Source organism: Hemiscyllium ocellatum, chromosome 5, assembly GCF_020745735.1.
Source record: "Hemiscyllium ocellatum isolate sHemOce1 chromosome 5, sHemOce1.pat.X.cur, whole genome shotgun sequence".
NCBI lineage: Eukaryota > Metazoa > Chordata > Chondrichthyes > Orectolobiformes > Hemiscylliidae > Hemiscyllium > Hemiscyllium ocellatum.
The window spans coordinates 101,509,035-101,581,123 of NC_083405.1; the positions used below are offsets into that span (position 1 = coordinate 101,509,035).

Here is a 72,089-nt window from a genome sequence, read left to right on the forward strand (position 1 = left end):
ACCTATGGAGACAGGTTGAACTTTATTGCTAATTCTGTAATATTCAAGTAAACATGTTATGAATAAAGCATATTTTGGGGAAAAAATAAGTTCTACAAAACTCAGTTCCCACTGAGAGTGTATTTGTTAATTTGTTGCAAACAACTTTGGTTTCCTTACCTGAGGAGGGATGTAGTTATATTGATTCAGAGGATGTTCACTCAATTGATTTTAGAGATGAATGGTTTCTCCCATGAAGAGAGATTGAACAGTTTAGTTTTATACTCTCTCGAGTTTATAAGAATGCAAGGAGGTCTAATTGAAGAATCAAAGTGCAAAAGGGGATTGACAAAGTAGACATGGAGAGGATGTTTCCTTATCAGGGGCAACCTAGAATATTAGGTTATAGTTTTAGAATAAGGGGTAGCAGATTTCAAACAGAGATGAAGAGAAATTAATTCTCTCAAAGAATTAGGCATCTGTGGAATTCATTACCCCAGAGTGTGGTGGGTGCAGATACATTGAGTAAGCTAGACATGTTTTTAAATAGTAATGGGTTAAAGGTTATGGAAAGTGTGCAGGAAAGGAGATTGGAGGCGAGATGTGATCAACCATGATCATATTAAATGGCAGAGTAGGCTCAAGGGCTGAATTGCTTACTCCTGCTCCTAGTTCTTATGTCCTTAATTGAGTCATTAGAGCAACAAAATTTGATCAAAAATAACATTCCCATGAACAGTGGATTTGGCCCCACACAAATGGAGGGATTTGAGAGGTGTGTTTCTGTTCCAACATTATAATTTCACTAGTTTCAGAACGTTGGGAAAAAAGGCATGTGGTACTAATGGAAAAACGGACTATGTTTACAAATTTACAGAGATCCTTTTTAAATCCAACAGATGAAATAGAAACATCTGACAACACAGTGCCAGAATATTATATGTACTGTACACTATTTTGGTAAACTTATGATTAGAAGGTCAAAGGCATTGATAACCCTCTGCCAGACTAACAGCTGAAAAAGAATTGAAATGAGAAACTATGACCAATAGTTTTAACCACTTTGTCCAAAAATTCATTACATTTTTACCTAAAGTAATTATTGCCAAAAAAAAATGTTTTGTCAAAGCTGTTGTTTATTTTCTGTCATTTATTAGTTCATTTTTTCAGGGCAATGCCCTGATCGATTAGTCAATCTGCCTGGCTTAAAATTCAAACAAAACATGGCAGTTAACTATCAATCATCATCAATTAGTTCATTCTGCAGAGCAACACCTCTTCCAATCAAACTCCACTTGTTAACCAATCAGTACTCTCTTCTCATACAGTTGGTTTTCCCTTTGCATTTGGATTTTTAAAAATCCTCCTGATGATTGCAAAACAAAAAACTTTTAACAACATGTCTCTTTTTACAGCAATACTCAAGTTTTGTGTTCCCAAACAACATTTTAAAAATACAAAACAAAAGAACTGTGGTTGCTGTAAATCAGAAACAAAAACAGAAATTGCTGGAAAAGTTCAGCAGGTCTGGCAGCAACTGTGGAGAGAAACCAGAGTCAACGTTTTGGATCAAGTGATCCTTCCTCAGGACTAACAATGGGGTAAATCCAATTTCATTTTAGAGTGGCCTTCTGTGGTTGAAAGTTCTTATCTCTGGGTTAAGGACGTAGAAAAACAGTTTGGGTTTCCCATTCTTATAGTTATCTAACAATCCTGTTTGTATTGCATGCTGTAGTGTAGTGCTTGTTTGTAGCACATGCAGTTGCTGGCCAGTAGAAGATGGCTTAGCTATTACATTCCTGCAGGTGAATAACTAGTTAATATTTGCTATCACAGGGTGGCATGGTGGCTCAGTGGTTAGCACTGCTGCCTCATAGTGCCAGGGACCCGCATTCAATTCCTGCCTCAGGCAACTGATTGTGTGGAGTTTGCACATTCTCCCCGTGTCTGCATGGGTTTCCTCCGAGTGCTCCGGTTTCTTCCCACGGTCCAAAGATGTGCAGGTCAGGTGAATTGGCCATGCTAAATTGCCCGTATTGTTAGGTGCATAGTCAGGGGTGAATGTAGGGGAATGGGTCTGTGTGGGTTGCTCTTCGGAGGGTCGGTGTGGACGTGTTAGGCCATAGGGCCTGTTTCCACACTGTAGGGAATTTAATCTATCAAATTATGAAGAGGAATAAGGTTTGTAGTACCATAACCCTACAATTATTTCCCTGTAATGAGAGGAGGAGTGAAACAGCAGGTGGGGTAATTCATAAATAGCAAGTACAATTTCTTGATAAAATGGCTTATTTCCATTAGTAAGTAAACATATGTGTCAATTTGTTTTTAGTTTAGGGTCTGGTTGAAGCTCACCAATTGCCAACTCTGTTTTCCTAACAGTTGGTATTAGCAATAGTACATTTATTACATCAAACAAAGAAATGATTGACTTGATGGATACAGTTTCAAGTCAGAGAGATTGTAAAGTCAGTAATCAAATGCCAGCTGCTATTATTTGGGGCCTTTTTACTTCTCCAACAGGCCTGAGCTTTACTTGTGTTAATAATTAATGATGAGGATGTTAGCTGCCTGTTCAATGGTTTCACTCCTGAAGCTAGGAGCCCAGCACTGGGTCTATACACGCCTTCCTGAGCATTTCACCCTCACTTGCTCTCTGTCAGAACTTGAGCTAGTTTCCTTCATCATACACAAAGTAAAGTCTGTGATAAAACCTATTCAAGGTATGTATTCAAAAGTCCAAGTACAATTTGCACCAAGGTGACCAATCAAGGAAGACCTTCTCGTTCCTCTCAAGCAAAATCCAAACAAATTAATCTGATTAATCGCAATTAACATTAGGATCACAGGAACAGGAGTGGGCCATTCAGCCCCTTGAGCCTGCCCTGCCATTCAATAAGATCATGGCTGATCTGTTGCGTGCTCCAAACACCTGCCTTGGGTCTATAACTCTTGATACACTTGTTTAATAAAAACTTGTCTATCTCAGATATAAACTTAACAATTGAGGTAGCATTGACTGCCATTTTAGGAAGAGGGCTCCAAACCCTTTGATCTACACTGATCTACTCTACATAGATCTAGCAAGCTGTTTTTTTTTTAAAGATGGGCAACACTGGCACTGCAATATTTCATTGCCCCTCCTGATTACCTTAAAGAAACCAATGGTCAACCACATAGTGTGGACTGGAATGATGTGCATCAGATCGGAATGGGAGAGGATGGAAATTTAGCCAGGAAAATCAGAGCAGAAAGAGATGATTGAATGTCGCATAGGCCACAATGCTTCATGCAGCCATTGATGCCATGGAAAAGAGCCTTGGGCTGGCCTGAATGAAAAAGGGTTTCCTGTAAGAGGAGCAGGGCAGCATTTTTCAGATGTTACTGGCTGAGCAACTTTCGAGAATATAGGTATAATAAACACAGTTTATACAAACACACACACACTCACCACACACACACAAACACACACACACACACACACACTCACCACACACATCACACACACACACACACACACACACCTCACACACACTCACCACACACACACACACAACACACACACACTCACCACACACACACCACACACACCACACACACCACACACGCACACACACACACTCACCACACACACACTCACCACACACACACACACCTCATACACCTCACACACCTCACACACACACACACCTCAGACACACACACACCACACACACACCACACACACACACACACACACACACCACACACACCTCACACACACACACACACACACTCACCACACACATCACACACACACTCACCACACACACATCTCACACACACCTCACACACACACACACACAACACACACACACTCACCACACACACACACCACACACACCACACACGCACACACACACACACTCTCACCACACACACACACACACTCACCACACACACACACACCTCATACACCTCACACACCTCACACACTCACACACCACACACACACCACACACACACACACCACACACACACACACACACACACCACACACACAGAAACCACACACACACACACACACACACAAACACCACACAAACACACCACACACACACACGCACACACACACATTCACACTACACACACACACACACACTCACCAATGGTCAGTCTCACAGTTTTATACTGCATTAGAATCCTGAGCAGGGATATCTCATAGTGATCTTCTCAATTAGATAACTAATTCCCATGCTCTCCCACATGGGAGAGCTACAAGTAGCCTTTGTGGAAATTAAATCTCCTCCTAAGTCATAACCAGTCTTTAAAGGATGAAGAATGGCACTAGACTTGGAAATATATTGACACCTAACCCCCATCCCGCTCCTCACCCGCCTTCACTGCTTCACAGTTGCAGGATCCAAACCCAGGAACTGCTCCCTAATGGCATCGTGGGTCAACCATGTCAAATAGATTGCAGCAGTTCAAGAAGGCAGCTCACCACCAACCTCTCAAGGGCAACTGGTGAAGGTCAATAAATGCTGGCTCAACCAGTGACGCCTACATCCCACAAAAAGAATAAATAAAAAGAAATATGTGTTAAAGGATATTAATGAATGCTGTGTGCAAGAAACCTGCACTTTATATAGAATTTATTTGGAAACAAATACACATGCGACTGTTGGGTTATCCTCTTCTGCATCAATATTTACATGTGGGAGAAATTAACATCCTATTGGCTACTTCTGAAAGGCTCTATCACATTCCATGGCCAATCTGATTGGTCATCACTTAATCAGAGAGCATAGCAGCCCATCATATTTGAGGTGATCCAGTGCTGCACTATCTAATTATCTTACTGACCGCTGATCATCCTTCTTCAAGACATCTTACACCTTGGTCTCATTCCTGATTTCTAACTGATCTGATTGGTTAACATGACAACCTGGAATCCAATTTTGTCAGGAGGACAAAAAGATCAAAACACTGATATCAGTCAAACACCAATAGTATGAACAATGAGCTCAATGTCACCTGTACAGGAAAATATTGGGAAGCATGTGCTCATCACAGCCAGTAACAGAATACATCTGCAAGTGTATCTCCAGGTATGCAGACAACACACAGCTGGGGGAGAGGGACAACTGTGAGGAGGATACAGAGATGCTGCAGTGTAATTTAGAAGGGTTGTGTTTGTGGGCAAATGCATGGCAGATGTAGAGCAATGTAAGTAAATGTGAGGCTATCCACTTTGGTAGCCAAAACAGGAATGAAGATTATTATCTGAATGGCAATAGATCGAGAAAGGATCAGGTGCAACGAGACCTGAGGACCTTTGTACACCAGCTACAAAGTCAGCATACAGAAGCAGCAGTAGAAAACCAGGCAAATGGAATGTTGTCCTTCATAGTAAGAGGATTTGGATACAGCAGCAAAGATATCTTGCAGCACTTGTACTGGCCTTTCACAGACTATACCTAGAATATTGTGTACAACTTTGGTCTCCTTACTGCAGAAGGATGCTTTGGCTATAAAGGGAATGCAATGAAAATTTACCAGATTGGCAGGACTGACGTATGAAGAGAGATTACTTCAGTTAGGACTATATTTACTGGAAGAATGAGAGGAAATCTCGTTGAAACGTATACCAGTCTAACAGGACAAAACAGGTTAACTGCAAGAAGGATGTTCTCAATGACCGGGGAGTCCAGAGGATTTACAGTCTAAGGATACAGGGTAGGCCATTTAGAACTGAAATGATGAGAAATTTCTTCACTCAGAGAGAGTGGAGCATGTGGAATTCTCTATCACAGGAAGTGATTGAGGTCGGAATATTGAATGTTATCGAAGGAGTTTAGATTAGATTAGATTCCCTACAGTGTGGAAACAGGCCCTTCAGCCCAACAAGTCCACACCGACCCTCCAAAGAGCAACCCACTCAGACACATTCCCCTACATTTACCCCTATCACTCTGGGCAATTTAGCTTGGCCAATTCACCTAACCTGCACATCTTTGGACTTTAGGAGGAAAGGAGAAAGTGAGGACTGCAGATGCTGGAGATCAGAGCTGAAAATGTGTTGCTGGGAAAGTGCAGCAGGTCAGGCAGCATCATCAATGTTTCAGGCATGAGGCCTTCTTCAGGAATGTGAAGAAGGGCTCATGCCCAAAATGTCAGTTCTCCTGCTCCTTGGATGCTGCCTGACCTGCAGGAGGAAACCCACACAGACACAGGGAGAATGTGCAAATGCCACACAGACAGTTGCCTGAGGCTGGAATTGAACCCGGGTCCCTGGCACTATGTGGCAGCAGTGCTAACCGCTGAGCCACCGTGCTACCCAATATAGTTCTTAGGCTAAAGGGGTCAAAGGGAGAAAACAGGAATAGGGTACTGAGTTTAATGATCATATTGAATTACAGAGTTGGCTCAAGGGGCCGAATGACCTCCTGATACTTTCTGTGCTAACATTTGTTGCATTGTCAGGATGCTCATATAACTGTTTAATTTTTGTTTGAAGCTCTGAATCTTTCAGATTCTACAGGCAGAGTTAGTTAGGTGTACAGCAGCAACAGGGCCACAGTATAAACATGTTAGAAAGCGTTAGATGTCTGGATTTGGAAAGGTCGAGGTAAATGTACATTTCTTTTATGTGGCAATGATTATAATAGGAATTTGAATGTCCAGCTTCCAGCTAGATTTAGGAGTACACTATACCACACAACAAGTGTGAATCATGGGCTGACTTTGCCCAGTCTCCGAACAATGTGGACAATGGCAGCTTTGTGGAGAACACATGGTGAGATTATAAAACTGAGCTTGTCACCATCAAGAGAAAAGATCAGGGTTTGCACCCAACGTTTTGAATAGCGAGAGGTGAATCTCGCTATTGGGCATTAAGAGATCTATTTGCATGTAGTGACATCTAAATTATAATCTCTTTACACCTCAGTAATATTCAGTTTGTGACTCTCCCACAGGGGCGGGAGAGTTTAAAACAGGTCAACTATGATCTTTCTGAATGGCAGAGAAGACTAGAAAGGCCAAGTGACCTTCCTTGTTCCTTGTTTGTATGATTGTATGTAATGGCTAGGAGCTAGTACCCAGTGCCTGTCGTCTGTTGCTTGCTTTGCCAGCCCTCCATTTTAGCCAACATTTCCCAAAGACTCAGGGCATGCTCAATGGACATCAGACACTAACCATGTCATCCAGGCACATCACTGACTCACTTTTAATATAGTTATCCGCTGCACTTTGAGTGCACTGACAGATTACATTAAAATGCTGCTACCAGGCCACTTTCATACAGGTACTCATCTCTTGAATCAGACCAGGATGCATCTTAGTGCTTTTCATTTGCTCTCTTATTGTTCACTGACTTCACACCAATTGGATGTTGACAGCATCGTTGCCTTGTCTTGTCTTTTAATGCCACCTGATTCAGAACTTACAAGCTCATTGTATTTTTGTCTTGCCTGGCATTTTAGTTCAGACACAAAGCCAGACAAGTTGTCATGTGATGATCAGGCAATGAATCGGACGTTATTGGCAACTGCGTCTGTGTTCTATTGGTACAAAATGTTTTCTCCTTCCCAGAAGAGGGAACACTCTCTCTGTATCTCAACTTTTCAAGATGTAAGTATCTCTAGGTCACCCCTCAGCCACTCGCTTCACTTGTTGAATGAGCCTGGATGAGTGAAAAAGATTATCTAAGATTGCAAAGAGATCTTGCTCAATTGGGCCTATTGACTGAAAAGTGGCAGATGGAGTTTAATTTGAATAAATGTGAGGTATTGCATTTTGCTAAAATGAATAAAGACAGAGGACAGGTGACTGAGGTGTCAGTGGGGGAGCACTTTGGGGCCAGCGACCATAATTCTATTCGATTTAAAATAGTGATGGAAAAGGATAGACCAGATCTAAAAGTTGAACTTCTAAATTGGAGAAAGGCCAATTTTGATGGTATTTGGCAAGAGTTTTCAAAAGCTGATTGGAGGTAGATGTTCGCAGGTAAAGGGACGGCTGGAAAATGGGAAGCCTTCAGAAATGAGATATCGAGAATTCAGTGAAAGTATATTCCTGTTCGGGTGAAAGGGAAGGGTAGTAGGCAGAGGGAATGCTGGATGACTAAAGAAATTGAGGGTCTGGTTAAGAAAAAGAATGAAGCATATGTAAGGTATAGACAGGATAGATCAAGTGAAACCTGAGAAGAGTATAAAGGAAGTAGGAGTATATATAAGAGGGAAATCAGGAGGGGAGAAAGGGTTCATGAGATAGCTTTGGCAAGTAAAATTAAGGACAATCCAAAGGGTTTTTTACAAATACATTAAGGACAAAAGGGTAACTAGGGAGGGAATAGGGCTGTAGAAAATGGGGAGGTACTAAATGAGTATTTTGCATCAGAATTTATTTTGGAAAAGGATATGGAAGATATAGACTGTTCAAAGTTTGTGCGAAGATTTGTAGCTCGGGTGCTTATTGTAGTGGTTCTGTTCGCTGAGCTGGAAGTTTTTGTTGCAAACGTTTCGTCCCCTGGCTAGGAGACATCATCAGTGCTGTGGAGCCTCCTGCGAAACGCTTCTTTGATGTTTCTTCTGGCATTTATACCACTATAAATGCCGGAAGGAACATCAAAGAAGCGCTTCGCAGGAGGCTCCACAGCACTGATGATGTCTCCTAGCCAGGGGGCGAAACGTTTGCAACAAAAACTTCCAGCTTGGCGAACAGAACCACTACGATATAGACTGTAGGGAAATAGATGGTGACACCTTGCAAAATGTCCATATTACAGAGGAGGAAGTGCTGGATGTCTTGAAATGCATAAAGGTGGATAAATCCCCAGGTCCTCATCAGGTGTACCCTAGAACTCTATGGGAAACTAGAGAAGTGATTGCTGGGTGTCTTGCTGAGATATTTATATTGAGCAATTGTCACAGGTGAGATGCTGGGAGACTGGACATTGGCTAACATGGTGCCACTGTTTAAGAAGGGCGGTAAGGACAAGCCAGGGAATTATCGACCAGTGAGTCTGACGTCAGTAGTGGGCAAGTTGTTAGAGGGAATCCTGAGGGACAGGATGTACACATATTTGGAAAGGCAAGGACTGATTAGGGATAGGCAACATGGCTTTGTGCGTGGGAAATCATGTCTCACAAACTTGATTGAGTTTTGAAGAAGTCACAAAGAGGATTAATGAGGGCACTGCAGTAGATGTGATCTATATGGACTTCAGTAAGGCATTTGACAAGGTTCCCCATGGGAAACTGGTTAGCAAGGTTAGATATCACAGAATACAGGGAGAATTAGCCATTTGGATACAGAAATGGCTCAAAGGTAGAAGACAGAGGGTGGTGGTGGAGGGTTGTTTTTCAGACTGGAGGCCTGTGACCAGTGGAGTGCCACAAGGATTGGTGCTGGGTCCTCTACTTTTTGTCATTTACGTAAATGACTTGGATGCGAGCATAAGATGTACAGTTAGTAAGTTTGCAGATGACACCAAAATTGGAGGTGTAGTGGACAGCAAAGAGGGTTTCCTCAGATTACAACAGGAACTGGACCAGATGGGCCAATGAGCTGAGAAGTGGCAGATGGAGTTGAATTCAGATAAATGCGAGGTGATGCATTTTGGGAAAGCAAATCTTAGCAGGACTTATGCACTTAATGGTAAGGTCCTAGGGAGTGTTGCTGAACAAAGAGACTTTGGAGTGCAGGTTCATAGCTCCTTGAAAGTGGAGTCGCAGGTAGATAGGATTGTGAAGAAGGCGTTTGGTATGCTTTCCTTTATTGATCAGAGTTTTGAGTACAGGAGTTGGGAGGTCATGTTGCAGCTGTACAGGACTTTGTTTAGGCCACTGTTGGAATATTGTGTGCAATTCCGGTTTCCTTCCTATCGGAAAGATGTTGTGAAACTTGAAAAGGGTTCAGAAACGATTTACAAGGATGTTGCCAGAGTTGGACGACTTGAGCTATGAAGAGAGGCTGACCAGGCTGGGGCTATTTTCCCTGGAGCATCGGAGGCTGAGGGGTGACCTTATAGAGATTTACAAAATTACGAGGGGCATGGATAGAGTAAATAGGCAAAGTCTTTTGCCTGGAGTTAGGGAGTCCAGAACTAGAGGGCATATGTTTAGGGTGAGAGGGGAAGGAAATAAAAGAGAGCTAAGGGGCAACATTTTCACACAGAAGGTGCTACGTGTATGGAATGAGCTGCCAGAGGAAGTGGTGGAAGCTGATAAAATTGCAACATTTAAGAGGCATTTTGATGGGTATATGAATAGGAAGGGTTTGGAGGGATATGGGCCAGGTGTTGGCAGGTGGGACTAGATTGGGTTGGGATATTTGGTTGACATGGACGGGTTGGACTGAAGGGTCTGTTTCCATGTGGTACATTCTATGACTCTATGACAGAACTTCTACAGTTAATGGTAGGGCCCTGGGTAGTGTTGCCAAACAGAGAGACCAAGGGGTTCAGGTATATAGTTCTTTGAAAATTACATCACAATTTGACAGGATGGTTAAGAAAATATTTAGCATGCTTGCCATCGTTGCTCAGACCATTGAGGATATAAGGTGGGACATAATGTTGAGGTTATATGGGACATCGGTGAGGTCATTTTTAGAGAACCATACACTGTTCTGGTCACCTTGTTATAAGTAGGATATTATTAAATTGGAGAAGGTTCAGAAATGATTTACCAGGATGATGCCAGTGCTGGATGATTTAAGTTGTAAGGAGAGGCTGAATAGGCTGGGAACTTTTTTCCCTGGATTGTAGGAGGTTGAGGGGTGATCATATGGAGGTTCATAAAATCATGAGGGTCATGGATAAGGTGAATAGCAAAGGTCATTTTACTAGGGCGGGAGAGTTGAAAACTAGGGAGCTTGGGTTTAAGGTGAGAGGAGAAAAATTTAAAAGGAACCTGAAGGGCAACTTTTTCACTCAGCTGGTGCTGCATGTATGGAATAAACTGCCAGAGGAAATGATAGATGCAGGTACAGTTAAGTGAGATTTGGACAAGCACATGAATAGCTGAAAATGTGTTGCTGGAAAGGCGCAGCAGGTCAGGCAGCATCCAAGGAGCAGGAGAATCGATGTTTCGGGGATGAGCCCTTCTTCAGGAATAATTCCTGAAGAAGAGCTTGTGCCCAAAACGTCGATTCTCCTGGTCCTTGGATGCTGCCTGACCTGCTGCGCTTTTCCAGCAACACATTTTCAGCTCTGATCTCCAGCATCTGCAGACCTCACTTTCTCCGAGAGGATTTTAACCTACTGTGAATCATCTTGCAAGGATGCCTTCCTTGATGAAGTTCTCTTCCTCCCTCTACAAGGATTTCAGTGAGTCCCTGTCTCACGGCACACCCCAGGTCATCTCCTCTGCCGATTCCTGAAGAAGGGCTCATGCCCAAAACGTCGATTCTCCTGCTCCTTGGATGGAACCTGACCTGCTGTGCCTTTCCAGCAACACATTTTCAGCTCTGATCTCCAGCATCTGCTGTCCTCACTTTTTCCAGGCAAATGAATAGGAAAGGTTTAGTGGAGTATGGGCCAAACACAGGCGAATTGGAATAGTTTTGTTTGGGAAAACTAGTCAGCATGCACTGAAGGGTCTGTTTCTGTGCTGTATGACTCTATGACTCGTGGGTGGCACAGTGGCACAGTGGTTAGCACTGCTGCCTCACAGTGCCAGAGACCCCGGTTCAATTCCTGACTCAGGTGACTGACTGTGTGGCGTTTGCACATTCTCTGCGTAGGTTTCCGCCCAAAGTCCAAAGATGTGCAGGTTAGGTGAATTGGCCATGCTAAATTGCCCACAGTGTTAGGTAAATGTAAGGGAATGGGTGGGTTGCGCTTTGGCAGGTCGGTGTGAACTTGTTGGGTCGAAGGGCCTGTTTCCACGTTGTAAGTAATCTAATCTGAGACGCCATATTATTGCTCGACATAGTTCTACCCTTCCACCAACACTCTCATTCATTTGGCCGAACTGGTCCTCACCCTTAACAATTTCTCCCTTGAACCCTCCCACTTCCTCCAGACCAAAGGGGTAGCCATGGGCACATGTTTGGGCCCCAGCTATGCCTGTCTCTTTGTTGGCTATGTAGAACAGTCGATCTTCCGTAATTACACCGGCACCACTCCCCACCTCTTCCTCCGCTACATTGATGACTGCATTGGCGCCACCTCGTGCTCCCGCAACGAGGTTGAGCAATTCATCAACTTCACCAACACATTCCACCCTGACCTCAAATTTACCTGGACCATCTCTGACACCTCCCTCCCCTTCCTGGACCTTTCCATCTCCATTAATGACGACCGACTTGACACTAACATTTTTACAAACCCACCGAATCCCACAGCTACCTGGATTACACCTCTTCCCTCCCCACCTCCTGCAAAAATGCCATCTTGTATTCCCAATTCCTCTGCCTCCGCCGTATCTGCTCCCAGGAGGACCAGTTCCACCTCAGAACACACCAGATGGCCTCCTTCTTTAGAGACCGCAATTTCCCTTCCCATGTGGTTAAAGATGCCCTCCAATGCATCTCATCCACATCCCACATCTCTGCCCTTAGACCCCACCCCTCCAACTGTAACAAGGACAAAACGTCCCTGGTGATCACCTTCCACCCTACCAACCTTCGCATAAGCCAAATCATCCGCCGACATTTCTGCCACCTCCAAACAGACACCATCACCAGAGATATATTTCCCTCCCCACCCCTTTCCGCCTTCCATAAAGACCGTTCCCTCTGTGACTACCTGGTAAAGTCCACACCCCCCTACAACCCACCCTCCCATCCTGGCACCTTCCCCTACCACCACAGGAATTGCAAAACCTGCGCCCTCACCTCTTCCCTCACCTCCATCCAAGGCCCTAAATGAACTTTCCATATCCATCAAAGTTTTACCTGCACATCCACCCAATATCATTTATTGTATCCATTGCTCCCGATGCAGTCTCCTCTACATTGGGGAGACTGGACGCCTCCTCGCAGAGTGCTTTAGGGAACATCTCCGGGACACCCGCACCAATCAACCAGACCGCCCTGTGGCCCAACATTTCAACTCTCCCTCCCACTCTGCCAAGGACATGGAGGTCCTGGGCCTCCTTCACTGCTGCTTCCTCACCACCAGACGCCTGGAGGAAGAACGCCTCATCTTCTGCCTCAGAACACTTCAACCCCAGGGCATTAATGTGGACTTCAACAGTTTCCTCATTTCCCCTTCCCCCACCTCACCCTAGTTCCAAACTTCCAGCTCAGCACTGTCCCATGACTTGTCCACTCCACCCTCCCCCCACTGACCTCTCACCTTCATCCCCTCCCTCATTCACCTATTGTACTCTATGCTACTTTCTCCCCACCCCCACCCTCCTCTAGCTTATCTCTCCACCCTTCAGGCTCTCTGCCTGTATTCCTGATGAAGGGCTTTTTCCCAAAACATTGATTTTACTGCTCCTCAGATGCTGCCTGAACTGCTGTGCTCTTCCAGCACCTCTAATCCAGAATCTAGTTTCCAGCATCGGCAGTCATTGTTTTGACCTCCCGACATGGTTCTATGCCAATGCTGCACCTAGAACACGTGCTAGCATCTTACGTTGCAAACTCACTGCTGTGCTTCAATCTAATGGCCATGTCTCAAAATCTAGAGGATGAATCCTCAGCCATGTCAAGAAAAGCTGTCATTAGTCAGGGGTCCCACAGCAATCACTGAAGGTTCATTTTCAGTCAGGGAACATGGATCTGCTGGGAGCCATCAGTCTCCTGGGTTCTGTATCATTACATTCCCAGGAGTGGGTCATGGTCAATCCTGAACAATAACAAGATGTTCTACTATACAATGCATGAGGGAAAGAGTAGAACTCCTTGAGGTAATGGATGAGTGGCCTGGGTATCTTTAGTCTTGTAGCAATGATTTAAAGTGGTAATCCATTCAGGAATGTGATATTCAATTTCCAATGAAGTGACATCCATGTTACATATGCACCCACTGAAGCTTCTCTTTTTCATTTCCCTCCCACTGTCTCCATTATGAAGGGCTGTTCCTGGTGGGCAGTAATTCCCCCGGTGTTCTGCTGGGATTTCATATGGTGTTAGTGGTGGAAGCCCCATAGGTTCCAAGCAGTGGTGAGTACTTCCAAGATAGTGTGAGGGCAATGGATCAAGCTGTCATACACACACAATGAGGTGAGCCGTGGAGAACTGTGTGGGATAACACGCTAGAGCACATGGAGACAGACACACCATGAAACTTCCCAAAATTGAGAATTTGTCGATTTTTGGTAAATTCAACCCTATGTTTTTGACTACTTGCCAGGAGTTCACCATTTGTTTTAGGTGTAAAAGAGTTCGATGTACAAAGGAAAAAAAAACAGAACCTACACTAGAAATTGAAGTTAAAAACCTCATAACACAAGGTTATAGTCCAGCAGGTTTATTTGGACTCTAGCCTGGTGTTGTGTGATTTTTAACTTTGTCCATCCCAGTCCAATACCGGCTTCTCCACATCCTAGAAACTGAAGGTCTCCATATGGTGTGAACATGAATTAGCAATGATGCTGAAAGCTGAAGGGGAATTGTGGGAGAGTGAATGAACATCCCCATCTATATAAGGCAGGCACTTTTAAACAAAAAATGAAATAAATTTCATTGCTTGTTTGAAGACAGTCAAGATTAGAGTCCTTCTCTAAACCAATGGAGATCTAACATACACACCCATCTTTGAATAAAAGGGATTGGCATTATTTTCTTTCATTTTTTTCTAATCCAAAACAGTCATTAACTTTCTGATCCATTAATTACCGACATTGACTACCCATAATAAGCATACTACCTCGCAGTGTGGAACAACTCTTAATGATAACTTTTGGCCAGTTAGTTTAAAGTTCGTGCTGGCTGGGAAGGATAGACTGTGTTGATGGATATTGTTGTAAGATCTATAACGAAACATCAATAGATGGAACACATGATTTTAAAAAAAGTTAACTTGGATATCTTAAAAAAATTCATTGCTAATCAACTCATCCATTGAATTCTTTGTAGACATGGCGGAAAGTGTCAACTAAGTGTGATGTACATGGACTCTCAGAAGATTTTTGTTAAGGCGTGTGCAGTATTTAGAAACAACAGAAATCAGGACATGGCGTATGGGATCAGATGTCAATGAGCATAATAAGTTGAAAGAAAGCAACAGAACAATAAACTAAGGAGGAGTTAAAGGAAGTTTCTAGGACTGGAAGAAAGTAGGAAATGAACTCACAAAGGAATCTACACAAAGATCCCTGTTTATCATAGAAATAAACAATTCTGACTCAAGAATTTGAGATATAACTTCAAAGTTTGAAGATGATAACAGATCGGTGGTACAGGGATTTTGAGTACAGTTAGTAATATGGATGATGACATGGTGTGAAATAAAGGAAGGCATGTAGAGTGTAGTAGAAAGGATAACAAGCATATTAAATTCACTTTAGTGTGTCCTATATTGGAAGGAAGAATGGGAGGTTACTTTCACCTTGGAAAGTAAGAAATTGAATGGAGTAGAGACGTAATGAGGTCTCAGAATACAGATGTGTATCTTGTTAAAAACAGCCAACTGATAAGATCATAACAGTGTACAAACAAAGTACTAAGAATCATTTCTTGAGAAATAGAATACAAAAGCAGGGATCAGATCTTGCTTTGATCAAACTGAGAGTAATCGTTGTGCTTCTGATCTATGAGATATTGAGGCACTGGAGAAGATACAAAAACTTTTTGCTCTCTCTCAGGCACACACACTGCACCCCCCCACCCCCACCCCCCCACACTCATGCGCACACCCTCTCATAGGCATTACAATCACGCACACACTCCATCAGGCACGCACACACACTGTCTCTCTCTCTCTCTCTTTCTCTCTCTCCCTCTCCCCCTCACTCTCACATGTACACAAATATACACACAGACACACAGACACACATATATAAGTCTATGGGGTGAAGTTGCATTTGCAGAATTGTAGTTGCGGATACATTGTATTTTGTTCAAAAACCATACAATCTGTAGGCAGTTGACATTTTTATAATCGATGTATCATTTTACAAATTCCAACTTTGGAAACAAAACCAGTCTGATTCAAGGTTGGAATACATGCAGACTCTAACTTCACACCTTTAATACATTGTATGAGCTGAGATGTTACCTATTTTTATTTCTTTCTCTTTTTTTTCGGTGGCAGTTGGAGTGGGAGGAGCGACAGCAAGGATCAGAGGCTTGCCGGGAAGGTACATTTTAAAAGATTTACCTCATGTAAAGGCGGAGCGCACTCTGAGCAGGAGTGGACAAGGGACTGCTGGGTAAGTGAGGCTTTATATTTAGGTGGTTGCTTTAGCCAAAACACTACTCGGTTAGTAACTCCCACCCATCCTCCTCCTCTAACCAAAGAAAAGATTTTGTGTGCCAGACTGGTAAGGTGACTAGTTTCTTTTTTTTTAGTTTTCAGTAGTCTCATTGGGAATTTAAAGTAATGGGAATGGAGGTTAGGGCAATTGAATGTTCTTCCTGCAGAATGTGGCAGGTAAGGGTCACCACTAGTGTCCCTGCTGACTACATTTGTGGGAAGTGCACCCAACTCCAGCTCCTTGAAAACCGAGTTAGGGAACTGGAGCTGGAGCTAATGAACTTCGGATCATTTGGAGGCGGAAGAAGTTATTGAGAGGAGTTACAGAGAGGTAGTCACACCTCAGGTAAAATAAAAAGATAGATGGGTTACTGTCACGGGACAGAAAGGGGACCGGCAGGCAGTGCAGGGATCCCCAGTCACTGTTCCCCTCGACAACAAGTTAACCATTTTGGATACTGTTGGGGAGGATGACTTACCAGGGGTAAGCAATGGCGAACAGGTCTCTGGCAAAGAGTCTGTCCCTGTTGCTCAGAAGGGAAGGGGGTAGAGGAGCAGAGCATGTCATTTGGGACTCCATTGTTAGAGGGACAGATAGGAGGTTCTGTGGGAACAACAGAGACTCACAGTTTGTATGTTGACTCCCAGGTGCCAGGGTTCATGATGTCTCTGATCGTGTTTTTGTGATCCTTGAGGGGGACGAGGTCCACATAGGGACCAATGACATAGGACGCGAGATGGGGATTTAAAGCAGAAATTCAGGGAGTTAAGTTGGAAGTTTACAACTAGAGGTCACCCTGTTGGGAGTTTTCCATAGGCATCCAAATAGTTCCAGAGATGTAGAGGATGGGGTAGCAAAGATGATTCTCAGTAGGAGTGAGAGTGACAGGATAGTTGTTGTGAGGGCTTTCCAAATATTGACTGGGAATACAAAATGTGCAGGATGGTTTCCTAACACAGTATACAGACAGACCAACAAGAAGTGATGCCATATTGGATTTGGTACTGGGTAATGAACCCAGCCAGGTGTTAGATGTGGAGGTAGGTGAGCACTTTGGTGACAGTGACCACAATTCGGTTATGTTTACTTTAGCCATGGAAAGGGATAGGTACATACCATAGGGCAAGAGTGATAGCTGGGAGTAATGCAATTCTGATGTGATTAGGCAAGATTTAGGATGCATAAGATGGGGAAGGAAACTGCAGGGGATGGGCACAATTGAAATGTAGACCTTACTCAAGGAACAGCTACTGCGGGTCCTTGATAAGTATGTGCCAGTCAGGCAGGGAGGAAATGGTCGAGCAAGAGAGCTGTGGTTTACTAAGGAAGTTGAATCTCTTGTCAAGAGGAAGAAGGAGGCTCATGTTAAGGTGAAATGTTAGGGTGCTTGAGAGTTACAAGTTAGGCAGGAAAAACCTAAAGAGAGAGCCAAGAAAAGCCAGGATGGGACATGAGAAGTCATTGGCGGATAGGATCAAGGAAAACCCTAAGGCTTTCTGTAGTGATATCAGGAATAAAAGAATGACTGGAGTAAGATTAGGGCTGCAAATGTGTTGCTGGTCAAAGCACAGCAGGTTAGGCAGCATCTCAGGAATAGAGAATTCGACGTTTCGAGCATAAGCCCTTCATCAGGCCAATCAAGGACAGTAGTGGGAAGTTGTGCGTGGAGTCAGAGAAGATAGGGGAAATGTTAAATGAATATTTTTTGTCAGTATTCATACTGGAAAAAGACAATGTGGTCGAGGAGAATGCTGAGATACAGACTACTAGACCAGATGGGATTGAGGTGCATATGAAGGAAGTGTTAGCAATTCTGGCAAGTGTAAAAATAGATAAGTCCTCTGGGCCAGATGGAACTTATTCTAGCATTCTCTGGGAAGCTAGGGAGGAGATTGCTGAGCCTTTGGCTTTGATCTTTATGACATCATTGTCTACAGGAATAGTGCCAGAAGACTGGAGGAGAGCAAATGTTGTTCCCTTGTTCAAGAAGGGACATCCCTGGTAATCATAAACCTGTGAACCTTATTTTGGTTGGGGGTAAAATGGTGGAAAGGGTAATTAGAGATAGGATTTATAATCATCAAGAGATGAATAAGTTGATTAAGGATTATCAACACTGTTTTGTGAAGGGTAGATAGTGCCTCACAAACTTTATTGAGTTCTTTGAGAAGGTAGCCAAACAGGCAAATGAGAGTAAAGCAGTTGATGTGGTGTATAAGGATTTCAGTAAGGTGTGTGATAAGGTTCCCCACGGTAGGCCATTGCACAAAATACAGAGGCATGGGACTGAGTGTGATTTAGTGATTTGGATCAGAAGTTGGCTAGCTGAAAGAAGACAGAGGATGCTGGTTGAGGGGAAATATTCATCCTGGAGTTCAATGTAGCAGAGGAAGAGGTTGGGCGGGGCGGGGGGGGGGGGTGATGCTGGTGTAGCTATGGAAGATGGACTGTTCTACATAGCCAACAAAGAGACAGGCATAGCTTGGGTGGATATGTGTGCCCATGGCTACCCCTTTGGTCTGGGGGAAATGGGAGGATTTGAAAGCGAAATTGTTAAGGGTGAGGACCAGTTCAGCCAGATGAAGGAGAGTGTCAGTGGAAGGGTACTGTTGGGGAAGTCGGGAGAGGAAGAGATGGAGGGCTTGGAGGCTCTGGTCATGGCGGATGGAGGTGTAGAGGGGTTGGATATCCATGGTGAAGGTGAGGCGTTGGAGACCGGGGAAACGAAAGTCTTGGAGGAGGTGGAGGGCGTGGGTGGTGTCTCGAACATATGTGGGGAGTTCCTAGACTAGGGGGGGTAGGACAGTGTCAAGGTAGGTAGAAATGAGTTCAGTGGGGCAGGAGCATGCTGAGACAATGGGTCGGCCAGGGTGGTCAGGCTTGTGGATCTTGGGAAGGAGGTAGAAGCGGGCAGTGCGGGGTTCCCGGACTATGAGGTTGGAAGCTGTGGGTGGGAGATCTCCTGAGGTGATGAGGTTCTGCATGGTCTGGGAGATAATGGCTTGGTGATGAGACAGGTGGGGTCATGGTCAAGGGGGCGCTAGGAGGATGTGTCTTTGAGTTGGTGCCTGGCGTCAGCAGTGCTCCTTCGAATCCTCCCACTTCCTCCAGACCAAAGGGGTAGCCATGGGCACCTGTTTGGGCCTCAGCTATGCCAGTCTCTTTGTTGACTACATAGAACAGTCCATCTTCCGTAGTTACACAGGCACCACCCCCCACCTCTTCCTCCGCTACACTGATGACTGCATTGGCGCCACCTCGTGCTTTGCGAGGAGGTTGAGCAATTCATCAACTACCAACACATTCCACCCTGACCTTAAATTTACCTGGACCATCTTTGACACCTCCCTCCCTTTCCTGGACCTGTCCATCTCCATTAATGATGACCAACTTGACACTGACATTTTTTACAAACCCACCAACTCCCACAGCTCCCTGGATTACACCTCTTCCCAACCTACTTCCTGCAAAAATGCCATCCCGTATTCCCAATTCCTCTGCTTCCGCCGTATCTGCTCCCAGGAGGACCAGTTCCACTACAGAACACACCAGATAGCCTCCTTCTTCAGAGACCGCAATTTCCCTTCCCACATGGTTAAAGATGCCCTTCAACGCATTTCATCCACATCCCACATCTCCGTCCTCAAATCCCACCTCTCCAACTGTAACAAGAACAGAACCCCCCCCTACCCCGGTGCTCACATTCCACCCTACCAACCTTCGCATAAACCGCATCATCCGTCAACATTTCTGCCATCTCCATAAAGACCCCACCACCAGGGATATATTTCCCTCCCCACCCCTTTCTACCTTCAGCAAAGCCCGTTCCCTCCGTGACTGCCTGGTCAGGTCCATGCCCCCCAACAACCCACCCTCCCATCCTGGCACCTTCCCCTGTCACCGCAGGAATTGCAAAACCTGCGTCCACATCTCCTCCCTCACCACCATCCAAGGCCGCAAAGGAGCCTTCCATATCCATCAAAGTTTTACCTGCACATCCACTAATATCATTTATTGTGTCCGTTGCTCCCGATGCGGTCTCCTCTACATTGGGGCAACTGGACGCTTCTTAGCAGAACGCTTTAGGGAACATCTCCAGGCCACCCACACCATTCAACCCCACCGCCCTGTGGCCCAATATTTCAACTGCCCCTCCCACTCTGCCAAGGACATGGAGGTCTTGGGCCTCCTCCACCGCCGCTCCCTCACCACCCGCGCCTGGAGGAAGAACGCCTCATCTTCTGCCTCAGAACACTTCAACCCCAGGGCATCAATGTGGATTTCACGAGTTTCGTCATTTCCCCTTCCCCCACCTCAGCACCGTCTCCATGATCTGTCTTATCTTCCTTCCCACCTATCTGCTCCACTCTCACCTCTGACCTATCATCTTCATCCCCATCCCCATTCACCCATTGTACTCTTTGCTACCTTCTCCCTAGCCCCACCCCCCCGTCATTTATCTCTCCACCCTGAAGGCTCCCTGCCTCTATTCTTGATGAAGGGCTTCTGTCCGAAACGTCGATTTTCCTGCTCCTTGGATGCTGCCTGACCTGCTGTGCTTTTTCAGCTCTGATCCAGACTCGGGTTTCCAGCATTTGCAGTCCTCGTTTTTCCCCAGAGAGATCTCGGTGTCCAGGTACATAGATTTCTGAAAGTTGCCACCCAGGTTGATAGAGTTGTTCAGAAGGCATATGGTGTGTTAGCTTTTATTGGTGGAGGGATTGAATTTCAGAACCATGTGATCATGCTGCAGCTGTGCAAAGCTCTGGTGCGGTCATATTTGGATTGCGTACAGTTTTAGTCAGTGTATGATAGAAAGAATCTGGAAAATTTGGAAAACGTTCAGAGTGGATTTAATAGGATGCTGCCTGGTATGGAAGGAAGATCTTATGAGGAAAGACTGAGGGACTTGAGGCTGTTTTCATTAGAGAGAAGGTTGAGAGGATTAATTGAGACATACAAGGTAACAGAAGGTTAGATAGGGTGGACAGTGAGATCCTTTTTCCCCGAATGGTGATGGCTAGCAAAAGGGTACATAGCTTTAAGTTGAGGGAGGATAGATATAGGTCAGATGTCCAAAGTAGCTTCCTTACTGAGTAGTAGGAACGTGGAACGCACTGCCTGCAACAGGAGTAGACCCGCCAACTTTAAGGGCATTGAAATGAATATTGAATGGGCATATGGATGAGAATGGAATACTGTAGGTTTGATGAGCGTCAGCTTGGTTTCACAGGTCGGCGTTACATCGAGGGCCAACAGGCCTATACTGTGCTGTAATGTCCTATGTTCCATGTTCTATAAAACCTTAAGCTATCTTGGGAATGTGACTTGAAAGAAGTTCTCGGATTTACATATTAATGAATTGAAATCTGCAACCCATTCTAAAAGATGGAAGACTTAACAGCAATCTAGGTTTGTTCATTTTATTGCATCAGTGTATGACACTATGATCTTTTGCTATACATTTTGCTTCACTAGCTACCTGTTGAAGGAGCAGCGCACCAAAAGCTTGTACTTCCAAGTAAACCTGTTGGACTATAACCTGGTGCTGTGTGATTTTTAACTTTGTCCACCCCAGTCTACACCAACACCGCCACATCACATCTCGGATGTTAGCAGATTCGAGAGATTGAAAGTCTCAGCAAAGATGGAGGATAGGCCATTTGCTCTGGGTCTTTAAAATGATGTGTAGATTTTATATCATGAATGTGGAGGGTTGTTTTAATATGTGGGTAAGTCCAGAACAAGCGCGTTTTAAATTTTAGACTATCATCAAAATATCATTAAAAGAAGGAATTTCTTTGGACAGAATGACAAAAATACATCACATTGTGGAGCAATGTAAGTAACTAATTCACTTAACAGGAGCTTTGATGTAGGCACAAGGGGGAAGGAAGGTGAGGGATATGAGGCCAGGATGAGGAGGATAATTACGAAGTCAGAGAAAATTCATGTGGAATTTAAACACCATTGCAGGATCCAGTTCAGTCTGTTTCTATGCTGCTATGTTCTGTGTAATTCTGTGACAGCGAATGATTGTAATTACCTGCTGGACAGTGCCATCTGCTGACCCTGCAGTTGAATTACACCAGGTGATCCGTGTTAATGTAACTAAGGTTGCTAAAAGTCAAAGGGTTGGATTTTGTCGAGTGAGGGAGTTCACTTGGAGACTAACCACAACTACAAGATGTTGGGTGTGACGATCTTAGTTCTGAGGAAGGGTCACTGAACCCAAAATGTTACTCCGATTTCTCTTCACAGATGCTGCCAGGCCTGCTGAGCTTTTCCAGCAACTTCTGTTTTTGTTTCTGATTTACAGTGTCTGCAGTTCTTTTGGTTTTTTATGGAAACAGACCCTTTGGTCCAACCAGTCAAAATCAATCACATTCCCAAATTAAGCTAGTCCCACTTGCCTACGTTTGGCCCATATCCCTCCAAACCTTTCCTTACTCCTGTACATTCCAAATCCCTCAGGTCTCATATTCCCATTCCTACTTCACTGTTAGAAACCTCTTAAAAATAGCACCAAGTGCATTCAGGTTCTTGATGACAATGTGCTTAATAACATTTGATAAACAACAGAATTGGCCTTAAAAATAATTTCATAATTTTGGATTGCTGTTAATTTACTAATTAGTGGATTTTAAAAAATATTTAAACAATTGTCTTTAAAAGATAGAGAAGTTGGAATAGATTCAATGGGCTTCTCCTGTTCTTATTTCTTATATTCTTCCTTCTCTAAGACTCTCATTAAAACACACTTTTTTGACCAAGCTTGTGGTAATCTGACACAGCATGTAGGGTTGTTTTTTTTATAAATGCAAGCCTCTCTTTATTTTTTCTCAACAATACAATATTTTAATTTTCAGCAGATCATCAAGATGTCTATAGCTGGACTACTCTCTTTGGACTGTTGTATGGACACCTAATACCTCACACATTGACAGATGATATACTCTGTTCATGAAGGTGCAGAATGTCAACATTGGACAACAGAAACTCAGTAAAGGCTAACTTTAATCACAATACAATCCTTAATGGAAATTCAAACTGCAGAGCTGATTATTAGTGAGTCTGCAGCTGATGAAGCATCCTGCTTTATAAAGCTACTGTGAAGCATCTTGGGATGTTTTATTATGTTCAAGGTGCTACGTGAGGATAAGTTGTTGTTGTTGAAAGAAGTGAAATTCTTGTCTGTGCATTCATTAAGCTGATGCTTGCCCAATGCCCACCTCTGTGGATGGAGGGTCCGGGGCAATGCCATCCACGGACCTTACCCAGGATCTTCATCCCGCTCGTCAAATGAATGCCTTGTCCGAATATTTGAGCTTTTAATGTTTATTTTAAATTCATTCAAAACTTTTCATAACTGGAATAATGGAGGCTCTGATAAAAGTTTCTCTCTTTCTGCTGTTTCAACCATGCCTCCCCTCATGTTTCTGCCAGACGGACAAGTCATCCGCTGCACCCGATGTGGCCTCCTCTATATTGGGGAGACAGGCCGCTTACTTGCGGAACGCTTCAGAGAACACCTCCGGGCCGCCCGAACCAACCAACCCAATCACCCCGTGGCTCAACACTTTAACTCTCCCTCCCACTCCACCGAGGACATGCAGGTCCTTGGACTCCTCCACCGGCAGAACACAACAACACGACGGCTGGAGGAGGAGCGCCTCATCTTCCGCCTGGGAACCCTCCAACCACAAGGTATGAATTCAGATTTCTCCAGTTTCCTCATTTCCCCTCCCCCCACCTTGTCTCAGTCGGTTCCCTCAACTCAGCACTGCCCTCCTAACCTGCAATCCCCTTCCTGACCTCTCCGCCCCCACCCCACTCTGGCCTATCACCCTCACCTTGACCTCCTTCCACCTATCCCACCTCCATCGCCCCTCCCCCTAGTCCCTCCTCCGTACCTTTTATCTTAGCCTGCTTGGCTACTCTCTCTCATTCCTGGTGAAGGGCTTATGCTCGAAACGTCGAATTCTCTATTCCTGAGATGCTGCCTGGCCTGCTGTGCTTTGACCAGCAACACATTTGCAGATTGACAGGATCCCTGTGGGCTGAAAATGTGTTGCTGGAAAAGCGCAGCAGGTCAGGCAGCATCCAAGGAACAGGAGATTCGACGTTTCGGGCATAAGACCTTCTTCAGGAAGCCCTTCCTGAAGAAGGGCTTATGCCCGAAACGTCGAATCTCCTGTTCCTTGGATGCTGCCTGACCTGCTGCGTTTTTCCAGCAACACATTTTCAGCGCTGATCTCCAGCATCTGCAGACCTCACTTTCTCCTCAAGGATCCCTGAGGGGTCAAGTTTTCAGTTTAGGCATTTCTCGGCCCTGATTCTTTGGTCTTTTACCAGCGAGTGGTTAAATTTAACTACAATAAGTTCAACCATTTTAAAAGCAAAAACAATGCAGCTGTCAAAAAAAGAGCAGCAAAACTGGAGAATGCTGAAGGGAGGTGGAGGAGGTGTACTGAGGATTCAGCACAAATGACACCAGAGTCGAAAGGGTTAAGGACAGGCAGAGTAGACCAGGGCTGTACACCTTCAAATGAAGAAAGATTAAGGTAGGATCCAATTGAAGTCGTTAAGATGATTAAAGGATTTAATAGGGTGGTTAGACAGAAGCTATTTCCTGTGGTGGGGGAGTCTTGAACAAGAAGACATAATCTTAAAATGAGAACTAAGCCGTTTATTGGTGATGTCAGGAAGCAGTTCATGTGAAGGGTAGCACAAATCTGGAACTGTCTCTCCAAAGACAAAGCTGCTGGGCTGGGCTAGGCCAAGTAATCATTTCAGGTTTTGAAGAGAGAGAGAGATGGAGGTTTTAAGCCTGTGGAAGGCAGAGGGAATAACTGCGCAAAAGTGGACAGCAGGAAATATAATTCACCAAAGATTTCATATTGCCAAAACTAAAGAGAGTCGTAATGGTTATAAATAAAATGACAGAGGCGTTGTCCAAATGAAGGGTGAATGGCCACATGGTAACCATCTCAACACAACTTGAAAGGATAAAGAAATAAACTAACAGAAAAACCCAAAGAAAATGGAACACTATTGAAATGGAACTTCTGATCTAAAGTTGTTGACCTCAATATTGAGTCTAGATCTTTGTACAGGGTGAAGTTAAGTCACACTTTTATTGGAAAGCTGAAGCAGGCTGTGGGCAGAAAGCTCAGTGTAGGACCAAGATCCAGAATTAAAATGATAAGAGACAGTTGGTACAAGTTTATCCTACCCTACTCTATCACAGATCTACCCTTTATTTCTTCCAACCTCTTTCCCCCCTACCATTAGCTTAAAACTCTCCCTTTTAAAATCTTTTATAATTCCGATGAAATGACATTGACTGTAAAATATTAACTTTGTTTTTCTCCACAGATGCTGCCTGACCTGCTGTATATTTCCGACAGCTTTTTTTTCATTTTTGTTTCAGATTTCCAGCATCCTCAGTATTGTATTATTGGATCAGAGTTTTGAAGTTTTGTTCAACCAGGTCACAGAGGGCTGTTGAATCAAGATGGGGTTGTGGGCTTACAATAACAATCGCCAAGTCATTTATAGCACCGAAACAAAGCCATTCCCCATCAGGTCCATACTACCAGCTTGTGGAGCAAACAGTCAGTGACCTGTTTCGTTTCTGCAAGCCTGCAAGCTTATTTTCTTCCACTGTGCATTCTGATTACCTTTTGAAATCATTGATTACTTCTGCAACCACGTTATCAAAGGAACCAAGTTCAGACTGCACAAAAATATTCTCCACGTGATGATGCTGCTCCTCTAACAGGGTCATATTGTCCTTGGTTTTTTTTCAGAGGGGCCATAAACCCAGAGACTCCAAAACAACTTTAATTGAAGGGTTTTAGAGCCAATGTGATTCCAGCTAACAGATACTGCCTTATGCAAAAGGCTCTCAAGTTTAAATAAAAACACTGGTACAATGAAAGGGTGGCCAGTTCTCCCAGCTCAGCATTATTGTGGTTCGCTTTGCTTTTAGCAAGCAGTCAGTTCAGGGCTGCAGAATTGTGAAGCTGCTGGCCCCAAAGAAGCAGGTCCAGGCTGATCCTCCTCTCTCTCTGACATCTCTCCTGTAAGACCCTGTGTTTGATTTTACCTTTGGTGCCAAATGGTGTTTATGGCGATCATTGCAAGTATTTGGAACAGCATCATTAAGTTGGGATAGTCTGTTAGACAATCAAATAGGTAAATTATTCTGTATTCTGTTGTCTTTTGTTTGTAATCTTTTGTTTCATTTGGTAAACTTGCAATTAAATTCTGTTTTGTTTAAAACTACGTGGTTGGGCCAGCTGCATCCCTCCTAGAATATCCACTGTACACCTGCTTAAAACAGCTGGCAAAGTAAGGGTCTGGGCTACTTTCTTGAAATATTTTGAGGGGGTCTGGCCTGGTCTAAAACAGATTGGGAGCTCTTTGCAGGGTTTGTTCTATAGTTCTGATAGGGATTAGGGTCGTTGGACTCAAAGGCTACAAGTGGTAAGTCTTTTGTTTAGTGTCTTTTGTTCTGGATGTTGATTTCAGTTGGTTTAAACAGTGCTTGGGATAGCAATGGCTCTTTCAGTCACTAAGAATTTTCTGGGGATGGAAGGAGTGACCTTGGGAGTTTTGCAAAAGGTGATTAAGGCCAAGCTGCTGGAATTAGCAGACAAACTGGGGTTGGAGCTGCCTCCTTCCATAAGGAATGGAGGGATAATTACAGCAATAGCTCAATATTTAAATTTGCTGGAAACTCCATCAGAATCTTTAGAGATGGATAAAATATAACTGAAAATGAAAAAGCTTGAGTTAGAGGCAAAAGACAAGGAAAGGGTAACAGAAATGCAATAGTTTGAATTACAATTAAAAGCAGAGGAAAGAGAAAAAGAACGAAAGGCCTCAGTAGAACAAAAAGAAAAAGAGACAGAGAAGAGAGAGAAAAGGAGAGAGGAAAGGAAGAAAGAGAGGGAGTTTGAACTTCAGAAACTGGCATTTAGAGAGAGGAAAGTCAGCTGAAACGGATGGAGATGAAGGCAGAAGGTAAGCTTACCGAGGAAGAGAGTGAGGCTGAGCAAACCCACAGTAGCCAAAGGCCTGGTGAGTAACTGATTAATTATATCCAAGCTTTGTCTAAATTTGATGAGAAGGATGCGGAAACCTTTTACATCTCATTTGAAACCGTGGCTAAACAAATGCCGTGACCAGTGACCATGTAGGTTTTGTTAATCCATGTAGGTACAGCTAGCGAGGTATTTGCTTCACTATCAGAGGGGATAGCTGGGGCGTATGAGGAGATGAAGAAAGCCATCTTAAGTCCATATGAGCTTGTGCCAGAAGCCTACAGACAGTGCTTCAGGAATCCAAGGAGGGTCCCTGGTCAAACATGCATTGAGTTTGAAAGGATCAGAAAAAGTAATTTGGATAGGTGGGTAAGGACATTCAAAATAGAACCAACCTATGACGTATTTAGAGAGACAATTATTTTGGAGAAGTTCAAAAATTCACTTCCTGAAGTAATGAGAACTCATGTGGAAGACCAAGATTAACAGCTGAAATGGTTGATGATTATGAGTTGGTCCATAAATCAAAGTTTGGCTTCCAAAATCAATTTCAATCCGTGAGAGATAGAAATTGGGGAAAAGAGAAATCCTTACGTGGAAAGAGAAAAATAGATCTTGGTGAAGGTCATAAGGGTAATTTACCACAGGGTGAAAAGGCAACCCTGGAAGGGGAATGAGAAGTTAAAAGCTCCAGTGTTTTGACTGCAATAAAGTAGGCCACATGAAATCACAGTGTTGGTGGATTAGGAAGAGTACTGGGACGACAGATGTAGGTAAACAGGATAAGCCAGTGAATTTTGTTGGATTGGTAACAGAAAGCAGAGTGGAGGCTACAAAGCTGCACCAGAATGTACAGCCTGGTTGGAGGCTGGTTAAGGAGGAAGTGCCAGATCTTCTTAAACCATACACCTGTGAAGATAAAGTTTACTCACATAGGCCAGGAGCAGTAGGTAAAGAGGTTACAATATTAAGAGATACAGGGATGCTCTCAATTATTGATGTTTGAAGTAGTCTGGCTGTTCAAGGCTGCAGAGTTGTCAAGCTGCTGGAAACAAAGAACAGGTCCACGCTGATCCTCCCTCGCTCTGTCATCTAGAACATAGAACATAGAACATAGAAGGATACAGCGCAGTACAGGCCCTTCGGCCCTCGATGTTGTGCCGACCGAGTCCTACCTAACCTATACTAGCCCAATAACTTCCAAATGCCTATCCAATGCCCGCTTAAATGAACATAAAGAAGGAGAGTTCACCACTGATACGGGCAGGGCATTCCATGAACTCACAACCCGCTGTGTGAAGAATCTACCCCTAACATCTGTCCTATACCTACCACCCCTTAATTTAAAGCTATGTCCCCTAGTAACACCTGACTCCATTAGCGGTAAAAGGTTCTTAGTATCTACCCTATCTAAACCCCTAATCATCTTATACACTTCTATCAGATCTCCCCTAAACCTTCTCTTCTCCAATGAGAACAGCCCCAAGTGCCTCAGCCTTTCCTCATAAGATTTTCCTACCATTCCAGGCAACATCCTGGTAAACCTCCTCTGCACTCGTTCTAAAGCTTCCACATCCTTCCTATAGTATGGCGACCAAAACTGCACACAATACTCCAGATGAGGCCTCACCAGAGTCTTATACAACTGCAACATGACCTCAGGACTCCGGAACTCAATTCCTCTGCCAATAAAGCCCAGTACACCATATGCCTTCCTCACAGCACTATTTACCTGGGTGGCAACTTTCAGAGATCTGTGTACATAGACACCAAGATCCCTCTGCTCATCCACACTACCAAGTAGCCTACCATTAGCCCAGTAATCCATCATCTTGTTATTCCTACCAAAGTGAACGACTTCGCACTTAGCTACATTGAATTCCATTTGCCACATTTCCGCCCAGTTCTGCAACTTATCTATATCCCGCTGTAACCTACCACTTCCTTCCTCACTATCCACAACTCCACCGACTTTTGTGTCATCCGCAAACTTGCTTACCCAGCTTTCAAGTCCTTCCTCTAGATCATTTATAAAGATAACAAAAAGCAATGGTCCCAAAACAGATCCTTGTGGTACACCGCTAGTAACTGCGCTCCAAGATGAACATAATCCATCAACTACTACCCTCTGTCTCCTTCCAGCCAGCCAATTCCTAATCCAAACCTCTAATGTATCCTCAATGCCATACCTCCGAAGTTTTAGCATTAGCCTACCATGGGGAACCTTATCGAACGCCTTACTAAAATCCATATACACAACATCTACTGCTTTACCCTCATCCACTTCCATAGTCACCTTCTCAAAGAACTCAATAAGGTTTGTGAGGCACGACCTGCCCTTCACAAAACCATGCTGGCTATCCCTGATCACGTTATTCCTACCCAGATGTTCATAAATCTTATCCCTTACCATTCTCTCTAAGACTTTGCCCACCACTGAAGTCAGACTCACTGGCCTATAGTTACTAGGGCTATCCCTACTCCCTTTCTTGAACAATGGGACCACATTCGCTATCCTCCAGTCCTCTGGTACTATTCCCGTAGACAATGACGACATAAAAATCCAGGCCAATGGCTCTGCTATCTCCTCCCTAGCTTCCCATAGGATCCTGGGGTAAATGCCATCAGGCCCAGGAGACTTATCTATATTCATCCTCTCCAATATTCCCAAAACCTCTTCCCTGCATATTTCCAGGGCATCCATTCTAATTATTTGTGATTCCATATTCACATCAGCAGTGTCCTGTTCCTGAGTGAATACTGATGAAAAGTACTGATTTAATGTCTCTCCAATCTCCTCCGCCTCCACACACAACTTCCCACTACTATCCTTGACTGGACCGATACCTACCCTAGTCATCCTTTTATTCTTGACATACCTATAGAAAGCCTTTGGGTTTTCCCTAATCCTACCAGCTAAAGACTTTTCATGTCCCCTTCTCGCTTTTCTTAGCTCCCTCTTTAGCTCCTTCCTGGCTACCTTATAACTCTCAATCGCCCCTACTGAACCTTCACGCCTCATCTTTACATATGCCGCCTTCTTCCCTTTCACAAGGGACTCCAATTCCTTACTAAACCACGGCTGCCTCACAAGGCCCTTTACACCATGCCTGACTGGTACATACCTATCGAGGACACACAGTAGCTGCTCCTTGAACAATCCCCACATCTCATTAGTGTTCTTCTCTTGAAGCCTGTTTTTCCAATCCACACAACCTAAGTCATGCCTCACTGCATCATAATTTCCCTGCCCCCAGCTATAGCTCTTGCCCTGCGGCGCACGATTATCCCTCTCCATCACTAAAGTAAAAGTCACCGAGTTGTGGTCACTGTCCCCGAAGTGCTCACCTACCTCCAAGTCTAACACCTGGCCTGGTTCATTACCTAGAACCAAATCCAATATAGCCTCCCCTCTTGTTGGCCTGTCGACATATTGTGTCAGGAAACCCTCCTGCACACATTGTACAAACACCGACCCATCTAATGAACTCGAGCTATAGCTCTCCCAGTCAATATCTGGGAAGTTAAAGTCCCCCATAACAACCACAAATCTCTCCTGTAACAACTTGTGTAGGATTTTTCCTTTTTTTGCCAAGGGGTCGTTTATCGGGATCATTGCAAAAATTTGGAACAGCATCATTAGGTTGGGACAATTTTTTTATTTTTGGATAGGTTAAGTTAATCTACATTCTGTTCTCTTTTATTTGTGTTTCATTCGGTTATCTTGCAAATAAATTGTTTTGTTTAAAACTAAGTGGTTGGGCCGGATGCATCCACTGTACACCTGCTTAAAACAACTCGCAAAGTTAGGGTCTGGGCTACTATCTGGAAGTGTTTTGAGGGGGTCTGGCCTGGTCCATAACAGCTTTGCTATAAACACTCTTTGTCCAATGTGACCTACCATCATTAAAGTTTGATGAATACACCTCAAGGTCCCAGCACATATTTTACAATTATGCCCTTAAGCCTTATTGCCTCTCTCCGTCCTATCTGCAAGAATATATCACTTCACTTTATTAAAATTCATCTGCAGTGTGTTTGCCCATTTTGCTTGTCTATCTGTGTCCTATTGCAAGCAATCTGAACTATCCTTACTGTTTGCCGATTCTCCAAGTTAATTATTATCATCAACTTTTGAAATGTTATTCTCTGTATTCCAAGATCCACTTCACTTATAGATGGCAAAGAAAACAATGCCCCTTATCCTAGCCCACAGAGACAGTGAGACTTTGCAATACCTGTTCCCTTTCAATTTACACAGTCTCCTGCTATCAGAGGTCCCACTGACACTTTAACAGATTCCTCTTCCTTAATAAGAACAAATACATTTAATTTATTCAATAATCCAGCCCTTACCTTGCACCTGAATGCAATATCAATGTCATTCTCCCCAAAAGACCCCCTTCACTCTTCCATCAACTTTCTATTTCCATGCTTGAGAATAATTTGACTTCCTACTTACGTTAACTGATCTAGTTTATAACTTCTCTTTGCCTGTTTCTCTCCTCTTAGTCGACTGTATTTGATTTGTCTTTCATATGTTCTTCCCTTTTTGTTTCAGTGTAATCCTTAGCTCCCTTACCAAGAAGACCTTCTAAACTATGCAGCTTGGAGGCAATGTGCCCAAGATCACCTACTCTTCTCTTTCTAGTTTTACTTCTCAGCCCCGGTTCCATTGCTACCAGGTTAGTCATGATCCAAAACAGCCTTCCTAAAAATGCTGCAAATGTGTTGCTGGTCAAAGCACAGCAGGCCAGGCAGCATCTCAGGAATAGAGAATTCGACGTTTCGAGCATAAGCCCTTCATCAGGAATAAGAGAGAGAGAGCCAAGCAGGCTAAGATAAAAGGTAGGGAGGAGGGACTAGGGGGAGGGGCGATGGAGGTGGGATAGGTGGAAGGAGGTCAAGGTGAGGGTGATAGGCCGGAGTGGGGTGGGGGCGGAGAGGTCAGGAAGAAGATTGCAGGTTAGGAGGGCGGTGCTGAGTTGAGGGAACCGACTGAGACAAGGTGGGGGGAGGGGAAATGAGGAAACTGGAGAAATCTGAATTCATACCTTGTGGTTGGAGGGTTCCCAGGCGGAAGATGAGGCGCTCCTCCTCCAGCCGTCGTGTAGTTGTGTTCTGCCGGTGGAGGAGTCCAAGGACCTGCATGTCCTCGGTGGAGTGGGAGGGAGAGTTAAAGTGTTGAGCCACGGGGTGATTGGGTTGGTTGGTTCGGGCAGCCCGGAGGTGTTCTCTGAAGCGTTCCGCAAGTAAGCGGCCTGTCTCACCAATATAGAGGAGGCCACATCGGGTGCAGTGGATGCAATAGATGATGTGTGTGGAGGTACAGGTGAACTTGTGGCGGATATGGAAGGATCCCTTGGGGCCTTGGAGGGAAGTGAGTGTGGAGGTGTGGGCGCAAGTTTTACATTTCCTGCGGTTGCAGGGGAAGGTGCCGGGGGTGGAGGTTGGGTTGGTGGGGGGTGTGGATCTGACGAGGGAGTCACGAAGGGAGTGGTCCTTGCGGAACGCTGATAGGGGAGGGGAGGGAAATATATCCTTGGTGGTGGGGTCCGTTTGGAGGTGGCGGAAATGGCGGCGGATGATACGTTGTATGCGGAGGTTGGTGGGGTGGTAGGTGAGAACCAGTGGGGTTCTGTCTTGGTGGCGGTTGGAGGAGCGGGGCTCAAGGGCGGAGGAGCGGGAAGTGGAGGAGATGCGGTGGAGGGCGTCGTCGATCACGTCTGGGGGGAATCTGCGGTCCTTGAAGAAGGAGGCCATCTGGGCTGTGCGGTGTTGGAATTGGTCCTCCTGGGAGCAGATGCGGCGGAGACGAAGGAATTGGGAATATGGGATGGCGTTTTTACAGGGGGCAGGGTGGGAGGAGGTGTAGTCCAGGTAGCTGTGGGAGTCAGTCGGTTTATAATAGATGTCTGTGTTGAGTCGGTCGCCCGAGATAGAAATGGAAAGGTCTAGGAAGGGGGGGGAGGAGTCTGAGACAGTCCAGGTGAATTTCAGGTCGGGAAGGAAGGTGTTAGTAAAGTTGATGAACTGTTCAACCTCCTCGTGGGAGCACGAGGCAGCGCTGATACAGTCATCGATGTAGCGGAGGAAAAGGTGGGGGGTGGTGCCAGTGTAGTTGCAGAAGATGGACTGTTCCACATATCCTACGAAGAGGCAGGCATAGCTGGGGCCCATGCGGGTGCCCATGGCAACTCCTTTAGTTTGGAGGAAGTGGGAGGATTGAAAAGAGAAGTTATTCAGGGTGAGGACCAGTTCAGTCAGTCGAAGGAGGGTGTCAGTGGAAGGGTACTGGTTGGTGCGGCGGGAAAGGAAGAAGCGGAGGGCTTTGAGTCCTTCGTGATGGGGGATGGAGGTGTACAGGGACTGGATGTCCATAGTGAAAATAAGGCGTTGGGGACCGGGGAAGTGAAAATCCTGGAGGAGGTGGAGGGTGTGGGTGGTGTCCCGAACGTAGGTGGGGAGTTCTTGGACTAAAGGGGACAGGACCGTGTCAAGGTATTGGGAGATGAGTTCGGTGGGGCAGGAGCAGGCTGAGACAATGGGTCGGCCGGGGCAGGCAGGTTTGTGGATTTTGGGCAGGAGGTAGAAACGGGCGGTGCGGGGTTGTGGGACTATGAGGTTGGAGGCGGTGGATGGGAGATCCCCTGAGTGATGAGGTCCTGGATGGTCTGGGAGATGATGGTTTGGTGGTGGGAGGTGGGGTCGTGGTCAATGCATCAATTTGAAGTTAATCATCTTCCAGCATTGATTACCTTGCTACTCTTTCACCCGTCTTTCTCTCTTTGGCCTGTCCTGTGATGGATATTGCCTCTCATAGCTGCAGGCTCCATTATCTGACCGTTATGCCCCCATTGCTATCACCTCTCAATTGTCTTTAGCTGCCTTGCTCCCTGCTCTTCAAGCCTTGCAATGCAGCACTTGACAATTCCATTCAAAATCCAGGCAATGGCAGCTGATAAAAGGAGAAGTTATCTACAGGTTTTATAACATGAGGAGTGACTCAAACTTCAAATACAGGGGATGCAATGTTCTGTTTTCTGATGTGAGTCAAACATAATCAAAGGTGAAGAGAGGGTGTTGGGAATCTGGAGTGGTTGGAGTGTCAGAATAACAATGATCCCTTCATTAATAATTGGGGATCCTTCCATCCTTCCAAAATTATATGTATATTGGTCCAGGACAGATAAGCTCGGCGGCACGGTGGCACAGTGGGCGGCACGGTGGCATTGTGGGCGGCACAGTGGCACAGTGGGCGGCACGGTGGCACAGTGGTTAGCACTGCTGCCTCACAGCGCCTGAAGACCCGGGTTCAATTCCCGACTCAGGCGACTGACTGTGTGGAGTTTGCACGTTCTCCCCGTGTCTGCGTGGGTTTCCTCCGGGTGCTCCGGTTTCCTCCCACAGTCCAAAGATGTGCGGGTCAGGTGAATTGGCCATGCTAAATTGCCCGTAGTGTTAGGTAAGGGGTAATGTAGGGGTATGGGTGGGTTTCGCTTCGGCGGGTCGGTGTGGACTTGTTGGGCCGAAGGGCCTGTTTCCACACTGTAAGTCTAATCTAAAAAAAAGCTCCACATTCCAGCAACACAAAAAGACCCGTGAGGATCACTATAACAGCAAGAGAAGCAAACTGAATCAAGATACAGTGGTGGGGAAGAGGGAGAGGGACAGTGGGGTGAACAGGGAGGAAACAGGATCTCAAATGAAATGTATGAAGAAGTAAGGCTCAGGAACAGTATTGGAAGTGCAAGCCTTACCACCCTTCGGGGACAGCAACCTCAGACTTTTCAAGTGTCATGTGGGACTAGGAATACTTAATAAAAATCCTGGAGTTAGGTAAATGACTTCAAAAATGGTAAAGTTGTTGAAACAGAGAAGAAATTTATGAAAGCAGTTGAAGTTTCGACAGAAATGCCAGCAGAAGACCTTGAAATCTTTCACATGGAGAAAGCAGGTGCTAACTCAACCACTTTCAAAGTCAGAATTATATCAATTGTTCCTCAGTCCTGTATAATTTCTTTGGTTTCCTGTTTGCTGCTGATCACTTTTGAATTGGTCAATATTGGATAGTAATGCCTCTAATGTCTTTTCCCTACTTTTAGTAAGCATCTATGAATATAATTTATTGATTCTGCGAATGAAACCATAACCAGCTTATTTACATACTGATCAGTACCTTCACTAAAGTAGGCTTGGGGTACGAAACTAAGATGCTTCAACCATAAACCCCACTCTGTAGATTCTAAAATATTTTTTGGAAGTTATCAGCCAAATTTGATTTTGGAAAATGAGAAAGGAATTATCTTGGCAAATTGCAGGGAATATGTAATGAAGCTATCTTAAGCTATTTCGCAAAGTTATTATAAAAAAGGGAAAAAATTGCATCTTCATTTCTGACAGAAGTTAGATTTTTCAAAAAATTGTTTTCTTCAAGATGTTATAACAAATGTCAACGATTCAGATGTAGGGATGGCAGAAATTGTTGCCACGTTTGCTGGTGACACAAAGATATATAAAAAGGTGAGTTGTGAGGAAGACAGCAGGATGCTACAGAGATTTATAAATAGGTGAAACATGTGGGCAAAGATCAAACAAATGGTGTATAACGTGTGAAAGCATGAAATTGTCCATCTTTGGCAGGAAGAATAAAAATAGAATATTTAAATGCCAAGCTCTGAGGTGCAGAGCGATCAGGAAATTCTAGTGCATGAATCACAAAATGTTAGAACATTGACAAAGCAATTCGATGAAAAGTAAATGGAATGGTATTAGAATAGAGTACAACAGTAGGGAGGTTGCTATGCTGTGCTAGGCATTGGTGAAACCACCTTTGGACTACTGCATACAGTATTGATCACCCTATTTAAGGAAGAATATAAATGAACTGGAAACAGGTGAGAGAAAGCTGATCAGGCTAATACATGGAATAAGCAGGTCATCTTATGAGGAAAGGTTGAATAGGTTCACCTTGTATCCAGTGAAATCTAAAAGAGTAAAAGGTCACTTGATTGAATCATATAAGATCCTGAAGTGTTTTGATTAGGTCGATGAGAAAAAGATATTTCTTCTCATAGGACAATCTACAAGTAAAAATCACTGTTTCAAAATCACCTACTTAAAATTAGGATGAGGTGAAATGTTTTCACTGAGAGTCGTTGAAACTCTGTTCCTGAAAGGATGATGGATACAGACTCCTTAAACCAGAAGTGGAGAGATTCTTTTTATGCAAGAGGTTGGGAAATGATCCGGGGTAGGTGGGGATGTGGATTTAAAGATACAGTGAGAACCAGCCATTTGGATACAGAACTGGTTCAAAGGTAGAAAACAGAGGGTGGTGGTAGAGGGTTGTTTTCCAGACTGGAGGCCTGTGATCAGTGGAGTGCCACAAGGATCGGTGCTGGGTCCACTACTTTCTGTCATTTACATAAATAATTTGGATGTGAGCATAAGAGATACAGTTAGTAAGTTTGCAGATGACACCAAAGTTAGAGGTGCAGTGGACGACAGAGAAGGTTACCTCAGATTATAACAGGATCTGGACCAGATGGGCCATTGGGCTGAGAAGTGGCAGATGTAGTTTAATTTAGATAAATGCAAGGTGCTGCATTTTGGGAAAGCAAATCTGAGCAGGACTTATACTCTTAATGGTAAGGTCTTAGGGAGAGTTGCTGAACAAAGAGACCTTGGAGTATAGGTTCATTGCTCCTTGAAAGTAGAGTCACAGGTGGATAGGATAGTGAAGAAGGCATTTGGTGTCATTTCCTTTATTGGTCAGGAGTTGGGAGGTCATATTGCGGCTGTATAGGACATTGGTTAGAATATTTTGTGCAATTCTGCTCTCCTTCTTATCAGAATGATGTTGTGAAACTTGAAAGGGTTCAGAAAAGATTTACAAGGATGTGGCAGGATTAAAGGATTTGGGCTATAGGGAGAGGTTGAGTAGGCTAGGGCTGTTTGCCCTAGAATGTTGGAGGCTGAGGGGTGACCTTATAGAGGTTTATAAAATCATGAGGGGCATGGATAGGTAAATAGACAAGGTGTTTTCCCTGGGGTGGGGGAGTCCAGAACTAGAGGGCATAGGTTTAGGATGAGATGGAAAAGATATGAAAAAGACCTAAGGGGCAATGTTTTCATGCAGAGGGTGGTACGTGTGGAATAGGTTGCCAGAGGAAGTGGTGGAGGCTGGTACAATTACAACATTTAAAAGGTATCTGGATGGTCATACGAATGGAAGGGTTTGGAGGGATATGGCCCGGTGCTGCAGATGGGACTAGATTGGGTTGGGATATCTGGACAGCATGGATGAGTTGGACCTCTGAGTCTGTTTATGTGCTGTACAGCTCTATGACTCTATGACTGTAATCAAGATCAGCCATGATCTTATCGAACGATGGAGCAGCCTCAGTGGACAAATGGCCTCCTCCTGCTTCTGTTGTAGTTTTGAACGTTCAATCAATAACAAAAAGCTACAGTAAAATTATTGAGTCCATTAAGACTAGCTGGTTACAAAGTTTTCTCTGACATATAGGCCAGTGGTTCCCAACCTTTTCAGTAGCATGATACACTTCAACGCGACATACAATTCCTGGTGCATTCACTTACTTTAGCTGAATTGTTTGCTCAAAAGCATCACATTTACTTGCATTTACTATGATCGAGGTCTTAGTAGAGATGTTTGCAACATAATGCATGCAACAAGCTAAAGAAGGATCAAACTAATCAATGTTTCACGTTTACTGTATACTGATTTTCATTACCTTTGTACAAAATTGCATGACACATACAGACAGTTGTCACAGTGGCACACTGGTTGAAAACCATTAATGTATAGAGCATGGGTCATTAATGTTAGGAGCAGCAATGCTATACTGTAGGGTTTACTTGTGTGTGTCGCTGAGTTTACATGTTCAATATGAATACAGCACCTGAAATGTAGCAATTCTGGTGGTGTGGTGAGATCCCTGAACTTGATTGCCTTCCACCTTCAGTTTCTCATGATACTCAAAAGAACTGAGTTTTTTAAAAAAAATTGGCAATTTGTATATTTACCTTAGCAATTGCAATATTTCACAACAGTGTCCATTTCTATAGAGTGATCCCTAGAGTAGGGACTTCTGTTGGTATAAAGGGGACAAAAGGTGTTTGGAGACAATTAGGTTGAGGGACCAGAATTAAGTCTCTGCTGGAGTTCAACTGCAGTTTGCAACAGAGATGCACCTCTGTTGGGGTCACTCACACAGGTAATGGTTTTGAACAAACTAATGTGACTTTGGTAGGATCTTGTAAAGCAGGTCAAGAAATGTAGGTGTATTTGAAAACTTCTTCCCATGGCACACTGCACATGGCCTGGTTCAGGACATTAGTGGCTCAATCCTGAGAGAGAGGGAAGAGAGAGGGAGTCTGTTACAATACCATCCACACTTAACAGGCTGGACTTTCACCCTTGAGGTTGGTAGCAGGGGTTGTGAAATTCTTTAGCTGGGTTGGTAGCCTGGGAAGAAAGTGCCTGCAGAAATGGGAGTATAATGTTTTTTTGGTGAGGGTTGTGGCAGGTTCCATCTGTGTTGGGTGTGCTACAGGACTTCATCCAAGTTAGCACAACATCAGTGAGGTCCTCTACCCATCTCGTCCCCTCTGCACAATCGCTATGCCCCCTCATGCAAACTCATGACCCTTACCCACCCACCAAATGCCCCTCATATCCTCCAGACCAAGCTGTACCCCTTCATTTAAACCCACCATGGCTCTTATACCCTTCATGACCAGCTATGGTAAATACAGGCCCATTCACACATTATACATTTTATCGAGAACCAATTAAGCTGATAGTGACAATAAGATATCTTTTCTTAAAAAAAACTTTTTAAAACAGTGTTTTTTAAATTGATTTCTGGGATACCAAGGACCTCAGGAAGTGACCAAGATCATTTATCCATCACTACTTCTGGTTGAAGGGGTATCTTTCTTAACTGCCCTCTGAAATAGCCCCAGAAGTCATTGGTTTAATGGCAATTAGAGACAGGCAAAAAAAATGGCTTGCTTTGTCAGCATTGTCCACATTTCATGAAAGAATAAAGAGAACAAAAAGACTCATTTGTACAATAATAATCTTCACAGCAGTTGCATTGAGGACTTGTAACAGTTGCTGAAACTTCTCTGTTTGTATATATAGTGGTGAGATCACTTAGAATAAAGGTAATTGAGCTACAGAATGACTGAAGCCTGGACTAATATTATTTTATGAGAGTAGAAAATCTCCAATTCCTCACTCATTAGTAAAGTGTCACTTTGGAAACAATTAAGCAGTAAATGGAAGCTGTAAACAGCAATGAAGGAAGTTGACCAGCTGGTCTCGAAACAACACAAATATTAGCATAGGGCCAATATTGACACTGCAGTAATAACAAAACAAAATCTTTAATTCCCCAGTTTTATAAAGGACAGGAGATTACAAATGATCTACAATCTAGGATAGCACATTTGTATTATAAAGTAATCATTGTAATCTTTATTTTCCATATATTAAACAATGCTACATTGCATATACTTTATACATTAAAAAGATTAGACATGTTTAACCTCTGCTATGATTAGCTGCTGGTTGTTTGAAGTGTTATGATTGAATGTAATGAAAATAGACTTTCAATATTTAACTTTCATCAGTATAAAGGCTATAGGAGTATACTTAAGAGGGAAATCAGGAGGGCAAAAAGGGACATGAGCTAGCTTTGGCAAATAGGGTTAAGGAGAATCCCAAGGGGTTTTATAAATATATTAAGGACAAAATTAAAAATCACACGACACCAGGTTATAGTCCAACAAGTTTATTTGGAAGGACTGTCTTTTGGAGCGCTGCTCCTTCATCAGGTGGCTGTGGACAAAAGGATAACTAGGAATAGAATAGGGCCCCTCAAAGATCAGCAAGGCAGTCTGTGTGCAGAACCACAGGAGGTAGGCAGGTACTAAACGAGTATTTTGCATCAGTGTTTACTGTGGAGAATGACACAGAAGATATAGAATGTGGGGGAAATAGATGGTGATATCTTGAAAAGAGTCCATATTACAGAAGACAAAGTACTGGATGTCTTAAAGTGTATAAAGGTGGATAAATCCCCAGGACCTGCTCAGGTGTACCCTAGAACTCTGTGGGAAGCTGGAAAGTGATTGCTGGGCCTCTAGCTGAGATATTTGTATCATCGATAGTCACAGGTGAAGTTCTAGAAGACTGGACGTTGGCTAATGTGGTGCTACTATTTAAAAAAGGTGATAAATAAAAGACAGGGAACTATAGACTGGTGAGCCTGACATCGGTGCTGGGCAAATTGTTAGTGGGAATCCTGAGGGACAGGATTTACATGTATATGGAAAGGCAAGGACTGATTAGGGATAATCAACATGGATTTGTGTGTGAAAAACCATGTTTCACTAATTTGACAGAGTTTTTTGAAGAAGTAACAAAGAGGATTGATGAGCTCAGACAGGTGAATGTGATCTATATGGACTTCAATAAGGCATTCAACAAGGTTCCTCATGGTAGATTGGTTAACAAGGTTAGATCACATGCAATTCAGAGAGAACTAGAGAAAGGGACCTTGTTGATAATTGAGAACACTATGGACCAGGTTAATAGGCTTGAACAGATTGATATTAAGAAAGTGGATATGCTGGAAATTCTGGAAAGCATCAAGATAGATAAGTCCCCAGGGCCAGACCAGATATATCCAAGGTTATTACAGGAAGTGAAGAATGAGATTGCTGCACCTTTTTCACACAGAGGGTGGTGTGTGTATGGAATGAGCTGCTAGAGGAAGTGGTGGAGGCTGGTACAATTGCAACATTCAAAGGCATCTAGATGGGAATATGAATAGGAAGGGTTTGGAGGGATATGGCCCAAGCGTTGGCAGATGGAACTAGGTTAATTTAGAATATCTGGTTGACATGGAAGAGTTGGACCAAAGGGTTTGTTTCTGTGCTGTATTTTTCTATGTCTCTATACCTCTACTTGCCTTCAGTACCTGAAGCTTTCATGAATTAAAAGTGTTTTTTAAGAGGACACTGCTGGCCTAAAATGGCTGCTGTGACAGGCCGAGACAAAGCATATGGAATTTATGAAACCTTAAAATTATTCTGTTTCAAAATGACAATGGAGCCATTCTTGGCATATCAAAGGTATCATGCTTCAAAAACTTGCTTTTGAACAATAGGAATAAGCAAGCAACATGGACTGAAAACAGCAAGGATACTGAAAGCTCTTTCTCCATATCTCTGTCTTAACCTCAAAAAATAGTATCTAATGAAAATGCAACTTAAAACAATAATTCTTCACTGGGAACTCAAGGACTCCACACTTTGCCATGCTATAGAAACGAAAGCCTTTACTGGTCAGTGCACTGAGTATAGGAGTTAGGATGTTATGTTGCAGCAGTACTGGACACTGGTCTGGCCATTTTTGAAAAAACCTGTTCACTTCTGGTCTCTCTGGTATAAGAAAGATGTTGTTAAACTTGAAAGGGTGCAGAAGAGATTTACAAGGTTGTTCCTGGGGTTGGAGGGTTTGAGGTATACGCAGAGGCTGAATGGAGCATTGGAGGCTAAGGGATGACCTGATAGAGGCTTATAAAATCACAAGGGACATGGATAAGGTGAATAACCATGGTTTTTTCACAGGGTAGGGTGAGTCCAAAGCTAGAGGGCATGGGTTTAGAGTGAGAGGGGAAAGATATAAAAGGGCCTAGGTGACAATGTTTTCATGCAGAGGGTGGTGCGTGTATGGAATGAGCTGCCAGAGGAAGTGGTGGAAGCTGGTACAATTACAGCATTTAAAAGACGTCTGGATGGGTACATGAATAGGAAGGGTTTAGAGGGATATGGGCCAAGTGCTGGCAAATGGGACTGGATTACTTTAGGCTCTCTGCTCGGCATGGACAAGTTAGATGGAAGGGTCTGTCTCCATGCTGTATATCTCTATGGCTCTAAGACAGTAGCTAAACCTTTGAGAATCAGGTTTCACACCACAAAGGCTCTAATAATTTTACGTTCTAAATTGCAACTGCCTTTATCTTCCTGCTGACATAGACACCCTTTCCTCTTCTTTTTAAGCGTAGTACCCGTGTTTGTATGTGTATGTGTTTGATGTACATTTTTATTATTTTGTTCCAGGGTGGTGGGTAATCAAATTCTTCTATTTCCCAGTCAAAAAATGACTCCTCATTTTGATCTAGTTAACCAAATTTGAAATGAAGCAGAATAAGCTGGAGGGAAAGGAGAAATAAAATACATTTTTGTGATTGACCCTGAAGGGGTTAATAAAGAGAGGACCAAATCACCTCTCCTCACTTTGTGGTATCAGTAATGTAGTAATTGTAACAAAGTCAGCTAGTGGACCTCATAGAATATGAGTTCCCTGATTGGGGCTGTTAATCTGGTCCAACTAGGGAGCCCTGGCTGACAGATATGAACAGGAGTGTCAGAGGTTCTGTTCATCCTGAGAGCTGGCTCTAAGGAAGCTGGACACTGTGAAGTATTATGTATGTTAAAAAAAAGTGTGACTTGGTGACAGAATAGTGACCTCTAAAGAGTTATTTCCAGTAGTTTCTTCTTACTATTGCGTTAGCACAGTACCAAACTGTACCGATGGTTCTGAGCACCCTCTGCTTCTCCTTTTCTTAGGTAGTCCCTTGAGATCAAGGATGTTCAAGAAGACACTATTACTGGAATGCCTATCCTGCCAGTAGTTTTGAATATTTTATGGATGACATTTCTTTCAGGATTTGTTCACATCTCCGGCACATACTAATGACCTCCTAGTTGGGGGCAATTACACTGATGCTCCTGTCTGATTCCCCTGCTGACACCTCCTACCTACCATCGTGTCTCTTAAATCCAGCTCCTAATTTTTATGCATTACACCTAGCTAACAAATGAGCAAGAATTTCTGTTGAATCAGCTGTCCATGCTGATAACTGACCGCTGCTTGAGATTGTAAGGGGATGATTTGTGGATAATGTCACTGAGACATTGGAGAATTATGTTTCTACAGAGTACTGAGGTGATTTAGACTTTTAGCAAAAGGAATCAACTTAATCCTCTCAAAAAATTTGGAAACTATATGGTCAAAGTTAGCAATTAACTTGAGTTCCATGTGCCATTCCTGCATTATCATCTAGATTCTTCATTCATCCGATGTGAAACCACCAATCACCAGGAGCTTGTTCATTTGGGATGAAGGGAACTTCTAAAGGGTACAGTTCATTTTCATTGGCAAATGATTGTGTAGAAGTCAATACTTCTAAGAGTTCACAATTATTTTATCCCAAAAATTAAAGGGAGTCAGGAGGCTGAGTTGAGTATGGTTGCCGTTACAAAAGAGATAGTGCTAGAAAAGCTAAAAAGTCTTAAAATTGATAAATCTCCTGGCCCCGATGGGATACATCCTAGAGTTCTGAAAGAGGTTGCTGAGGAAATAGTGGAGGCATTGGCTGAGATCTTTCAAGAGTCACTGGAGTCACTGGGTGATTGGAAGATGGCTGTTGTAACCCCCTTGTTCAAGAAAGGATCAAGACAAAAGATGGAAAATTATAGGCCAATTAGCCTAACCTCGGTTGTTGGTAAAATTCTAGAATCCATCATTAAGGATGAGGTTTCTAAATTCTTGGAAGAGCAGAGTCTGATTAGAACATGTCAACATGGATTTAGTAAGGGGAGGTCATGCCTGACAAACCTGTTGGAATTCTTTAAAGAGGTGACAAGTAGGTTAGACCAGGGAAACCCAGTGGATGTGGTCTATCTAGACTTCAAAAAGGCCTTTGATAAGGTGCCACACAGGAGGCTGCTGAGCAAGGTGAGGGCCCATGGTGTTCGAGGTGAGCTACTGGGATGGATTGAGGATTGGCTGTCTGACAGAAGGCAGAGAGTTGGGATAAAAGGTTCTTTTTCGGAATGGCAGCCAGTGACGAGCGGTGTCCTGCAGAGTTCAGTGTTGGGGCCACAGCTGTTCGCATTATATATTAATGATCTGGATGAAGGGCCTGGGTGCATTCTAGTGAAGTTTGCAGATGATACGAAGTTAGGTGGACAGGCAGGTAGTACTGAGGAAGTGGGGAGGCTACAAAAGGATCTAGACAGTTTGGAGAGTGGTCCAGGAAATGGCTGATGGAATTCAACGTGAGCAAATGCGAGGTCTTGCACTTTGGCAAAAAGAATAAAAGCATAGACTACTTTCTAAATGGTGAGAAAATTTGTAAAGCCAAAGTACAAAGGGATCTGGGAGTGCTAGTCGAGGATTCTCTAAAGGTAAACATGCAGGTTGAGTCCGTGATTAAGAAAGCGAATGCAATGTTGTCATTTATCTCAAGAGGGTTGGAATATAAAAGCACCGTTGTGCTACTGAGACTTTATAAAGCTCTGGTTAGGCCCCATTTGGAGTACTGTGTCCAGTTTTGGTCCCCACACCTCAGGAAGGACATACTGGCACTGGAACGTGTCCAGCGGAGATTCACACGGATGATCCCTGGAATGGTTGTCTAACATATGAGGAACGGCTGAGGATCCTGGTATTGTATTCATTGGAGTTTAGAAGATTTAGGGGAGACTTAATAGAGATGTACAAGATAATACATGGCTTGGAAAGGGTGGATGCTAGGAAATTGTTTCCGTTAGGCGAGGAGACTAGGACCCGTGGACACACCCTTAAAATTAGAGGAAGTCGATTCAGAACAGAAATGCGGAGACATTTCTTCAGCCAGAGAGTGGTGGGCCTGTGGAATTCATTGTCGCAGAGTGCAATGGAGGCCGGGACGCTAAATGTCTTCAAGGCAGAGATCGATAGATTCTTGTTGTCTCGAGGAATTAAGGTTTACAGGGAGAATGCAGGTAAGTGGAGTTGAAATGCCCATCAGCCATGATTGAATGGTGGAGTGGACTCGATGGGCCAAATGGCCTTACTTCCACTCCTATGTCTTATGGTCTTATTTTAAAAAGTGCGCTCCATACTTATATACGCCATCTTTAACAGACACTAACAAGAGGTTTATAAGACAAAGTAAGACACTTAAGGTTATGAATGTATGGAGGTTATGATGGACTGTATGTAATGTTGATTAGCTGGATTACTGTGTGCAGTTCTGGTCACTGCTCTATGGAAGGATATGATTGTACTGGAGGGAGTGCACAGGAGATTCACCAGGATGTTGCCTGGGCTGGAGCGATTCAACTATGAAGAGAGACTAGATAAGCTGAGGTTGTTTTTCTTGGAGCAGAGAAGGCTGAGGTTGGACATGATTGAGGTGTGCAAAACCCTGAGGGGCATAGAAAGATTAGATTGGGAAAAATCTTTCCCCTTAGCAGATGGGAACAAAGAAAGTTTAGAGGGAATTTGAAGGGGAAAAATTTACACAGGGGCTGGCGGTATTGGGAACTCCCTAATTAAAAGGCTGGTAAAGGCAGAAACTTTCAGGACATTTTAGATGTGCGTAGCTGAAAATTGTATTGCCAAAACATACAAGGCTATGGATCAAGTGCTGGAAATAGGGACTAGAATAGAGGGATATTTGATGATCAGTGGAGACACAATGGGCTGAAGGGTCACTTTCCGAGGTGTAGGAACTCCAAGACGCTGTGAACCACATAAGGAAATATTTATGTCAGATAACTGATTTCCTGCACAAAGATAGATTTTTAGAAAATTCTTAAATGGAGAAGAGATGTAGAGTGTTGGAGATGTGTATGGAGGGAATATCAGCCCTTAGGGCCTAGACAACTAAAGGTAAGGAGACTAATGGTGAAGTCATTGAAAAAACGCCAGAATGAAATGAGTGTCGCAGAGGATAGTGGGGTTGGAAGAGATCACAGTGATAGGGTAATTTGCAAAACGTTTTCTTTGGACCAGAAGAAACCGCGACGGTATGGTGGCCCATTAGTGCCTTGACCAAGCTGATTGACAATGTGTGCATTCCACACAGAGTTTCCTCATCATATATTCATTAATTGACTTTTGATGTAAAACATTCGATTTTGGTATTGAAAAAGCAAATAGTTACAGGGCTATAAGGCAAGAGTGGTGATTGGGACTAATCGAATAGCTCTTTCACTGAGGTGGACAGGAACACAATGGGCTGAATGGGTTCCTGGTATCCTGTAAAACTCAATGATTCGGGTGACTACTATGAAGTCTTGATTGGTTAAGATACATGCAATTACTGTTACAGGACACAAATTTCAGCAATAGTTTCCAATTGTGAGTTCCCACCAAAACTCTTGGCGCACTGCCCATTTGGAATAGAATATGGTGAGCTGCCATTAGTGCGAAAGGACAAGCTAGTGAATCACAGGCTGTATTTTGCTTTTATTTGTTCCTGGTAAGTGGGCATCACTGGTTGCACTGGTATTTATTGCCTATCTCAAGTTACTCTGGGGAAGGTGGTTGTGAGCTGACTTCTTGAACTGCTTCCATCCATGCAATGCTGGGACCCCCACGGTGCTGTGAGGAAGAGAGGTCCAGGATTTTGACCCAGCAACAGTGAAAAAATGGTGACGTAGTTCTAAGTCAAGATGTTGTGTGGATCAAGAGGGGAACTAGCAGGTGGTGGTGTTTTCATGTGTATACTACCCTTTTCCTTCAAACTGGTCATGGCCATGGGTGTGAAAGGTACTGTGGAAAGAGTAAGTGGCTGCTTTGCATCTTGGAGAAAGTGAGGTCAGTAGATGCTGGAGATCAGAGCTGAAAAATGTGTTGCTGAAAAAGCGCAGCAGGTCAGGCAGCATCAAAGGAATAGGAGAATCGACGTTTCGGGCGTAAGCCCTTCTTCAGGAATGAGGAGAGTGTGCCAAGCAGGCTAAGATAAAAGGTAGGGAGGAGGGACTTAGGGGAGGGGCATTGGGAATGCGATAGGTGGAAGGAGGTTAAGGTGAGGGTGATAGGCCAGAGAGGGGTTGGGGGCGGAGAGGTCGGGAAGAAGATTGCAGGTCAAGAAGGCGGTTTGGGACTGAGAAAAGGTGGGGGGGGGGGGGGAAATGAGGAAGGTGGAGAAATCTGCATTCATCCCTTGTGGTTGGAGGGTTCCTAAGCGGAAGATGAGGCGCTCTTCCCCCAAATGTCTTGTGCATCTTGTACAAGCTACACACTGCGGCTACTGTGTGTCATTGGTGCATGGGCCTTCCCAATTGCTGCGGCTATCTGTCTGATCTTGCATGGTGAGGTCAGAGGCTACCTTGTCTCTTACTTACTGCTGGTAAAATCCAGCTGGAAGCCCACACATAGGATTAGTCTCAGTCTTTTATTTGTTTCCGTCTTTTAAGCCACTATCAAGACTGTCTTACAGAGTGACTACTGCTTATGAGACTGTATCCCAATAAGTAAACACTTCCTTTTGAAAGGAAGTATATTAATAAGACAAAAAATCCAGTCAAGTTGCTGAGCACCTTTATGATACCAATAATGACAAACAAAATTGTTACTTTGAAAATAAGCATTACCTGCTCATCTGCATTCCTCTTGACTACATATTTCTGCTGCACAGTTTAGTTGGGTTTAATGTGGTGTGAAAGTTTCCTGTAACCTTCAGGAGGAAGCACACTCATGTCCCTCCAGAAGAGTAGTTTCAGTTCATTGCTGTTACTCAGACCCAGGGAATTTCTCAATATCTGGATTGAATTGCTTAAATCCAGACGTAGTATACATAACAGCAACTTTTCCTTCAAGTGCTTCATTAAAGAGCAGTTCAGAAAACAACATGGATAAGAATTTTAATGAATTGTGTGTAGGTAGAGAAATGGGGAATCCCTACCAAATCTGAAGCACTTAATTCCAGTTTATCAGTTACAGCAATAGGGTATTTTCCACTCCGTCTCTGCCTTTCCATTCAGTTCTCATGGGGCTTTTACAAGCAGGAACTAATCCAACAAAGATTTATGCTATCTTTTGTAAACATATGCTTGTAAAAAAAAGCTGTCGTGTGTATTTCCACAACATAAGCAATCAAGGTTACACTAAATGATAACTTGAAGTTCCTTAGCCTAGCCATCATTGTAGTTACTGTCAGGCTTTCATGAATACCTTATCTGGGTGAAAGCTTCTTTTGCAGTATCAGACAGTTTCCTGTCTGTTATTTATGATACCCGTTGACTTCCCCTTTCATGTAAAGACACAAAGATATGTGTCTGCCTGAACATTTCTCCACCAAACAACTTAGCTGGAAGTAAAAGCAAAATTTCTCATGGCAACAATTGTTTTAATTTTGTAGAGACAGGCAGGAGAGACCCTGGATATTAATAATTTGTTTCTCAATATTTTGTTTATTGGGTCTGTACTTCTGCCTATTGTGTGTGTGTGTAATGCTCATTAAATAGACTGACACCTGCAAAGTGACCCTCATGGGACATATCTATTTAAATTCTTTATACTGTGGTTAAGCAGAATGGGCAGAATCTTATCACAGTCTGAATGATGTGGGCAACGGTAATTTTGTGGAAATATGAGGTGAGAAGTTTGGTGAGATGCACATTGAGTAGCGTGGGTGAGTGTCGCACTGGGCAGTTGGAAGTTTCCAATTAAAGGGTATTTGCTCATTGAAGTCCTAATTAACAGCCCAGCTCGCTGCATGACTGTCCAACCTTCTATCTGGCCAGACTTGCCAATCAAGCTAGACATTGAGAACACTTGACATGGAAACCATAACAGGTACACAACAGATGCGGCTCATCACTGGCTCCGAACAGCCTCCATGTTGCTTATGACAAAATCATAGCTCAGAGTACAATCCATGGGCACCAGTAGCATGGCACACCCTTCCTCCATGGACGTTGACATGCAACACCCGGGAATCCCTCATGACAAATACTTCATTTAAATTCATTCCTAGCATGTGGATCTTCAAGGTCTGTGGGTGGTATTGAATTCCAAAACCAGTAGTCAATGAGTTGGCACTCTCATTGTGCCTTGATCAGTGTGCCCAGAACTGTGGAGGAAGCTCAGAGCAGTTGTGCAGCCACAGCATGTGCTCATGACCATCCTGGCACTTTCCTGAGCCATCAGCAGGGTACTCTGGAAGCACAGACTGGCATTGTTGAGTTCACCGGCAACCTGCATCGAAAGGCTGCCATGGGGATACTTGGTGCCCAAGGGCAGGTACCCAGTTCATGGATTCACTGAGGCTGGATCTCAGCTCTGTTCGCATTTGCTCACTTTGTGAGTACCTGCCCTCTCACAGCACCCATGCCTTGTCATGCTGTGCCCATTAGTGCAGTCACACATTGGGGCAGCTTGCCTTACCAGTCAGCTGTCCTTAGTCCAGGGAGCATGGGTACCTTGCTGTATGTCGATGGGTATGCCAGTATCAAACTACACCACGTGCCAGTACTCACTGTCACCTTCCATCGTGACACAATGTGAAAGAACACAATGAAGAAGGGAATGGCTGTGATCACATTCAGAGTGGGTGGGAGTAAACCTGACAGAGGGGGCTGCAACAATCACTGATGATTGGGCTTTTAAAAGGAAACAGCTTTGGTTCCAGACCCATGCACTCTACAGCACACAGACTGCCTACTGCCTGGCCATCCGACAGCATCGCCTCTCTTGGTGGATTGTACCTCCCAGGTACAGCCACTGCTGGGGATGTGTTTGAAAGCTACACTTCCATGTACAGATGGAGTGTAGCAGGAGGGATATTGAATGGGGAAGGCCAAAGCTGTCAGCATGACCCAGTGTCAGGTGTAAACATTGATTGCCTTCTTCCAGACGGTGCAATAGGCTCCCAGCACAGAGCTCTGTCCACGGGTGCCGGTCTGTGGCCATGAAGTGATTCTGGATGGTGTGACACTGTGGTTAACTCCCACACAGCCAGACTCACAACCACATGTATGATTATTGCACAAAATTGATACTTTATTGGGAGTCATGTACAAACCATAGTTACCCGTGGCACTAGTGTGGTCTCAGTAAGTTTTCTTCTTCCTTTCCCCCGCCTAACCTTAGTGCATTCCCAGGTTCCATAGTGGGCCTGAAAGGAGCAGTGCAGATCATTGACCCTGGTTGCTTGGCCAGGCAACCCCACTGGCACTTGTGTCTGGGTGGGCCAGACATTCTGAGGATCTTCCTGATGAAGGCATTTTGACCCTCCTCTGGCTGTGCTGCTAAGGTTTAGTGGGTGGGGGTCGGCTGCCTCTGGAGTGTCTTGTGTATGGAATCTGTCTTGGTTGGGGGGAGGGGTCTGTGTGTGGTTCCTCCTCCAGATGGGTATCACCTGGCAGTACCCTGACTTCTTTGAACCTGCCCTCCCTCCACCCCTGGCTGCCCCACCTTTGGTTCAGTGCATGGGCCACTGGAGTGGACGTGTGTGAGCCTCTTCAGCAGAACCTGAGGATGCTGGGCCTGGGTCTCCATGGTAACTGCCACCCAGTTCATGGAGACAGACAGACAGTCACATGACTCACCACACACCTGCAGCTTCTGGACAATGAGGACCATTGTGTCTCAGACAGCTGTCTGTCTCTGCTGCTTCTCCCTGTGCATGTGGGCAAAGTCCCCAGATTACTGACACCACTGAGCCCCTCCTGCCTGGGGCTGAGCATGAGCCTGGTCACCGACAGGCCTCTGTGGGACAGCGGCCTGGAGTGTTTCTTTGACAGCCAGCTGCAGAGCTGTTACCATGAGGTGCTCATCAGCTGGTGCTCCCACACTCTCTCAGGTTAACGTTCCCATCAAGGTGTCTGTATCTGAGCTGCTGGGAGGTGCAGGAGACAGTCTGGCCAACGCTTCCTCTGGGGCCACAGTACTCTCACCCTCAGAGGTTGAGGATGTGGCTGTATCTGCAAGATAAAAGAGAAAGACAGTGTCACGGCCAGTAGTTGGACATGGTGTGCAAGGAAATAACACTGCCGGTGTGGGAGAGTGGGAGATAGTGACTGTGGCATGCAAAGTGATGCCTTCTCATTTGACAGGGCAAGGATGTCTCTGCATCGCCTCGGGAGTGTCCTTCGACCATGAGGATTCTCTCCTCACAGTGGTTGAGGAACCGAATGTCAGACAAACTTCACCCAATTGGCCTTGCTCTGCCCCATAATGGGCTGCATTCTCCTATAATGATAGAAAGTGAAGATTGGGTGCGGGGGATGAATGAGTGAGATAGCAATGAATGGGGTGGCTGTTAGTGGTGGGGGAACAGTGGTGAGTTGTTCCACAAAATGGAGATGGTATTGCTGATGGCGAGCAACATTAATAATATGATAGGTTAAAGCGAAATGAGAATGAGTGAGGGAAAGTGGTCCATGCATTAATGAGAGCAGTAGAGCATGAGCCTTGGTGGGTGATGGATACATTGGACAGAGAGACAATGAGTGTAAGATAGCAGAGAGAGGATGGTGCCACTCACTGTGGTGGGGCAGAGAAGGTTACTGGCCTTCTTTCTGCACTGCTGGCTTTTCCTTCACATCAGGAAGAGGACTCCACTCCTATGTACCATGCTGTCCACCAGAACCTCCAAGTCCCTATCACAGAATCAAGATAGCATCTTACTCTCTTTCTTTATGTTCTGTCCATCAAATAGCAGCTTCCAAAAGGTGGTCACACTATGGCACTTCTCAAGGTAGCGTGGTAGCAGGGGATGCCAACATTTTGGCAGGTATCTGCTGAGTGGCGAGTCATTGTGCGAATGGCATGTATGAAAACTGATTTCATAAGGGCAGGATAGTGCTCCTGGGTTTGTCCGAAGGAGCCAATGATGTCAGGGAGCCTAATGAGACACTGAAGAAAGCACCTGATAATTGCCTTGACGCCATCCATGGCCAGACAAGCTCAGTCAGTGGAGACTGAGATGATGCTCCAGACAGAAGACCATCCAGTCTGGCTATCTAAAACCTTTCTCAGAAGACATAAAAGAGGCAATTAAAAAGGCTTTCTTTGTGGCTGTTATTAAAACCACGAGTTCAGACTGCTGACGTACAAGTTGAGGTACAGTCAGTCCCTGTGTGCTACTGCATTCAAAATAAGGTACAAATGAGGAAGTGGAGACCTCCACACTGTCCTAAAAATGTGGTCCAACTAGTAGTGGTATTATTGAGGTATCACAGGGAAATATTGTTGGGGAGTTCACAAAAGACGACTGAGCATGTTGGTGCACACAAAACCCAAGAACACCTCAGGAAACATTTTTACTGACCACATCTCTACAAGGATGTAGTAAGGTTTTTGCAGAACCTATCACTCCTGTCTGTTTGTGGCAAAGCCTCAATCTGCAATTGGACCTGCCTCTATCATTCCCATGCTGGCTTTTGGGGAACCAAACTGCAAGATGTTACTGGACTATGTGAAACCCCTGACCAAACCAAAAGGGAGTTACCTGTATTTCCTTACCACCATTTCCCTGACAGCCATTCCTGCCAACACAGTGATAATAGATTAGAGTTGAGAGTGTGTTGCTGAAAAAGCACAGCAGGTCAGGCAGCATCCGAGCAGCAGGAAAATCAATAAGGGATTATCCCAATTCTTATCCCAATGTGGTCTGCCCACCGAGATCCAGTTAAATCATGTATCAAATTTTCTGTCCAAACTATTCCTCAATGAAGAGCAAATAAGCAGATCTTTAAGATAATGTACTCTTTACCTGATGAGAACTGACTCCCTTTTTTGAATGAGAAAATTAGCTTTCTGGTGTACAATCGATCTAATAGATCCTCTTTCCTGAAAGGGGCCTAAAGTGCTTGTTTGGTCTTGTGTGGTAGAGGAGATGTGCCAGGAGTCTAACAAGAAGAGTTCTCATCTTAAACAAGATACATTTATTGCATGATATAAGTCACATTGGTACAATAGACATTCTTACTGAGACTAAGTCTTACTAAGTAAGTCTCACTCCTGTCAGATCCAAAATTGCTCCTCTGTCCAGGTCCATGTGACATCATTGTAATAGGCAGTGGTTAACACATCCTGAGCATTACCCCTTTAAGGCCCTTAGACCTTGACTCAATATCTCACTTTATATCTGTGTATATATTTACATTTACCACTACTCCCTAATCCTTCTCCCTGTAAATTCAGGCAATCTGGAGATTATACTATTCTTCCTGAATGGGTTGTTTTTGGACTTGGATGATTAGTAGGCTTCTGTGTTGAAAACTGTCGACTTTTGATTCTGCTCTTGACAGTGTGAAGTCTGTAGGTCCCTTTGAAATCAAGTATCTTTTATCACTTGGAGGATTCATTTTGCAGAGAATATTTCCTTACGAAACAGGAAATTGCTCCATTGTAATATCTGGAGAACATATAATCTCATAAATTCTCTTAAAAAGAAATCTTTTGTCCTGTAGCATTCCAGATAAGCAAGACAAACATTTTTTTTTCTTTTTGGCTGTGTCCTGGATCTCTGAGCAGGCAATTTCTTCTTAACCATGTCCTGCATCTATGTATGTTGTCTCATCTCAGGAGTGGCTACCATTAAGCTGCGTGTACAACATCCTGAATCTGAATGAGCAAACTTCTAATCTCAAACTGTTGGCAAAACAGTGTTCATTGGGTTGGATACTTTCATTCATGAGAGTGTGGTGCTGGAAAAGCACGGTGGGTCAGGCAGCATCCAAGGAGCAGGAGAATTGATGTTTCGGCATAAGTCCTTCATCAGCTAATATTAGATACCATTGACTTTCTTGATCCACACTGAGCTGTGCTTAAACATGGGATGAATCCCACTTCATGAATAACTTGGATCTTGTTGACTCCGCACACAAACCATGGGAAGTCTGTCATGAATGTTGCTCATCATCTGCTACCTGGTTGATTGTGACTTTCTACACCTCGTATTGTTTTTGTCTGATTTGGGCCCTAGCATAATTGGATTGATCAGTCATTGTAGTCAGTTTTAATTAGCACATGATATCTCTCCAGCTTCTACAGTGTTTCAATTGTGTTTTGAGAACATAAGGAACTGGCCTAGCTATGTGTTATGTCTCACAATTGGTAAACAAGTTTTAAGAGACATGTTAGTGATGTCATAGCTGCATCACAACATGTGACCTGAGAATATGAAGTTCTCAGACTCCATCTTAACTGGGGCCACATGAAGCATGTCATGCTAATGGTACTGTGGTGCTGCTTGTAACCAAGGAGCTTAATATTAGCCCAGACACTTTAGTACCTGTGACTGTACTATATCCATACATCAGAAGGTGTAATAAATGTCTATTGAACCTTTCAATACTGTGTTACCCATATTGAGTTCTTAATTTATCAAAGCTAATGTAAGCATTACCGCACTAGGCACAAATACCTCATGGAGGTGAAGTCCACACCATCGTGGCAGTGCACCCTCTTGCAAAATTCTACCCCGATCGGATGTATGCTTCCACACTGCTTATCTCTTCATAGTTGTCCTTGACAACATTGCTGTCACTATTCAATAGGCTTTCAAAAACTTCCTAGTTGCCTCAACATGGAAAACATATTTCCAATCTAACTTCAGTTTATAAAATCAATCCTTAACCAGTAACCTTTATTGACTGATATTTCTCATGGCAGCAGTGGACAATTTGAGAAACTTGCTCTTCCATTAGACATTGCACCCCTTGTTTCAATGTTTCCCCAGAAGATCCGGCACTGACCCTGGTTGAGGATGCCCAGCATGCCGATAAGGATGTTTGGCTGTGCTAGGTTCAATCAGGTGTGCAGGGAGGAGGGCAGGGGCAGACTTCCTCCAGGAGGCACTTTTGCCTCTGGAGGCCACCACAGAGTGACTGATCAGTATGGTCTATTTCACCCAAAGGAACCCAGCCAGTATTTACTCAGTGACAAAGTGCCAGGTTCTGTCAAGCACAAAGAACCCCCTGCTTCTGATAAAATGCTAGTAACAGCAGGAGAAGGCTCCGTTAGGACATCTTTAAGGGCCTCAATTGGTTGAAACATCTTTTTGCCATTTATAAAATGGTAGTGGAGGTGGGAAGTCAACAGGCGCAGCAACCCCAACCACCCCAATCGATTTTATGCCAGTCCACATCCCAACCGATCCTGAAGGGGCTATAGGTTTCTGGCCAACATCTGTACAATGCTTGGAATTGCCTATGATGTTATTAGGTGGTGCTATAATAATCTTTTCCCACTCAGTCATTTCTTATGTGCTATTCTCTCGTTCTGAATTCGGGTGGAACCAGCAGATGGCGACGTAAAGCAGCTTTCTCAAGTACTGGCTGAAATTCTTTGGGTTGCAAAAATTGGCTTTGCAGTGCTCCTAGTTTTAAGGGGCTGATATTTCAATCTACTTGTTCAGACATGTTAGGACACATCTCTAGAAGAGGTGGGACTTGAAGCCAGGACTTCTGGCTCATTGGCATAAGCACTACCATGATACCACAAGGACCCTATAGTTTCAGTGGGCTTTTTTTCTAATGTAGCTTTAGTGTTATCTGAAAGGATTATCTGCCTTTGTGTTGTTAGCTGATGACTCTGTGGTGGCACTGTTTGTGCTCGTGGAAATGTTGAGAGGTTTGAGGAGCTGGGGTATTGGGAAAGCTAGCAGAGAGTGATGCTGTGTATGCACACAGGGTTGGCTGCTATTGTGAGGACTCTCATCATGACCCTCACTCCCAGCCCTGAGTGTCATATTGCAAGTCTCCTTGGGCTGCAGCAGAAGATGGAAATGGTGCAGAGGCAGCAAATAGGAAGACAATCTGTTATCAGAGAGAAGAGAATCAGAAGCAGGACTCTCAAACAAGAACTTCTCATGAGCAGTGCCCTTACCTTCACCTAAACCAGGAGCAGGCTGGGTTAGGTCTATATTTTGTGAAGGATCTGCTCACGGAACTTTGCCTTCTGTTGGAATAGCAGAGCTGCAGCCTCAGAAGTGCAGGGTGAGCACAGTACTGACAATGACTGTGAAGGTAACCATAGGCCTGAGATTCTTCAAGTCGAGACCAGTTCAGAATATCACAACTGACTTTGCAAAGCTGAGACCCTTTGAACTGTAAAGATTGCCTCTTGCTCGATGTGCAGCTGGTAGCAGCTGTCACGGTGTGTTCATTCTGCACCAGTCCTCTTACTGTTCCATCCATCTTCCTGTGACCACACCAACAACACGGTGAAACAGCTATCAGCCTGACATCTGACCATTGGCTTCACTTACTACCGCACCACGTAGGCCCACATTGAGGTGACTATTCAGCTGGTGAAGCTTCACTTTCATTGCCTCATTGGAGTGGGTAGCCTGATTCACAGTGCTCTGATGTAATTCTCAAGAGCTAACAACCCTTACCCTCAGGCATCTGGTGGTAATCTCAAGATCAAAAGAAGCAGTGAAAACAACAAATGCTAGAGATCACAGCAGGTCAGACAGCATCCAGGGAGAGAGAACAAGCTAACATATCAGAGCTTTGATGAAGAACCCTCTGGGCTCGAAACGTTAACTTGCTTTCTCTCCATGGATGCTGCCTGACCTGTTCTGATCCCCAGCATTTGTTGTTTTCAGTACAGATTCCAGCATCTGCAGTAATTAGTTCCTACAAAAAGGAGCAGGAAGGGAGGAGTCAGGAGCACATTCACATTCCAGTCAGGCTGGCTGTACGCAACTCTTTCAACTCTTTTTGTCTTGAATGCAGATGCTTCTTATACAGCCTTTCCTTCCCTCTGATCTTGAAATAAAAGCCACCCTATGGCATTTCTGTGTCAGTTTTATCTCCTGAAAATCCAATATTCCACACACAAGTCACCAGTCACCCTTACACACTCTCTTAATGCCTGCCATGTTGATACCTTTGCCTACACCATCATTTTAATCCTCTGCAGTGGAGCGTTTGCACACAAATATGATCCTGCCCTGGAGAATGCTCACTTTAATACTGTCCCTATGTCCCGACCTAGCTGCAAGCCACACATGACTTAGCACATACAGATCCCAGCTGTCTTCATACTATCCTCGAGGTTATGAATAGGGCTGAGCTAGTGATGATAGTAGTGCTGGCAGTTCATCTTGCTCATCGTCCTCAGGGACTTCATCCTCCTGCACATTCCCTTTCCAGGCAGTGTTTCTCAGGGCTGAAAATGTGTTGCTGGAAAAGCGCAGCAGGTCAGGCAGCATCCAAGGAGCAGGAGAATCGACGTTTTGGGCATGAGCCCTTCTTCAGGAATGAGGAAAGTGTGTCCAGCAGGCTAACGTAAAAGGTAGGGAGGAGGGACTTGGGGGAGGGACGATGGAGATGTGATAGGTGGAAAGAGGTCAAGGTGAGGGTGATAGGCCGGAGTGGGGGTGGGGGCACGAAGAGGTCAGGAAGAAGATTGCAGGTTAGGAAGGCGGTGCTGAGTTCGAGGGTTGGGACTGAGACAAGGTGGGGGGGAGGGGAAATGAGGAAACTGGAGAAATCTGAGTTCATCCCTTGCAGATCATCCCTCTCCACCCCCACCCCCACTCCGGCCTATCACCCTCACCTTAACCTCCTTCCATTTATCGCATTTCCAATGCCCCTCCCCCAAGTCCCTCCTCCCTACGTATTATCTTAGCCTGCTTGGCACACTTTCCTCATTCCTGAAGAAGGGCTCATGCCCGAAACGTCGATTCTCCTGCTCCTTGGATGCTGCCTGACCTTTTCCAGCAACACATTTTCAGCTCTGATCTCCAGCATCTGCAGTCCTCACTTTCTCCTCGAAGTGTTTCTCGGGGGTTGAAAACATAAAGTTGCAGTGTGTGGTGTTGGGACGAAAGAAACAGGATGGAGGCAAGTAGTATATCATGACATTTCACCATCTGCGGCCTGAAAACCATGCAAACAAACAAGACCCCGTAACAGAGAAAGTCTGTATAAACAATGGTGACGACAGTGCTTAAAAGGGGAAACCAAGTTAGTGCTCACTGCTGCTAATTACTGAGATTATTATTAGGCAGAGAAAAGGGGAACTCTAAATCCTCTGAGTGAGTGAATTGCAGCTGCTACGTAATTTTCAATATTTCCCCCAGAACTGCCCTCCAATTTTCGGCATTTTTGCAATACCAACTGATTCCCTCATTCTAACTCCACGGTCCGCCAAGAGAGTCACAAAAACCACAATTTGGCAATCACAACAAAATGGGGGGGAGGGTACCTCCATGTGTCACGGGTGCGGCACTGTTACAGGAGGAAGGGTGGGCCTTGCTACATTTTGCAGAGCTAACCCTTTCTTGTAAAATGAGCAGCAGGACCTGAGCCAAGTGGCTAAGTGCCAAGAAATCTCCTGGGTAGAAGGGCAGCCTCAGCAGTGAAGCAGAACCCACAGGGTGTGCTGTAACAGTCCTCACGAGTGGACTTAGCCCTGAAAGACATACAACTGTGTGAGGTTTAGGTCCTTGCCCATTAGTTCCCTGATAAAAACCCAGATGTTTGAGCTGTCACAAACTGATATAAATGAATGTTTAAAATGTGATAAGGGAAATTACTGCCAACAAACTCACTGACCCTAACATTTTATAATTATATGTGACATTTGAACTTGCAGGTAAAATTTACACCATGCAAATGACAGACAATGACCATCTCCAACAAGAGAGAATCTAAACAACATTCAATGGCATTAGCATCACTAAATCTCCGAGATAAGTGTATTGGGAGTTACCATTAACCAGAAACTGAGTTGCGAAAGTCACATACATAAATACTGTGGCTAACAGAGCAGGTCAGGGGCTAGGAATACTGCAGCAAGTAAAACACTTCCTGTCTCTCCAAAGCCTGTCTACCATCTACAAGGCAAAAGTCAGGAGTGTGGTGGAAAACTCCCCACTTGCCTGAATGGCTGCTGCTCTAACAACACTCAAGAAGCTTTACATCAGTGGGTAAAGCAGCCTGCTTAATTGGTGCCACATCTGCAAACATCCACTCCCATCTATCATAGCAATATATATAAAATACAAGATACTCTGCAAAGACCACCAAAGACTCTTTAGCCAGCACCTTCCAAACCCAAGACCAGTTCTATCTGGAAGGATAAAAGCAGTAGATACATGGGAGCATCACCACTTGCAGGTTTGCCTCCAAGCTGCTCACCATCCTGACTTTTTTTCAATCATTCACGTGATGAAGGCTTTGCTGGTTAGGCCAAAGTTTGTTGTCTAGAGGGCAGTTAAAAGTTACCATGGGTCTGGAGCCACAAGTAGGCCATACCAAGTAAGGATGGCAGAGTCCTTCCCAAAAGGACATTAATGAACCAGATGGACTTTCCCAACAATCAATTCACCATCCCAGATTTTTCATTGAATTCAAAGTCTACCATCTGCTCTAGCAGGATTTGAACTCAGGTACCGAGCAAGCTGCCTTGATCTCTGGAGGAAACAGTCTAGTGATAATACCACTAGGCCATTTCCTCCCCCAATGGGGAATGGCTCATCAGATATCCCAACAGGTAGGTTTTCAAATTAGCAGGATGTGATGAGTGACCTTCCACAAAGATCTAGGTTAGGGCATCAATTATTCACATTTTGGTCTGAAAAAGGAGAGATCAGGGTACTTTCTGGATGGTATGAAGGCAAATACTGTGGATGTCCAAAGAGACTTGGGGGCTCTGGTGCATTGGTCTTTAACAGGTCATAAACTGGTGCAGAAACTAATCAAGAAAACTACTGGAATACTTGTCTTTATATCCAGAGGACTGGGCTACAAGGAGACAGAGGTTATGCTGCAGTTATACAAAATCCTGGGTTAGACCCCGCTTGGAGTACGGTGAGCAGATCTGGGCACCATACCTTATAGACATAGAACATAGAATGTTACAGCACAATACAGGCCCTTCAGCCCTCCATGTTGCGCCGACCTGTGAAATTAATCTGATACCCATCTGACCTACACCATGCCATTGTTATCCATATGTATGTCCAATGACCAGTTAAATGCCCTTAACGTCAATGAGTCTACTACTGTTGTAGGCAGGCCATTCCATTCCCCTACAACTCTCTGAGTAAAGAAACTACCCCGATATCTGTCCTAAAACTATCACACCTCGATTTAAAGCTATGTCCCTTCTTATTAGTCTTCACCATCCGAGTAAAAAGGCTCTCACTGTCCACCCTATTTAACCCTCTGATTATCTTATGTGTCCCGATTAAGTCACCTCTCAACCTTCTTCCCTCTAACAAAAACAGACTCAGTTCCCTAAGCCTTTCCTCGTAAGATCTTCCCTTCATACCAGGCAACATCCTAGTAAATCTTCTCTGAACCCTTTCCAAAGCTTCCACATCCTTCCTTTAATGCGGTGACCAGAACTGTAATACTCCAGGTGCAGCCTTACCAGTGTCTTGTACAGTTGAAGTATGACCGCATGGCTCCAAAATTCAATCCCCCTCCCAATAAACGCCAACACACCATTTGCCTTCTTAACAACCCTATCCTTCTGGGTGGCAACTTTCAGGGATTTATGCCCTCACACACCAAGATCTCTCTGTTCATCTTAATTGCCAAGAATTTTACGTTTAGCCCAGTATTCTACATTCCTGTTACTTCTTCCAAAGTGAACTACCTCACACTTTTCTTCATTAAACTTCATTTGCCACTTCTCAGTTCTGCATCTTATCTATGTCCCTCTGTAACCCACAACATCCTTTGGCACTATCCACAACTCTGCCTACCTTAGTGTCATTCGCAAATTTACTAACCCATCCTTCTAGAAAAATGACAAACAGCAGTGGCCTTAAAACAGATCCTTGTGGTACACCACTGGTAAGTGAGCTCCAGGATGAACATTTCCCATCAACCACCACCCTCTGTCTTCTTTCAGCTAGCCAATTTCTGAGCCAAACTGCTAAATCACCTTCAATCCCGAAACTCCCACATTTTGTGCAATAGCCTACGGTGTGGAATCTTATCAAATGCCTTACTGAAGTCCATATACACCACATCACCCACTTTACCTTCATCCACCTGTCTTGTCACTTTCTCAAAGAACTCAATAAGGTCAGTTAGGCATGACTTACCCTTCACAAGACCATGCTGACTATCTGCAATCAAATTATTCCTTTCCAGATGATGATAAATCTTATCTCTTATAACCTTTTCCATCACCTTACTTACAACCGAAGTAAAGCTCCTGGCCCTTAATTACCAGGGTTGTCCTGACTCCCCTCCTTAAAAAAGGGAACAATATTTGCTATCCTCCAGTCTTCTGGCACTACTCCTGTTGACAATAATGAAATAAAATATGGCTTCGCCCCTTGTTGGTCTATCTACACAATGTGTCAGAAAAATCTCCTGCACACATTGAACAAAAACTGACCCATTTAGATGACATGAACCATAGTATTTCCACTCAATAATGGGGAAGATAAAGTCCCCCCATAACAACAACCCTGTTACATTCAATCTTATTGAGAATTATCTTTGCTATCCATTTCTCTACATCTCTGGAACAATTTGGAGGCCTTTAGTAAATTCCTAACAGGATGACCTCTCATTTCCTGTTTCTAACCTCAGCCCAAATTACCTCAGTGGATGAGTCCTCAAACGATATCTCAGCTGCTATAATATTACGCTTGTTTAACAATGCCACACCCCACCCACTTTTATCATCTTCTCTGTTCTTACTGAAACATTTAAATCCTGGAATCTGCAACAACCATTCCTGTCCTTCCTTTAGCCGTGTCTCTGAAATGGCTACAACACCACAAAAAAGATTAACCTTGGAGGGAGTACAAATAGGTTTACAAGATTGATACTTGGACTTCAGGGGTTACGTTATAAGGAAAGATTACATAAATTAGGACTGTTCTCTCCAGAAATTAGAAGGTTAAATGTTGATCTCACCAAAACTTCCAAGAAATGAACAGGAAAGGGACAGGATAGATATAGATAAACCATTCCCACTGGTTGGAGATTCTACAACCAGGAGGCATAATCTAAGAATTCTGACATCTCTCCCTAATTCAGGAGAGATGTCAGAAGCAGCTCGACACACAAAGATTGGTAGATCTCTGGAACCCTCCTCCACAAATAGCAGTGAATGTTGGATCAATTGGGAATTTAATTGTGAGGTAGATTCATTTTTGTTAAGCAGAGGCATTAAGGGATATGGGCCAAAGGCAGGTATGTAGAGTTAAGCCAAATATCACAAATAATGTCATTGAAAGGTAGAGTCGGCTTGAGGGACTGAATGGCCTACTTCTGTTCCTGTGTTTCTATAATTGAGTGTGTGACCCTTAAAGTATTAATTCTGTTGAGTCCATTTTGCAGCTTCAGTTGTCTACATCCAGTTTACATTTTTGCAAAGTTTTCTCCTTTTGATCAGCGAATATGTTGACAGCAGGTAAACAAAAGTAAACTTGTACACCGTAAATGTTATTTTCTGCATGAACAGTTTTGTGTGGTACATATGTTTGTTAATAGATATTTAAAGCAAATGATAATGTATATTTAATTAGTTTCACAGAGCAGATGAGGGGACAGTTGTCTCTGATTCATTCTGAAACTAAAGCAAGTTTAGTGTTTTCGACATGCAAGAAACAACTTGAAGCTTGAGTCAAGCCTTTGTGCAAAACGGTGTTACAGTCAACAGCCTAGTTTACACTTGTCTTGTATTTTAGTTTTATAATTTTGTCTGTATTCTGATTGCTATTTCCATTGAAGTCAAGAGAATTGTTCATCAGGAGAAACATAATCAGGAGAAACAGAGGCTTTCAACTGACTATTCTATTGCACGAGGTCAAGATCCAACAAACCAGCAGTCAAAGAGATACTGTGCCAACAATTACTAAAGTGCAGAAACAACATCGCTGTAACAGCATTCTGTTCAATTTCATTATTCAATTATTGTGTATGGCAATTGTAGTAAGTTTGAATTCAAAGTGATAGAGAATGGTGTGTGAAATTGCCAATTTTCTAGCCAAATGTCCTCAAATTCTCAGGGGTATCCAACTGACAAGCATCTGCTGCTCCTATATGAGACAGATTGTGGATTGACTTGAAAGAGTTGTAACAGCTGGGTTCACTTTCCTCACTAGTATGTTGGAAGCTGCTCTGATTCTGACTGCTAGTCATCCTGCCTTTGAGTAGAAGAGAAGATACAAGCTGAGATTACCAAACCCTAAAGCCTCTGTATCTCTATTCAATGCAATCTGCCCTCTGGAAGGATGAACGAGAGGTAGACATTATTGGGTTTGTGCTGCCCCGGCATCCGCAGCTATCCTCTGTACACATTTCAGGAACCGGAAAATAGAACACAGTGATCCCTGTGTGTATTTTCCTAACATCTGCTTAACTCATGTGAGACGTCATTTAACTATTAGACACACCCATGGTTCATGCATTTAATCCTAGTGAGGACCCAAGATATTTACAGAATATCTGAGGTGTACCTGGATTGCAAACTAGAATAATGAAATATGGTCAAATCAAAGGGATGATGGGCCCAGTGGCCTCCCTCTTTATCCTAAAATTTCATAGTTTAATGTTTCTATAAACCATCACATCCTGTGTAGCCCTCACTGTCCAGTTGTTAGTCTTCAATTTGTTTTCGTGCTGGAATGTAGACTGCCTCAAATGAAGGCAGGAACTGATGCCAGGAAGTCAACATTAACTTAGATGGCGTGCCAGCTAAGGTGTTGAAGGACTGGAATCGATTTCAGTTTTGCTTTGTATTAAAACCAGTATGTGATGCCCACAAAGCATTGTGCAGTCAGTCAATGATGTACCCATAAGAAGCCTGCAAAGTTTGCAAATTCTTATGCTTGATCAGCCTTTCTCATCCTTGCAAGTGGAAGATATTTCTCTTTGTAAGAGAGACCAAGTGACTTCCATTAGGCAACAGTGAATGGGAAACTGTATGATATATCTAGTACCTTCAGCAACTGATCAGAATTCATCAGTCTGCCTCAACATTTATCACAATAGTCACTTGGTTCTCTTCTACATCATGCCAACAATCAGGTGCCCATCTGATCCAGGACAATTTTCAAATGATTTCTAAACAAGGGCATGCGATTCAGAAACAATTTTTTTCTTCAGGAATTCTTCAGCATGGGCCTCACCAGTGGGCTCCACCTTGTGACTTATCATGATTGTATCGTGATCAGCCAGATGGACTTTAGAGAATATGAGTTCCCTGACGGGGGCTAATACCTGATCCAATCAGGGAGCCTTTGCTGACAGACATAAACAAGTGTCAGAGGTTCTGTTCACCCTGAAAGCTGGCTCTGAGGAAGCCAGACCGGTGTCAATTACTGTGAACATGTAAATAAAGGGAGACTTGGTGACAGGATAACAGCCTTTGTGGAGTTATTTCATGACTCTTGGTATAATTGGCAACTAATTCTGCATTGGCTGATTCCCTGACTTGAGTGTCGAGGTAGGAGATCCCAGCTTAGAGATTCACCACCTACGGGTCCAAGATTCAAGGGACCCTTATAAAACTGAAAGGACTAAAGACCCTTATAAAAAAATGTTGGGAATGGAGAACATCCAACATAAGCAGTTATAACAGCATAAGGAGTAGGAACAGGAGTAGACAGGATTGCACTTCCAACTGGCTCTGCCATTCAATATATTCATGACTAATCTCTTGCCCTCAACTAGACTTTCCATTAGCAGAAGGACATCAAAGGATGCTGCGGAATATTTCCATTATTTGTGGTGAACGTTTTAAAGGGATAGCAAATGCAGGATTCATATACAATGTGCAGTAAGTAATTAAAATGTTCAGTTTGGAAATGGAGTGTGGAGGTTTATTTATCATAAACAAATCTAAGTAACTTATTTATAGGTTTCACATCAAAGGAATTAATTACTTATATACGTATACAATCTATGATAATTGTGCTATTTTGTTAACCTGATGAAGAAATTCCTAAAACGTTCAGCACAAATATAGAAAATAATGTTAGTGCCTGACAGTATCACCTGATAAAGGAGGTAATGGGAATGAGACACAATCCCTGTAAAACTATAAGTAACTCTGAAAATTTGAAAGTACTCCTCAAGAAAATCTCAGAAATAGCTCTCAACAAAAAAAAATATTTTGACTAATTCCAGAGGACTCAAGGTATTAACTCTGTTTCTTTCTTGAGAGATACTGGCAGACCGGTGAGGTCTTCCAGCATTTACTGTTTCCAGGTTTCCAGCATCTGCAGTGTTTTACTTTTATAGAAGTATTTTGGCCCTAAGCCAGCTCCTTGAAAGTGCTTTTTTGTACCTTGACACCTAAGATGGCGCCATGGCAACATTATCCACTTTTCACTGTACTCCTGTACTTGAGTACATGTACCAATAAAATCTAAATCTACATCTAAAATCTAAAGCATAAAATTTAAAACATAAAATTTGGAATCTAAAATCTTCAGAGAATCCCCAAATTATATCCCTGCAGCAAGGCACACTCTGTCAGCTCCTCAGACCTTCATCTCCGTAATTCCTGAATGTAGGGCCAAATCCTGTTCAAGCAGTGGCACTCTGCTTCCACGGCAGCCTCATCAAACCATATATTAATCAGGAAGTGGCAATGCCATCCTTCAGCCTTTGCTTGGCATTAGGTCCAATGAGGCAGATGTCCTGCCTAGTGAGAGCTGACAGCCAGTCAGAAGCCAGCGGCTCTTCTGGGCTAGGGTGTATCTTGGGTTGATGATAGCCAAGAAATGGGAGTTAGGGTTTGGAAGCAAGGGAAGAAGGGGTACCCTTCTACATTAAATCGAGTCCCTCAATCAGACACTGAAGGCCTTTGATCAAGTAGTGAATCCCCCTCGTCCCATCAAGCCAAGATGGCAAGCCACCAGCTCTCTGGAGCTGGGTTAATGCCTGTGGCAATGGGCTGTGGCTCTTTACTGATCCTTAATCGGATACTTAAGGATCTTAGTTGATGATTGGTTGGAAGAGTGACCTTGGAGCTTCTCACCCAGAGCCTGAAAGGTGGTGAAGTTTGGGTATACCACCAAATCAAATGGCCTTTCTGCATCTAAGCTCAACAGATTCTGTCTAGAGATCCAACTTACATTGGTGCCCTGCTTGGTGACTTACACAATCAGTCTTTTCCTTTGCTTTGCACTGCAGCAGCTGTTTCTGTGTCTATTCAGAAAACCAGTTTCTCTGCTTCTCTGCCAAGTTGCGAGAACTGGCATTTACTTTTCTTTACTTTTCAGCCTGGCTATCTTCCCCATAGCAACAATGTCACATGGGTCTTTCATTGGGCAGAGTCTAATATGATCTCACCATTCTACTATTCAGGGAATTACACTGCATCATAAAATAAGGGAAACATGTTCAAATAGCACAGTATCATTGAAAAGTCTTACTTTAGTAATGCTAGATTTATTTTAAGATATGGCGACCAAAAGTATACCACAGTTGTGGTTGAAGTGTTGTCTCAGACTTGTTAAAACTAAGATTGTTCTAAAACAGTGAGAGAAAATGAATTGCAGCAACTAGCTGCTCATGAGGTGACCACGCCTTCCTCTGCACTATGGGCTGGCTGTGAGAAAGGGCCAGGCAGAGGGTAGATGCAGACAGGCAGCTCCAGCCAGCTGAATCCACCCACGTTTCAAGTGCTGTTTTTAGCCTCTTGGCAAACCAGCCGAAATCATTTCAACTTGCTGATGAATTGTGGAATGCAACATAAAATCTGATTCATTGAAGCACAAAGTGTGCCAACAGCCAGTCAGACCACTTTGTGTGAGTCACAGCTGCTGAGTAAGGGCTGGAATACCACTGAAGTCAGGACCACCGAGAGCCAAGGTGGGCACACTTACAGACAATAGGTTGCCTAATGTAGGAGAAGCATACTGGGCACATTGGCACACACCTTGGCACTAAGCCATACAAAGGGCAATTCCTTGGTACCCTCATGTGAACAAAAGTCCCTTATGCTTACAATGTCAATGTCGTGAGGAATTTTTGAGCCTATTTCCAGCCCATCAGTAATACTATGTTTAGATCTGAATGTAAAATATTACTGTTGGAAGGTAAGCAACCAACCAGAGTAAATGCCAGTGTGAAAAACAAAACATGGTATAGTGACTTACCAACAAACACATTCATTTTAAATGGGCGAATGGAGTTTATTAATGACTTGTAATTTACCTGAACCAAAACAACCGCAGAAATTTGTGTTCAGTGGTTTAATTTTCACGTTAATTGTACTCCATAAATATAGAGGGAAAGCTTAGAATCTGGGTACAGAACATATTCAGCCCCTTAACAACACGCCTCACAAGCCTTTGAGGGTGTGACAAAACACATTGGTGAAGGTAGAGCAGTGGATGTGGTGTACATGGATCTTAGCAACGCATTTGATAAGGTTCCTCATGGTAGGCTCTTTCAGAAGGTAAGGAGACATAGGCTACAGGGAAATTTGGCTGTCTGGATAGAGAATTGGCTGGCCCATAGAAGACAGTGTGGTAGTAGAGGAAAGTATTCAGCCTGGAGCTTGATGACCAGTGGTGTTCCACAGGGATTGGTTCTGGGATCTCTGCTCTTTGTGATTTTTTATTTAAATGACTTAGATGAGGAAGTGGAAGGGTGGGTTAGTAAGTTTGCCAATGACACAAAGGTTGGTGGAGTTATGGATAGTGTGGAGGACTATTGTAGGTTGCATTGAGACATTGACAAGATGTAGGACTGGGTTGAAAAGTGGCAGATGGAGTTCAACCTGGAAAAGTGTGAATGATTCATTTGGGAAGGTTGAATTTCTTCAGCCAGAGGGTGATGAATCTGTGGAGCTCATTGCCACAGAGGGCTGAGGAAGCCAAGTCATTGAGAGTATTTAAGACAGAGATAGATAGATTCTTGATTGGCAAGAGGATCAAAGGTTATGGGGAGAAGGGAGGAGAACGGGTTTGAGAAACATATCCTCTCATTGTAATGTGGCTGCCAGGAAATGATGCGCACAGGAGCATGAATCTATCTCGAAGATTTAACCAGGCTGCATCTTAGAGGTCCTCATTTAATGGAGGCAATGACGGAGTGGTATGATCACCAGACTATTAATTTAGAGACCCAGGTAATGTCCTGGGAATGCAAGTTCAAATTTCACCATGGCAGATAATGGAATTCAAATTCAATAAAAATTTGGAAATTCCTCCTCATCTCCTGACCAGAACCGAACACAATATTCCAAAGTCTAACCATGGCTCTATTAGTGGAAACATCTTCTCCACAACCACTCTATCCAAACGTCTCAGTATTCGGTAAGTTTCAATGAGATCTCTCATTCTCCTAAACTCCATTGAGTACAGAACTAGAGTCCTCAATCACTCCTCATATGACAGGTCCTTCATCTCTGGGATCATTCTTGTAAACTACTTCTTGATCTTCTCTAATGCCAGCATATCTTTCCTTAGACACCCAGGTCTAAACTTGCTCACAATATTCTGAATGCAGTCAGACCAGAGCCTTATATAGCCTCAGCAGTATATCACTGCTCTTGTATTCTATCCCTCTCAAAATGAATACTAACATGACATTTGCCTTACTAACTGATAATTGGACTTGCATGTTAACCGTTACAGAATCCTCAGTTAGGAATCCCAAGTTGCTTTGTGCTTCAGGTTTCTGAAGCCTTTCCCCATTTAGAAAATAGTCTGTGCTTTGGGTTTTTTTCCTACCAAAGAGCCTAACCTCATACTTGCCCATATTGTATTCCATCTGCCAATTCTTTGCCCACTCTCCAAGTTTGTCCCAGTTGTTCTGCAGGCTCACTGCCTCCTCATTATATGCCCTCTCTATCTATCTTGTGTCATCTCTACACTTAGCAACAATGCACTCAGTCCCTTTCTTCAGATTGTTAATGTATAATGTGAATAGTTGTGGTCTCAACATGGAGTCTTGTGGAACTCCACTAGTTACCAACTGCCATCCTGAAAAAAGACTCCTTTATTCCCACTCTTTGCCTTCTGCCTGTCAGCCAATCTTTTATTCATGCCAGTACCTTGCCCCTAACGCCATGGGCTCTTATCTTAATTAGCAGCTTCTGTGTGGCACCTTGTCAAATACCTCCTAGAAATCCAAATAGATCATGTCCACTTGCTCTCTCTCATCTAACTTGCTAGTTACCTTCTCAAAAACGTAAAATAGATTGGTTAGGCAGAACCACTTCCCTTGATGAAGCCTTGCTGACTCACCCCATTTTACCTTGTACTTTCAAGTACTCCGCAATCTCCTCATTTTTAACAATGAATGCTAAAATCTTACTGACTGACTTGTCCGATGCCAGTCTAAATGGATAGAGTGGTTGTGGAGTAGATGTTTCCACTAATAGCAGATACAAGGATTTGAAGGCACAGGCTCAGAGAATAGGCATGACTCTTTAGAACTGAGATGAGGAGGAATTTCTTCAGCCAGACGGTGATGAATCTGTGGAGCTCATTGCCACAGAGGGCTGAGGAAGCCAAGTCATTGAGTGTATTTAAGATAGAGATAGATTCTTGATTGGCAAGAGGATCAAAGGTTATGGGGAGAAGGGAGGAGAACGGGTTTGAGAAACATATCCTCTCATTGTAATGTGGCTGCCAGGAAATGATGCATGCAGGAACATGAATCTATCTTAGAGGTCCTCACTTAATGGAGGCAATGACCTAGTGGTATGATCACCAGACTATTAATTCAGAGACCCAGGTAATGTCCTGGGAATGCAAGTTCAAATCCCACCATGGCAGATAATGGAATTCAAATTCAATAAAAATTTGGGATTAAGATTTCAATGATGACCATGAAACTGTTGCTGATTGTTGGGAAAAAAAAACATCATTAATGTCCTTTGGGACAGAGATCTGTCATTCTTACTCCAGACCCATAGCTTGACTCTCAATTGCCCTCTGGGCAATTAGGCATGAGCAATAAATACTGGCCTGGCCAGTGATGTACACATTCTATGAGAAGGAGAAAAACTTACTCTCTTAGCACTCACTTACTTTGTATCTATTTAGATGTGAAAACATATGTCCCTTCCTTTGTCTTTTTGCACTTTGCACCCTCAGTCAAAACTTAAAGGCTTTTAAAGTTTTTCTGTTTTGCTTTGCTAAGTTGCCAGGCAACTTGTCATGATTGTCAGCAGTTTTCCATCAAGGGGATGGATACCTTGCTATACTGAACTGTGCTATGTCAATGTCCCACCTATAACATGTGCCAGCAGCTTATGTGGCAAACACATGGCACATGCTTCAACCAAATGGCTATGTCTCAAAGGAGAACAATAGTCCTCAGTTAACACAAGGGATATAACCTTCTGTAAGAGGATCTTGGTCTAGGAATGCCTTGAAAAGTATTCATATTACAGAGGACGAGGTGATGGAAGTCTTTAAAAATATAAAGATAGATAAATCCCTTTGACTTAATCATGTGTTTCCCAGAACTCTGTGGGGAGAGATTGTTGGGCCTTGTGCTGCGATATTATCAACAGCCACAAGTCAGGTGCCAGAAGACTGGAGGGTGGCTTATGTGGTACCATTATTTGTGCATGGGAAATCATGTCTCAAAAACTTGATTGAGTTTTTTGAAGAAGTAACAAAGAAGATTGATGAGGGCAGAGCAGTAGATGTGATCTATATGGACTTCAGTAAGGCATTCGACGAGGTTCCCCATGGGAGACTGGTTAGCAAGGTTAGATCACATGGAATACAGGGAGAACTAGCCATTTGGATACAGAACTGGCTCAAAGGTAGAAGAGAGAGGGTGGTGGTGGAGGGTTGTTTTTCAGACTGGAGGCCTGTGACCAGTGGAGTGCCACAAAGATCGATGCTGGGCCCTCTACTTTTTGTCATTTACATAAATTATTTGGATGCGAGCATAAGAGGTACAGTTAGTAAGTTTGCAGATGACACCAAAATTGGAGGTGTAGTGGACAGCGAAGATGGTTACCTCAGATTACAACAGGATCTGGACCAGATGGGCCAATGGGTTGAGAAGTGGCAGATGGAGTTTAATTTAGATAAATGCGAGGTGCTACATTTTGGGAAAGCAAATCTTAGCAGGACTTATACACTTAATGATAAGGTCCTAGGGAATGTTGCTGAACAAAGAGACCTTGGAGTACAGATTCATAGCTCCTTGAAAGTGGAGTTGCAGGTAAATAGGATAGTGAAGGCATTTGGTATGCTTTCCTTTATTGGTCAGAGTATTGAGTACAGGAGTTGGGAGGTCATGTTGTGGCTGTACAGGACATTGGTTAGGCCACTGTTGGAATATTGTGTGCAATTCTGGTCTCCTTCCTATCGGAAAGATGTTGTGAAACTTGAAAGGGTTTAGAAAAGATTTACAAGGATGTTGCCAGGGTTGGAAGATCTGAGCTACAGGGAGAGGCTGAACAGGTTGGGGCTGTTTTCCCTGGAGCATCAGAGGCTGAGGGGTGACATTATAGAGATTTACAAAATTATGAGGAGCATGGATAGGATAAATAGACAAAGTCTTTTCCCTGGGGTCGGGGAATCCAGAGCTATAGGGCATAGGTTTAGGATGAGAGGGGAAAGATATAAAAGAGAACTAAGGGGCAACTTTTTCACGCAGAGGTGGTACGTGTATGGAATGAGCTGCCAGAGGATGTGGTGGAGGCTGGTACAATTGCAGCATTTAAGAGTCATTTGGATGGGTATATGAATAGGAAGGGTTTGGAGGGATATGGGCCGGGTGCTGGCCGGTGGGAATAGATTGGGTTGGGATATCTGGTCGGCATGGGCAGGTTGGACTGAAGGGTCTGTTTCCATGGTGTGTATCTCTATGACTCTATTTAAGAAAGGTTGTAAGGAAAAGCCATAGACTAGTCAGCCTTACATTAGTGGTAGGTAATTTGTTGAAGGGGATT

At 43.8% G+C, this 72,089-nt stretch overlaps 1 long non-coding RNA gene across 2 annotated transcripts; it reads left to right on the top strand.

The window, feature by feature from the left end:
• The first annotated feature begins 15,802 nt into the window (after positions 1-15,802).
• Positions 15,803-26,624, top strand: LOC132816132 (uncharacterized). Of its 2 annotated transcripts, none has more exons than XR_009644752.1 (4): positions 15,803-16,076; positions 16,175-16,292; positions 23,207-24,044; positions 25,716-26,624. It is a non-coding gene; the product is annotated as an uncharacterized LOC132816132 (long non-coding RNA). The 2 variants fall into 2 exon arrangements; XR_009644753.1 differs by having other exon boundaries at positions 23,784-24,044.
• Positions 26,625-72,089: the final 45,465 nt, after the last annotated feature.